Here is a 72,089-nt window from a genome sequence, read left to right on the forward strand (position 1 = left end):
TATTTTGATCCATTTGTCATGACTTGCATTTGTTTGTATGTTAATATTTATATACTCACATGGTAGGTTAACTTTAATGTTGTTGCGCAAAACCATGCCATCTAGACAATGACCTTTTCCTTGTTCGGAAGTGTTGCATGCATCTCAATAGATTCGAGTGCAACACATTCCTATGTCTCGTCCATGTATGTGGAGTTGTGTAGGTAGAGTACAAACCCTTAGGTGAAAACATATGCGTGGCCACACTTGTTGGTGACACTGTAATGGGTAGCAAGGATGAGTTAAGCTATGAGCAATGTAAGAGAGTTTTTTGTGTGGGTAGACTAATGATCACTCTTTTGAGAGGTAACGACATATTCTTAGGATGCACCGAAGGAAGCTCAAATCTTGAAGAGTGCGATCAACCAGCATAATAGGGATCAGAAACTTCATGGGCGTTGCACCTACCTCAGAGGAGATGACGAAATAGCTAGAAGATCATACGTTTGATAGTTACACGAGTCCTTTCAGAACGAGAAGTGAACGTCATCGTCTATGCACCAACGGGAGAAGTACGGGACCAATTCAAAGAAATGGCTTAACTGCAACTACGAGAGTGACACCATAGCGAGGAGACAACCATCAACCAAGACAATTACTCAACGATGAAAGACATTTCCTCTAAGAATTCGACTAATAGGTACGAGTTAAGATAATAAAAATATTTATGTGAAATAGACTAAACAAGTGAATAGCTAAAAATGATAAATTTGAAGTTATCTTTTTTTTCTTTTATATAAACCATGATTTAAAGAATGATTTAAAAACAAGGAGTTAAGTGTGATCATTTAATTAAAATTTATGGGATAAGCCAAGATACTTTTAAAACACGGTTTCAAACATAAGAATTATCTTAAAAGCTTGAAGTTCAAACATGGATTGTGTGTAAGAAATAAAAGTTTAATACAAATGACTGTTAAAGTAAAAAAGATAATTTAAATACGAACTCTCAGTAGCATTGTAAGTGTTGAAAAATGTTGGTTGAATTAAATTCAGAAGTTAGAAAAGAGTTATTTGATGGCTTATCCTTTGATGAAAAAATGGTGTCATAACATATTTTCGATTGTAGAACTAATATTTAAGGAAACATTTATGTTTTGAATATATTGATGACGGTGGAATAAAAAGAAATTAACGGATCGGATCGATAAAATGTTGAGGATAAGCCACCAATCATGAGTAAGGAGCAAGTTAAGGCATAGTGATGTTAGACTAAGTGTGAAAATCTCAATGGTTTACCTATTTGAGGATGGTAGTACCTATGATCAAATGAGAAATATATCATAATATCATATGAGGATAAGTGAATTTGTGAATAATGGAGACACTTAGTAAGCCCACACCAGATCTTTGTTAATTTAAATGTCACAATTGAGGACAATTGGAGCTATTCCATTATGATTTTTGGAGTTGATAAAGTAAATGATAAAGGAGATTTATGTGAAACGATCAAATCATACAAATTGAGGGAAGTTACTCTCCATAGTGATGCAATAATACGATCAAATTTTATTAAGGTTGCTTAAGGAATAAATTTCATGGCTAAAAGTTTTTAGGATAGTCTACCACAATGACAAAGAGTTTGAGGCAAAAAGGATATGTTAAAGAATATGGTATAGAGGAATATGTATCCCCTTAAGTCATAGTTTGGATAATAAGTTTGGAACTAAGGAGGGGAGACTTAGTGAGGAGCTCTCTAAGGGTTGCCGTTGTGCTGTTGTTGTGCTCTTCATTGAAGTCTATCTTAGGGAGGAGCCCTAAGGTAAAGGAATCCATAGAAGACCCCTTCAAGTAGGAGACTTGGTTGGGAGGCGTTCACATTGGGTTACGTGTTAGAGTGCTAGATACGATCGTTGCATATGGATATTTGAGTGTTACTGTCTATGTACTAGCTTTTTCTTCTGATAGTGGATTTCCTGGGTTTGGCTACCCCGGCGTGGTTTTTCTCTTCATTGAGTTTCAACTTCGTTTCATTTAAATTCCTCATTTACAATATTTTGTTACACTTTGTGCACACACACATGGTAAATTAGAAGTCATTATATTTTTCATCATTATTAACTTTCTTACATACAAGCATACAAACGGAACATCATGCCATATTCATAAAACCATCATGATCAAGAAAACCTTTTAAACCTATTAACTTAGTTGTCTGCATATGTGCATATTCCAATCTCTCGCTTGGGAACCTATACATACAAACCCATCTAAATCATAGCATATTTTAAACTTTTGTTTATCTCATTATTTATACATTTCTCAACATAGGTAACATCATCAAAAGTCATATATTCATATTACTTCACAAAACACACGACTCGAATAAACCCATTATTCTTGCTTTAAACCCAAGTATCTTTTCTAGTAAGTATTATACTTACATATCCTTGATAATGCTTGTGAAGGCTACCTAACTCGGCCTTTGCTACACATAACTGCAACGTCACAATGCATGTCACAATTAACACTCAAATCACATCTAAACTTTAACTCTAAAAATACCCATAATATTTTTACAACCAAAAACTCAACTAACCCATTCAATAGACAAATTTAGGGTTCACAACAAAAAAAAACCCCCCAATTTAACCAAACTAAACAATATTAGGGTTTCCATTCATTCCTTTGATTGATGGAGAAATCAAAGATCCACACAGTGAATCTCTTACCCAAAGCTTGGGTAACGTTAGCTTAGAACTCCTCTAAACACAAAAAATACTAAAAGAATTTTGAGGGATTAGGCATCAACCCCAAAAACTAACCCAACACTAATAAAATATAGGGTTTATATATGTGTAACGACCCACACTTTTACAAAAAGGCGTAAGTGAAAATTTGATTTTCACGTATCGTTATGACATCATCAATGACGTCATCAGAGTATAAATTGGCAGCGGAAGACATTTTTCTTTTACAATAACACATCAGAGCTGACAGAATAAACTCAGTATATAAAATAATAACTACTTGTTTTGATATAATAAAATACATCCAAATAACAACATACGTACCACATGCGTCACAAAGATTACATAACCATTGTATATAACATCTACATACTAAAGGTCTCGTCCACAACCTAGCAGGTCCTACCTTCATTCCTGCAAAACTCGCATGTAATTGTGGTTAACTTCACAATCCCATACTGTGGTCGAGTGAGTCAATGGTCTTCAACCACATAGTGACACACTGATTTATATAACCATATACAATGCATCCAAATGATGACAGTTATATCCACATACATATAATTACATTCACATATAATCATGCTACACATTCACATAACCATATCCACATACTATCATGCTGGTTCATCTACTTTACCTCTATACTACTCATAGCCACATCTCTTGTTACCACATTATTAGCGCTATCTTCTCCGCCAATTTAACACACCATTAGCGCTATCTTCTCCGCTAATTTAACACACCATTAGTCAACCACATACCTCATTCTTCTATCACTGCTTTTCTCTATTATTTCTTCAACCTTTGGTTCATCCATCAGTCTTATTAGTGTATTGATGCCTTGGGACCTAAACTTTTGTTTATCCGTTGGTCTCCTCAATTCACTGACGCCTTGGTACCTAAACCTCTAGTCTTTTTATCAAGACTTATATCACACCACAGTATAATCATGCAAACAACATCACATCCATAATCTCAACCAAAACATGTTACACATATTAAATGCCAGACATCAATTAGCATATAATCAAATAAAACAGATATCACTACATTGCTAAAGACTAAACCACACGTATCACCCCCTGTGAGTAAGAAATACTCACAGTAGTTCTTCTGGCTTCAGGAAAGCATTCAGAGATAAAACCACTGCAATATACATATATAATCCATACAAATTGTGAATCAGTACAATTCACTAAGCATAGATTTAACCTATACTCATTTCTGATTTCTTAATCCTATTATCGTTTTGACATAGTAACGATATATAAAATTCTTCAATTATAATGTCACATATTTCATGTGGGCATTATAACTGCATTCATTATTAAATTACCAAAATACCCTTAACCATAACAATTACCAAAATACCCTTTTCATAAAAATGATTCTTTTTACTCGGGCATCACAACGGCATGATTTATACTCCAATCACTCTGCTTTGAAAACCCTATTTTAAAACATAACTTAAATCATTAAAGGATAAGAATCTTATCTAAAATATTTTTAGGATATTTTTGTAAAATGTCTCAAAATATCTTCAGGGATATTTTGTAAAACTTACTAAAATCAATATTCCTTTTCTCTTAATCTGTTTTACTGTCCTTAAAAATGTTCTTTCCTTTTCTTATCTCGTTCTACCACTTATGACATAAAAACCAACTTAAGGGCTTTAGAAACTTACTTCCAAATATCACTAGGATATCTTGTGAAATACACAACACTTCCACACACAAGATCCAGCCAAAGAGTGTGATGGGGAGAATCCTATTTCATGTTTTCCTTCCTTTCTTCAACCTCACCGAGCAGACAAACCCATAAGAGAGAAAAGAGGGAGTTAGGAAGAAATTTGAACAACCAAACGCACAAAGAGAGGAAGATTGATCCTTCCCATACAAACCAAGAGGGAGAAGGAATGAACTTCTTCTTGTGGTTAAACAAGAATAATAAAACCAAAAAGAGAAGAGTAGAGAGAACTCTCCAACTTGAGAGAGAAGAAGAACTTCTTCTTTGATGCAATTCCAATTAAAGACTAGAGGAAGAGCTAGAGAGCTTCTTCCTTTCTCTTGATGCAACCGAACCAAAAGAGAAGAAGAGAGAGTTGCAAATCCAAGAGAGTTTTGAGAGAATTTATTCAAGCGAAGAAGATGCGATTTATGAGAGGAGCCATCCTTTTATAAAAGAATGAATGGCCAAGATCTTTCCACCATAATCTCATCTAATGGCTTAGGAATCAACTTGGAGAACAAGTTTATGATGAGTCATGGAAGATGAGGTGTTACAATGAGTGATCAATCAATGATGACTTGATAAAATTAGAGAAAAAGGAGAGGAAGAAAGAGTTACACGTGAAGAGGGGGTGAATCATCCTAAATCTTTGATAATATCTCATCTCAAGGAATCTTAGCAATCATAACTAGTGTGACTCACCTTATCTCAAAAGAATAATAATCATTGCACTTATGATATCTCTCATCTTATGTTTGCATCAAATGGTTGTATTTCATGGGCTAATGGATCATTGAATGAGAGCCTTGCACATGGGTAGATGACTCATCATAAAGGAATATTGTTAATCGAGAACTTGGTGACTCATTTTATCCAAAAGGAATAATAATCATTACTCATAAAATATCCTTTATCTCTATCTAACTAAATCAAATAGTTTTCTAACCAAATCCTTTGTGATTAAGTTTTAATGGCTAAGATTGATCAAGCATTGATCAATGGCTATAGAGATGCCGAGTTGCACCATGAATCATCAAATGAAATGATGATGAGTTAATAAAAATCAAAATACAGTTGTTCGGGTGATAATCTACATTTCTGCAGAAAGTCGCTCGATCGACTTCTACACAGGGGAATAATCGATCGATCAATTCTTGTCTATTAATATAAAATCGCTCAATCGATTATGATGTCAATCGATCGATTCTGGCTTTTGTTAAATCGTTCAATTCCTTCATCGCACGATCGATTTTGAGAACACTATATAATCGCTCGATCGATTCTACATAGCTAGAATCCCAATCCGTTTTAAACTCTAAATATATTATTACTAAGTATTTGATCTCTTTAAACATGTCTTGATGAATATTTATCAATAAATATTCATATTTAGTTTATTAGACCATAAATCCGATTTTAAGATATTTTATTTAATATCATAAAATACGGGGTATTACAAGATGTTCCTGGAATTTATTGGTGAAAAAGAAGTTCCAACACCAAGAATCATGTTTCTAGTGTTAGATTTGGCGTTAGAACCTCCTTTAGATCAATACCCAAGCCTTAGACTTAAATCCCAAGAGTGCTAGAGAGAGGGAGAGAGAGAGAGAGAAAAGTGGTGAGTAATGAGCTGAAATCGTGTGTTGCCTATTTATAACATCACTACTCGAACGACCAGTAAGTGCTTGTACAAACAAGTAAGTGCCTTCATATATGTACGAACGAGTTAGCAAACAAATCTCTCTGCTTCACCATCATTTGCAACGCATCTGTATTCCATTTTAGACAAGACATTCTATTCAATCCTCGTATTCAATGATCGATTTTTCCCTCGGGCACAGCGACAACAATGTGCACGAGATTTCAAAAACCTGAAGTAGGGAAATATGTCAATTGAGCAATACTCAACTGAATTCCTTAAGTTGTCGAGGTATGCCCCACACCTCATTCCTGATGAAGAGACTAAAGCCCAAAAGGTTTCGTGATGGCTTGTCGCCACGAACTCATGAGATGATTTTGTTCCTCGAGATCACTGATTATTTCAAGATGGTGCACACTGCCACCATTACCGAGAAAGGAATTCAAGAGGCAGCTACGGACTATATAAATAGGAAGCGGTCAATGTTAACAGGAGCTCCTCCGCCCCCACCTCCATCAAAGAGGCATTCAGCAGTTAGTAGTTCTGGATCTTTTGGGAGAAGGAATGCTTCTACAAGTCGTCAAGGTAGTTATAGTGTCCCAATGTGCAACAAGTGCGAGAGGCCGCATCCTGGAGAATGCAGAATGTGATCAGGGTCTTGTTTCCAATGTGGCAAAATATACCACTTTATTAGAAATTGTCCTCAAGGAAGTGCTACTCGAGGTTAAGGGTCTCAAGTGAGCATCAATCAACCAAGACAACCCGTTCAAGAAAGGGTGTACGCACTCACATCGGGCAATGTCGAAGTTGAAGAAAATGCTACTGATGTCGTCATAGGTACAATACCTTTATTCGGTTGTATTGCTTGCGTCTTGTTTGATTCGGGTGCTACGCACTCTTTTGTCTCGTCGACTTATGTGAAGCCATGCAAGTTGAGCATTGAGCCCTTAGATCAGAACATATGCGTGACCAATCCTGTTGGTGATGCAGTGACTTGTAGGAAATGTGTGGACGACTATCCTATTGTTATAGAAGGGAAGACACTGCTAGTGAAGCTATGAGTATTTAGTATGGTGGGCTTTGATGTCATTCTGAGAATGGATTAGCTATCGAAGAATGGGGCTAACATAGATTGTCGCAAGAAGGAAGTAACATTCATACTTCATGGCATTGAAGAATTCAATTTCAACGAGTCTCGTGTACGAGTTACTCTACCTGTGACGACCAATTTTTTTATTTTATTTTACACAATATACAAAATAGATGAGTCATCACAGTGGTACGACTAGTTGTCGCTCAGCCAACATACAGTACATGTTCCATAACATGTACTTGATAATTAGAGTTACATCTAAACAGCGGAAAAACACATAGTTAATAATCACGTTGAAAAAATAAATGACTTCTATATTCACCGTGAGTGTGTGCACAATGTGTTAACAAAATAATCTAAATACAGAATTGAAATGACACAAGGATTTTGTTAACGAAGTGAAAACTCAGTTAAGAGAAAAACCACTCCGGGGTAGCCAAACCCAGGATATCCATGTTGTGCAAATATCTACCTAAATAAATATAGGCAAATACTTGTACGTTTTACTCACAAGTGCACAAGATCAAAAAGATAGTATAGTAGGCAAATACGAGATCATTCCCACGAGGATTGGTAAATTATGCTTAAAAAGATATTCCTAAAAGAGATATGTTTAATAAGAAGGGATAAAAGATTGAATTAAAAATAATAAGAAGAAAAGGTAGGGCTTCAATATCCACTGCTAATCATACTCAAATAAGATTCGCAATATGCACAATACTACAATCATAACATGATGCTTAATGTTTACCAGCCACAAGGGAATGGTATCTTCTCCTAAAGGTATTGATTTCCCTAAGCAACGAGTTAGGCATGGTATCTACTCTAACTCTTTTCTTCTTTGAAGGATTTAGCATGGTATTTACTAAGTTGTTCTTCAATGAATCATAAATCTATGGAAATCTGTAAACACACTCAGATTGGAATATGGTGTCGATTCCAGTTGTCTTTATGTTGATTAATCCAAGAACCTGTGTCGGGGTTCTTTCGTTACTCTATTATGCCTAGGACTCGATTGTCCAAATTTAGATAAATAACAAATCCATACCACATGCATATGATGGCCAAACATAAACATGCGAGGAATTGAAGAAACTAGAATTAATCAAGTTAAGCATCAATATATAAATTGTAGTAAAGCAAATTAAAAAACTTAAAGAGACATGATTAGGGCTTCAATCGAGCCCTAACTAAAGTATTAGTTATAACTAATATAAATTAAAATTATATACATACAGAAAATAAATAAAGGAAGAAAGAAAATAAAAACTAGAAAGAACCTCCTTCTTGATGTAGCCTTTGATTCTTCCTCAAAGCTTGTGTGTCTTTTTCTTCAAAGGCTAGAGGCCTAGTTATAGGGATTAGAGAAGCTCTAGAAGCTCTAGAAATCCTAGAACAATTATAAATAGGTCTTCTAGTCCAAATAGAATAATTACAAGTCTTTTCTTTTTCTGAAATTTCCATCCAAGTAGGAAAAGGATTCCAAAATTCGTTTGCGGTCTTTTATTGTAGGGCGATTTTGGCATGGTAAACATCCGAATTAGGAAAAACCTATTTCTAACAAATTTGTCTTATTTTGTCTTAGATTTCCAACACCACCAATTTTCTTGTAATCCAATACTTGAGCCAAAAGTTATGATTAAATTACTGAGACATGCTCATTTTGGATTCTTTCCAAAAATAACGAATTTTTGCCGACTTCTCTTTCCTTAAATTCAAAATTGATTGGAATTGAATCTATCCAAAAGTGAGTTTGCCGACTTCGTTATAATCTTGGAATTTGACTGATTTTCTTCCAAAACCTGTAAAATATAAGAAAACACAAAAACAACACAAAGCATCAAACTATAACAAACTAAGAGCTTAACATATGTAAATTAAAGGGCTTGAATGTGTAACATTCAGCACTTATCATACTCCCAAACTTACATATTGCTAGTCCCTTAGCAATGCAAAATTGAAAATAAAAGGAAAACTAAAACAATAACTACTCTACCTCCTCTGTCTCGGGAAACACGATTGCATTTAGCGTATGCAATAAGCCTTTTAAACCCCTAGGACTCCCTAGTGGACGAGTGAAATCTCATGAGGGTTTGCCATGAATGATACCCAGAAACATTATGCAAAAATTCACGTTTATTCCAAAGAGTTAAGTGTCACCAAAATTATGATTCTCATTCATTAGCAAGCATAGAAAGATAAACTCCATCTTCAATATAAAATAGAATTTCAAAGTCTAACCACTTACAAACGACAAGCTGAGGCATCGCAAGTTCAATTCAGTGTAAGGTGAACTAACACATAATCATGAGGCTTCAAATTAATTTCAATGTGCAATGACTCAATATCTCAAAATTCACTAGGATCCCCATCAAATTGAATGACCAAGGCATAATAGCAAGAGCTTTATTCTCTTTTTTTTTTTGGTCAGACTGTGCAATGCTTAGTTCTCTTAAGCTTTCTAATTGACCCATGTAACGAGTGTTAGAACTAAACTAGTTCTAACACTAGGAGTGGAAACACCCCTAAAAGCTTACTAACTCGAGTCAAAAAGGCTACAGAACTAAACTAGTCATGACTTTAACCAATCCAAACTTCTCACTTTTTGATGTGAACATTCAATTCTTAATGAGGCAAGAAGTTCAGTTACTCAGTGAAAGCTTCAAAAATAATTTTTTTTTCTTTTTATTATTATTATTATTATTATTATTATTATTATTATAAATATGCCAAGGTATCCATCCAACAAGTCACTCAGCTTGACTCAAGACATTGAAAAATACACAATCAGGTTCATATATCATACCTCACAAATTATATGCTAATGTGCTTGTGATAGTTTAGATTGACACAAATGAATCCTTAGATGCCAAAAATAAGTAGTAGGACTTTAGAATCAATTTCAAATGATCATGTGTTGAACATTCTAAGCTCACCAATGAGATTCAAATCATAATTTTTAGATCAAGCAAAGTCTTGAAAGTAACATGAACATGCAATTCAATTATCTCTTTTTTTTAAAAAAACAAAAAGTGTGTGTGTGTCCCATACCTCCAAACTTAAATTACACATTGTCCTCAATGTGTAGATAGAATGTAAAGATCATACCCAGGAAATGAGAAAATTGGTTGGATTAGGTATGGCTCGTAGCATACCCCCAAACTTGAATGCCAAAACACTTGTCCTTGAAAATTAAAACTAGAAAAACAAAACCATGGAAAGGAAAACTAAAAAATAAAAAAGAATAGAAACTAAAATTAACCACAATAAAACTAAAATTAACCAAAATAAAATGAACTATAATTAAAAACAAAACCAGAATTCTTTAAAGGATATGGATTTTCAGTGCTTGTAGTGGCCTCAGTACCACTAATTTGGGAAGATGTGCTTGAGCTCCTGGACTGCTCGAGCGCTGTTGGTAGTACCTTTTGAGTTTAAATTTGAAACACCAATCTTTTCTTCTCTTGGACCATAGAGAATGAATTCTACCTACAGAAAGGTAGTTCCTAATGTTCACAAATCGAGGTACATCACTCTAAGAATTCTCAAAAAGTTTTTCATCCGGAAGGGAATCATGAACTAGAATACTATGTGGAGAATACTTAGAGAGTTTTTCTACTTTGATGACCTTAGTTTGCTCGTCTAATAGCAGTAACAGACTATTCTTATGGCCTCTTGGTAATTCAAGAATAGAAGTTGACGTTGAAGAAGCCTTAGTGCTCACTTCCTTGCCTTTTTCCCGATGTAGATCATGTGTGACCTCAATTTGCTCCTCCTTCCCCTCTTCCTTATGATTTTCGACCACTTCTTCACTCCTCCATGTTGTGATAGCTTGCTCATGATAGGAAGAACTCCAATCCTCCACGTAATATCCACTAGGATTAGCCACCAACTGACTTTGAAGCTCTCTTTCTCTTTTGATGTGGTTGATGATTTGTTCAAAGTGATCTTCCATTGGTAATTTACCCCTTTTTCTCTCACTTGACTCTTTGGCCAACTGCCCCACTTGTGTTTCCAATCTTTGAATAGCTTGACTTGTCTGAGCATTGGTCTGTTGTTGCTCAGTCAAAAATTTGAGTAGAGCATCTTTGAGGTCATTCTTCTTTGGCTCTAGATTCGGAAGGACCGCTTGTGGTGGAGCTTGATAGTTATTTCCCAGTTGGAAATTTCTTTGCTGCCCTTGGGGATTTTGCACATTCTGAGTGTTACTCCATGAAAAATTGGGGTGGGTTCGCCACCCTGCATTGTAGGTGTTCGAGTATGGATTGTTCTTTGGAGGGTAATTATTCTAGCCCACATAATTTGCTTGCTCCTGATCTGTAAATGAAAACATGGGGCAAGTCTAGTAGTGTGGTCAGAATGAGAACATATGGCACATACCTCTAGTTGAGCAATCTATTGAATGGGAGAGATGTTATGAGTAGTCATGACTTTCACTAGCATATCCAGTTTCCTCTCCAAGGTAGCCATCTGAGTTTGAACTTCATTATTGCCATTCACTTCATAGACGCCTTTTCTTTTGAGTCCTTGCCTCCCTCGGGATGAGAATTGTTGGGAGTTTTCGTTTAAAGTCTCAAACAGTTCTTTTGCCTCCTCGCTATTCTTTTCCATTAGTACACCTACACAAGCTGAATCTGCAAGACTTTTGTTAAAATCATTTAAACCTTCATAGAAAGCTTGTACCTAATCGTCCTGAGATAGATTGTGATGTGGGCATTTTAGAAGTAGCTCCTTGAAGTGATACCACACCTCAAAGAATAGGTCTCAATCTTTTTGTTGGAAGGTTTGCATCTCCCTCCTCAATTTCCTAGTCCGTTGGGCTAGAAAGAACTTATTCAAGAACTTTGTGGTCAACTCCTCCCAATTGTGAATAGACCCTGCATCCAAAGAATTCAACCATAACTTAGCATTATCTTTCAAGGAAAAAGGGAAGAGAATTAACCTGATTTCTTCCGCATTTAAGCCATGGACGTTTTGAGTTTTGCAAAGATCAAAGAAGTCCCAAATGTGTAGATATGGATCCTCTGTAGGTGTGCCTCCATAGTGTGGAACCATATTGAGCAACGGAGACAAATCAAAATTGCTTTGCACATTCGGTTGAAAAGCAATGCGAAAGGGCTGATTTGGATTTTGTGGTATGAAGGAACTCCTCATTGGCTTCCACTCGGGTGGATTCTCTACAAGTACTCCTGCCATTTCTTCCTCAACTATTAATATGTTTTCTAATTCTAAGGTGTCTCTACACTGTTGAATAGTGTGTTTGATCTCTAGATCGTATGTAATGATGTCTAAATTCTGAGATCGACAACCCACTGCGCTTGATCCTAGTTGCGCTCAAGCATATATGAATTGTGCACTCGACCGCAAGACCAGAATCTAAAATCTGCAGAAAAGACTCAGAAACAGAAGAGAATATGTTTTTTTAGATGAACATAAACATAAATAACTAAAATAAAGGAAAATTTTAAAAACACAATTTAACATAATCCCTGGCAACGGCGCAAAAAACTTGTTGTGCAAATATCTACCTAAATAAATAGGCAAATACTTGTACATTTTACTCGCAAGTGCACAAGATAAGAAAGATAGTATAGTAGGCAAATATGAGATCATTCCCACGAGGATTGGTAAATTATGCTTAAAAAAGATATTCCTAAACAAGATATGTTTAATAAGACGGGAAAAAAGATTGAATTAAAAATAATAAGAAGAAAAGGTAGGGCTTCAATATCCACCGCTAATCATACTCAAATAAGATTCACAATATGCACAATACTACAATCATAACATGATGCTTAATGTTTGCCAGCGACGATATCTTCTCCTAAAGCTATTGATTTCCCTAAGCAACGAGTTAGGCATGGTATCTACTCTAACTCTTTTCTTCCTTGAAGGATTTATCATGGTATCTACTAAGTTGTGCTTCAAGGAAGTATAAATCTACTGAAATTGGTAAACACACTCAGATTGGAATATGGTATCTATTCCAGTTGTCTTTATGTTGATTAATCCAAGAACTTGTGTCGGGGTTCTTTCGTTTCTCTATTATGCCCAGGACTCGGTCATCCAAATTGACATAAATAACAAATCCATACCACATGCATATGATGGCCAAACATAAATATGCGAGGAATTCAAGAAACTAGAATTAATCAAGTTAAGCATCAATATATAAATTGTAGCAAAGCAAATTGAAAAACTTAAAGAGACATGATTAGAGCTTCAATCGAGCCCTAACTAAAGTATTAGTTACAACTAATATAAACTAAAATTATATACATACAGAAAATAAATAAAGGAAGAAAGAAAATAAAAACTAGAAAGAACCTCCTTCTCAATGTAGCTTTTGATTCTTCCTTAAAGCTTGTGTGTCTTTTTCTTCAAAGGTTAGATGCCTATTTATAGGGATTAGAGAAGCTTTAGAAATCCTAGAACAATTATAAATAGGTCTTCTAGTCCAAATAGAATAATTACAAGTCTTTTCTTTTTCTGAAATTTCCATACAAGTAGGAAAAGGATTCTAATATTCGTACAGATTTGCGATCTTTTATTGTGGGGCAATTTTGGCATGGTAAACGTCCGAATTAGGAAAAACCTATTTGTGGTATATTTGTCTCATTTTGTCTTAGCTTTCCAACGCCACTAATTTCCTTGCAATCCGATGTTTGAGTCGAAAGTTATAATTAAATTACTGAGACATGCTTATTCTGGATTCTTTCCAAAAATAACGAATTTTTGCCGACTTCTCTTTCCTTAAATTCAAAATTGATTGGACTTGAATCTATCCAAAAGTGAGTTTGCCGACTTCGTTATAATCTTGGAATTTGATGGATTTTCTTCCAAAGCCTGTAAAATACAAGAAATCACAAAATATCAAACTATAACAAAACTAAGAGCTTAACATATTTAAATTAAGGGGCTTGAATGTGTAATATTCAGCACTTATCAATCCACTATTCAGAAGACAAGACTAGTTACAAAGCAGTAGCACTCACATAACCTTATGCAGTGGCCGTACCTTGAACTCTGACGTGTAACCCAACACGAACGCCTCCCAACCAAGTCTCCTACTTGAAGGGGTCTTCAATAGAATCCTTTACCTTATGGCCAACCCCTAAGATAGACTTCAAATTAGCGCAGCAACATCACACAACGACAACGGCTTGAGAGAGAATAACTCAGCACAATAACTCTAAAAATACAACTCTCTTAGAACTACGTAATTCAATACTGAATTTTTACAGTTCTCAGGCCTAGGGACCTCTATTTATAGGCTGTAGGTTCAAATGAGTGTTTGGCTTGAAATACCTAGGTCCCGTCCGGACGGTAGGCAAGAGGCTTCCGAACGGACAATTGTACGATCGGCTTTGCAAATTTCGTAGAAATTCTTTCCTGAATAGAGCTGCGTTCGGACGGTGTTGCCCTACCGTATAAATGGTCGAACTTTAGCTACACGCAATTTCCATATCAAGGCTTGGGGCGTCTGGACCATAGGATATGTGGTCCGGACGGTTGATCTGATGCACGCAATTTCCATATATGAGGTTCGCGCGTTCGGACCATGAAGACCGTCATCCGGATGTCTGAATTTTGAATGCGTGACTTGCCTTATGGATGAGCACGTCTGGACAGGAATCCACATCGTCCGGACAGTTGCAGCTGTCTTCCCATATATGTGTTTTGTAAAGAAATCTCATAGCTAATCGAACACTGAGTGGCGTCTGGACGTGCTGCTGAAATGTCCGGACGGATGTAAGCTAGAACAATTCGAAGCTTCTCGACACAGAGGAAGGTCCAGCTAGAAAGTTCTCGTCGTCCAGACGGATGATGCTTTGGACAGCTGGGCATTTGGACAGTATGTCACGTCGTCCGAACGGTTGCAAGGGATCCTATTTCTCTGAGTAGTAGACTGTACAGACTCTTCTAGAAGAACTCTAAGTAGCTGAATCCCTATTTAAATGCACCATTATATAGAAGTGATTTTGTCCAACATAATGCAGCCAATTACAAACTAACACACATTAACAGCAGAAAAGTACTTCTATAATATCATCAGTTAATTACACAAAAGAGGCATCATGAGTCTATCTGTTTAACGCTTTAATATAACATTACTCTAGTACATAACAAATGATGGCTCTACAAAATGTAAGTGTCACACGGGACACGAGCCATATACAAAATATACCAAAAGAAGGACAACCCATGGTCCAACCATTACAACTGTCGCGTTGAGCTTCAGTTGCAATATCCCAAGTATTGTGCTACAGGGTCATCCTCTAGATCTATTGAACCCGCAGCCAAAGCATTAGTGTCTGCACTGTTGTGGGGTTAACCACATCCGCACAGGTGAAAGTATGAGTTCACCACCTCAGCGATAAATTACTAAGGTCTCAGTAGTATAAAACCCATTAAGTTTTCACAAAGAACCGACCTTTTCCTTTTTATCATTCGTTCACAATAACAACTATTGTTTTAGTTATGAAAATCTTTCTCTTGAAAACATATCATGGCTGATAAAGTAAACACCAATTTTCTAGAAACACATGAAAGCATACTATGTAGCTGTGAACATAAATAGAAGTTCCAGTAACTCAATGTCTTTAAATCATACGCAATCTAGTCGTAAGCATATACATCGCCCTGTGTTATTCAACCTCATAGGCAAATACGTCTAGCATGAAAACTACTACAAATCAACATGGAGACACTATAAAATATCACATAAATCATTGTTATGCTCATGTACACAACCTAATATTATGCCATAAGGAACTCAGGCCCTCAAGTCTTTATCACCCCCAATGTTGTGCCAGAGGGAACGCATGCCCAAAGGTCTTTACCAACACAATGTTGTGCCAGAGGGAACGCAGGCCCAAAGGTCTTTACGAGACAGTGCCAAAGGGAACACCAACCCTAAGGTCTTCATCAGACAATTGCCAATGAGAACACTAGCCCAAAGGTCTTCGATACCATTGCCAATGGGAACACCAGCACAAAGGTCTTCAATACTAGTGTACAAATTTTAATACTCGCAAGCATACAAACCATTTGTAATATAGAGTATGTGCAAGTGCAAGGTCAAATCCACAAGGAATTGCGTTGTGAAATTTAATTTCTATTTAAACTAATTCTATCTTAACCTAGTTCCAATTTTTTGGTATTTTGATGGAAAATAATTAGCTAAAATAAAATAGAATAAAAACAATTAATAAAAAGCACAAAGGTTTTAGAATCTACCTCGCCAAATCAAAGCACATATTTTCATGTTTATTCATACATCCTATGCATGTTCTAATTTTCATAAAATTAACTATTGACAAATTCAATAAATCCATCATTTCCACAAATCACAATGAATATCTAATTTATTTCAAAGCCATCCAATGTATCTGTTTGATTAACAAATCACAATGGATATCCTCATTAAATCAAAAGATTCAATGTATCCGTTGGATGAAACACATTGAATATCCAACGTTTACACATACATTAATCGAAACAATCAATTAAAAGAGTTTTAATCTTTTAATTGAATTGGAATGAACATACATTCGGATTATACGAATCAAAACATGAAAACACTTAATCTAATCAATAGCGAGGCTTCATCTTCAACCTTAGTTGAAGACTTAGCCTCTCATAACTAAAAACAAAATACTAACTTTTATTGAGAACATAAAAATAAAAGACTTACAAAGAATAAAAGTCAAAGAACCCAGCTGCCACTATCTACAATGTTGGGATATGTCCTAAGTGGTGCTTAACATGGGGGTTTTATAGCAAAACATTAGGTTAAACCCCATATTTTCAAAATGACACCTCTACCCCTCAAAACCCTAATAAGAGAAAAGAATACTAGGGTTTGGAGCCATATTTTCAAAAATGAAACCTCTACCCCTCAAAACCCTAATAAGAGAAAAGAATGCTAGGGTTTGGAGTGTCTACAGCCACTAGGAGTAAGGAAATTCGTGTTCTTATATTGCGGGGTACTTATAACATAGCAGACATTTGAATTACGAAAATTATATTTCACAATGATTTGTAGTATTTTGAATTAGCTTTCCAATGCCACTAATTTCACCTTAATCCAATATTTGAACTGAAAATTATTGTCAAAATACTATAACTTGTGCACAACGTGAAATTTAATCTAATCCGATTTAATCATTTCATTGATTTGGTTAAACATAACTATATCATCTTAGTCTTCTCAAAGTGTGCTTTCTTCAAACCTCTGCATTTTTCACTTTAAAATTGCCGTTTTCTCTCAATGATCTGCAAAATACCAAAATACAAAAACTAACTAAAAATATTAAAAAATAACAAAGCTAAAGATTTAAGAAATGTGAATTAAGGGGTCCAAATATACAATATTTGACACTTATCAAATACCATTGCCAATAGGAACACTGACCCAAAGGTCTTCAATACCATTGCCAAACGAAACATTGGCCCATAGGTCTTCAATACCATTCCATGCTCTATGCTCAAAACCATATATATGTATTTTCTAATTTTCATGATCTGCTCTTGATAAACAATATTCTCATAAAACTGTAAACAATTCAATATGTCAATTTCTCAATTTAAATCCCAACAACAGCAGGCAATAAAACTCATTAAAACAATGTTCAAATCACGTTTCATCTTCATTTCTCAAATCCTCATAAATTTTATTGATTTATCTCAACATAAATGAAACTAATCAAAACATCCAAAACATATAATCAACATACTGTCGGTTCGGTATGAAAAAAAACGTATTATTTGCATTTCTATAAAATACATAAAGGTAGTATAATTTTCTCAATGAGTAGAATACTCACCTTGGTTGCGAGGATAACAAAATCAACTAAGCTTCTTAGACAACTTCTCGCAATGTACTACTATAAAAATAACACATTGCAATTACTGGACATTTCTCTAACACTAACTAATATTTAGCTCGTAAATTACCAAAGTGCTAACCCATTGGAAAACCCATAGAATTTTCTTGGGTTCCAAACAATACCCATAAACCTTAAACACTAAATAAACCCAAATAACACTAACCCAAAATATTTGCACAGGGTTAGACACTAAAAATCACGACCTAAACAAATACCCATAACAATAAATACTAACCCATAAATCATATTCACTAACCTAATCACAATAAACACTAACCTATTAACATAGAACACTTACATATTCAAAATAACATTAACCTAGAAGAAAATCTTAGGGTTAAACTCATAAAATACCAATTAAACTATATACCTATAAATTAGGGTTTGAAGAAACTTATCCAAAAATTTACCCAAACAATACCCAAAGTTTGGAGGATTTTTGCAAGCTCCAAATAGTACAAAACCTAAAGCATAATCAAGATTAAACTCATATTTTACAAGATTTAACCAAAAATCTCAAAATACAAGTTTAGCGATTTACCTCAAAACAATCGTTCAAAATGTAGATTGGACTTCGTAAATCACGTTTATAAAATTAGATTTGAGGTATAGGGCTTAGGGAATCAAAGATCAAGGATTTCCGCGAAAAGTCAAAGAAAAAAATGGGAAAAACCCTCAAAATACCGGAGCTGTGTGTGAAAAAGCTCCCTGCCCAGTTTTAATACAAGCACCGTCCGTTATTTTTTTTCTTTTCTTAAAATGCCGTCCGTGTCCTTTTTGGCTGTCCGTGCATTTTGAGATCAAAGGCCTTCTAACCTTTGTTTTCTCTTTAAATGGCCGTTAGGCCTTTGTTTTAGAAGGGCCGTTCGACCCTTCATTTTTAATGGCCGTATGGCCTCTGCATGAATGGCCATGAGGCCTTTTTATTTTAATGGCCATTCGACCCTTGTTTTGTGAATTGTGCGCCACTCTTCTTCTTATTATTATTATTTTGTGTTTTTCTTTTCATTTGACTTTTTTTTTCTTCTTCTTTTTTTTTTTTTTAATTTTCTTTCTTTTATATTTTCTTTTCTTTGGACTTTAAAAATATACTCTTGCATTTTTAATAACACTAAATTAACTAAACTAATTATTTACTCAAATTTTATACTTTAATTATTAAATAATGTCTCGGACATTACATCTCTCCCCCTTTATAAAAATTTCATCCTCAAAATTTGGACATTAAATCATTCTATACACATGCAAGCATGCATTCTTTATTAGAAACAGTCACGCAAGTGTGCGTTTTACTTAGAACAATTGTGCGAAAGTGGTATGATAAAGCAATCACACCCGGTTTACTTGATAAAATGGGGAAATCACTCCCACATTTGTTGTTCAAGAACCCACGTGGCTTCCTCTTTACCATGATTTCACCACAAAACTTTAACTTACGAAAGGGTTTTGGTCCTTAGTTGGTGTTTCTTGTGATCCAACACTCATTTTTGCAGCTCTTCATAAGTCAATTTTGGTTGAATACGAAGAGGCTCATCACAAGTGGGAGATCTCAAACACATTGTTGCAACTTAAGGACACATAAATTGTCTTGAATGCCCGCCAAACTAGGAGGCATTACAACAATATATGCTACGAGTTCGCTCGTTTTAGCACATCCACAATCTACATAATCGCAAATTGTTATGCTAGCCATTTCATGATCACTAAGAGAGTCAATCTCACCATCACGAGACTTCTACTAAGTGTGCTAACCACGACATTGGCTTAAGCTGCATAATAAAACACCATGTAATCAAGATCTTTCCGCACTACAAGCCATCATCGTTGCCTCATATTTAAATCTGTCTTCAGAGAGACTTAGGTGAGCAGTGTGGTTTCCACACACTTCACCATAGACGTAGTACCAATATGTTAGCAAGGGCACAGTCAACCGTTGCAAACTCCAAATCACGAGTGGGACTATGCTCCTCATGATTTACAGTTGCTCAAAAGCATAGACCACATCCCAACCTCACTACACAAGGACGCATCCCAACCCCATCGTGATGTATCTGTGCAAACCACATACCCAACAATTTCCATGGGTAGTTTAAGCACAGGTGTAGTTGCTAGTTCTCGCTATAACGAGTTGGCTACAAGTCCGTTCTTGTTCATTATATGAACCAAGAATGACACTTCTTCAAACCAAAACTCACATCTCGAAAGTTTGGCAAAGAGTTTATTTTCTCAACCACTTCCAACACTGATACTAAGTGTCTTTCATGCTCGACATGATTAGTTGAAGAGACTAACATGTCATCGGTAAGCTCTACTATATAGAAGTCTAAGTACTCATGGAATACTTGATTCATCAAGTCCATAAATAGCAATGGTGTATATGTCAATCTGAATGGCATCACCAAAAAAAACTCGTAATGGCCATACCGTGTTCTGATCACTGACTTTGGCACATTTTCTTTTTGCACTGTGAGTGCATGGTGAAAAATAAATATGACTTCTAATTTAACCGTGTGTGTGTGCAATGTGTAACAAAATATCAAAAGTGCGGAATTAAAATAGAAAGATATTTTGTTAACAAAGAGGAAACTCAATTAAGAGAAAAACTACTCCGAGGCAGCCAAACCCAGGAAATCCACTATCAGAAGATGATGAGTGCCAAATATTGTATATTTGGACCCCTTAATTTGCATTAATTAGACCTTTAGTTTTGTTATTTTCTAATATTTTTAGTTAGTTTTTGTATTTTGGTATTTTGCAGATCATGGAGAGAAAACTGTAGTTTTAAAGTGAAAAAAATGCAAATTTTGGAAGTAAAAATCGGATTGGATTAAATTTTAAATTCTGCACAAGTCATAGTATTTTGATCATGACTTTGAGTTCAAGTATCGGATTGAAGTGAAATTAGCGGCGTGGGAAAGATAATACAAAATGATATAAATCATTATGAAATAGAATTTTCCTAATTCGAATGTCTGCTACGTCATAAATGCCCCGCCATATAAGAGCGCGAATTTCCTTGTTCCTAGCGGCTGCAGATACTCTAAACCCTAGCATTCTTTTCTTTTATTAGGGTTTTTGAGGGGTAGAGGTGTCATTTTGAAAATATGGCCCTAAACCCTAGAGTTCTTTTCTCCTATTAGGGTTTAGAGGGGTAGAGGTGCCATTTTGTAAAATATTGGTTTAACCTAATCTTCTGCTATAAATACCCCCTGCTAGGTACCATTTAGAGCATAAAAAAATTTCTTCAAAGCATTTTTTTAGCTCCCGTCTTGTTCATTCTTTTGTAAGTGTTACTTTCTTCTTATTTATTTTAATTAAAAGTTATTTGTTTTTTTAGTTCTTCTTTTCTTTTATCGCCTTATATTTATGATATTTGAATTTTCAGTTCTTTTTCTTCTTCCATATCATTTTAATTCATAGCACTTTTAGTTTATTATTATTTAATTTTTCGATATTTCTTTCTTTTCCATTATTTAGTTAGTTGTTGTCTTTTATTTCTGTTCTTTTGTTCTTCCTTTTTCTTTTTCGTTTTTTTTTTTATTATGATTTCCTTTCAAGATCGCTCGGTGTTTTTAGTCATGAGAGGCTAAAATCCTCAACTAAGGTTGAGGATGAAACCTCATCAATGATAACACCTTCGCTCTTGTCATGATATTCATAGATTCAAAATTTATTTATATTCAAATTCCATATCAGATCTTTAGATTGATGATTTTTTTTTTTTTTTTATATATATTTGTGTAATTCAATCGATGGATACATCGATTGATTTCTTTAAAATTGGGGTATCTATTGTGATTTCCAGATACAATAGATGATTTCAATTAAAAAGGGATAATCGTTGTGATTTGTTGAGTTGAGTTATTCAAATATTTTCATGTTTTGAATTTGAATATTGGGCTTATTAAATTGAATTTATGAATAAAATGCAAGAGTAGGGTGTTTGATTTGGTTTGGTGAATTCCGATACCTTAGCGTATGTTTTATAAATTGTTCTTACTTATTTCATTTTTGTTTATCATTTTTTTGTTTATTTCTTTTTTACCAAAATTTCAAATCTTTGGCTCTAGGTTGAAATAGAATTAATCTAAATAGAAATTGATTTTCTTTTCTTTGCACACACCTCCCTACGGATTCGACCTCGCATTTGCATGTACTATGCTACATACGATTCGTGCGCTTGTGAGTTATAAAATTTTCACATCAAGTTTTTGGTGCCGTTGCCGGGGAGGTGCAATTTTTAATTTTCACATCAAGTTTTTAATTTTGTTTTTCTACTAGATTTTTTTTTTCTCTCTCAATCTTTTTATTTTTATTTTTTTAGAAAAAAAAAATTCACAAAATAAAAGAGCTAGGGCTTTTGTTTTGTGGTTGTTTTAGGTTGTGCGGAATTTTGCGAATTCGATCGAGCAACCGTCAAAGTCGATCGATCGAACCAACACAGGAGGCGTTACATGGAGAAGTTCAATAGCAGAAAATTTTTGCCAAAATTTTTTTTTGGTCCAAAGCTGTAAGTTTCAATTCTTGCCTTTTCAGTGTCTTTGTTTGGTTGTATGCATTTGTGTTAAGTCTTGATTTTTTTTCTTATTTATTTTGTTTGTGCTATTTTTCTTTTAATCTTCAAAAAAAAAAAAAAGAATAAAAAATAATAAGAGAAAAGAGAAGACTTTGCTAGTGTGGGTCTACGGAACTATCTAAGGGGCAAAAATCAAGGCAAATTCTAGTAAGGAAGGTCTTGGGATTTAAGTGTGTCCGGTGTGACCCCCCTCACCTTCCTGGGAACTAACCTAGATTGCACCTTGGAGAATTTTGTTTACCCTACTTGCAATTTCTTTTCTCTATCTTGTTTATTTTTTATTTTTTATTTTTCCTTCTTTTTTTTTCTATCTTGTTTCTTTTGTGGTTAAATTTTGTTTGGAATTCTGTGTATGCTTGGTCGGAGATCCTTAAACTTAGAATTGTTACCCTTAGATCCCGATATAGATAGGGTGTTTAGGAAAAAGCGCAAAACACCTTTCCGAGCAAAAGTTGAGCGGAGAACAACTTCTGAGATGGGAGACAACATGGCAGGATATCCCAATGTAAATGTGGAGCAGCCTGAGCAGCCAAGAGCGAAAAATGTGGACTACACTAGATCACTCAGGGATTTATTCGCACCCATTGCGACGAACTCTGCGTCGTGTATAATTTTGCCACCCACTTCGATCTAAAACAACATGTCATCCAACTCTTGCCCTCATTCCATGGCTTGGACCTCGAAAATCCTTACAGCCATGTAAAAAAGTTCAAAGATATCTGTGCTACTTTCAAATTTCAGAACTTTTCTGAGGAATCTGTACATCTTAGACTCTTTCCATTCTCTCTTCATGATAGACCCAAGGCATGGCTGGATTCAAATATGCCTGGTTCTATCACATCTTGGGATAACTTGCTAAACAAGTTTTACAACAAATTTTTCCCAATGTCCAAGGTGAATGAATGTAGAAAGGAAATAAGCTCTTTTACTCAGGAGGAGGATGAAAAAATTTCGGAGAGTTGGGAAAGATTTAAAGAAATGTTGATCAAGTGCCCTCCTCATGGATACGAGAAATGGAGACTCGTGCAGTTCTTTTACCAAGGATTGACTCAATCCAGCCGCAGCATGATTGAGTCAATGAATGGAGGCGCATTTCTGAGTTTGTCTGGAGAAGAAGCATATCGGACCTTGGATCAGTTGTCTGACAACTCCCAACAATGGGATTTTTCAAGCTATCGGGATAGATCAGCTCGCATCCAAAAGAAGGGAGGCATCTACGAGGTGAAGGAAGATATGGAGCTAAAGATGAAGTTAGATGCTCTTACTAAGAAGGTCGATGCCCTCGTCATAGGGAAATCCATCAATGCGGCGAACATATTCTACGTGGATTGTTGTTCCATCTGTGCTAGTCCCATTCACTCAGCACAAACTTGTCCTTCTTTTCCAACCTTTGTCGAGTCATCAATGGAACAAGTTAATGCTTTCAATGACTTTAGGAAGCAATCCAATGGACCCTTCTCCGAGACTTACAATCCTGGGTGGCGAAACCATCCTAATTTTTCGTGGAAGCAGAGCCCACCAATTAATCAAGGGGGAGGACCTCATCAAGCCCATAATCAATATCCCCCCAGATTTCATCATCCTGTTCATCATCATAGTCGCCAAGCATCGCCAGCACCAGCATACCAACCCCCTACTCAAGCCCAAGCCTTTTCTTCACAGTCCATGTTAGAGGACACTCTCAAGGCCTTCATGCAGCTTACAGGCCAGTCCATCAATGAAGTGAAGAATGCTACCATGGTGAACACCCAAGCGATTGCCAAGATAGAGGTTCAAATTGGTCAAATCGCAAATCACTTGGGTGAGAGAGAGAAGGGAAAGCTTCCTAGCCAGCCCATGCCCAATCCAAAGTTACAATGTACTGGTGAAAGTTCTTATGCACACAGGCAGGAGCATGTACAAGCTATCGTCACTCTAAGGTCTGGGAGACAAGTGGACAACCAAGTGGTTCTTCATGAAGAGAACCCTACTAAGCCTCATGGGCAAGATAGTGGCAACAATGAGGAGACAGAAGAGGAGCCATCTAAAGCCACACCCATTGTTGATGATCCTACTAGGTCATTTGTGCCTAAGGCGCCATACCCAGAAAGATTACTAGCGCCTAAGAAGGGGGGGAAGTTTTAGGACATTCTGGAGGTGTTCAAGCAAATTTAGATTAATATCCCATTTTTGGATGCCATCCAACAAGTGTCATCTTATGCCAAATTCTTGAAGGACTTGATTAAGGTTAAGAGGAAAACCAATGTCCCAAAGAGAGTTTGTCTGACCGAGCAAGTTAGCTCAATCCTTCAATGCAAGATGCCATTAAAGTACACGGACCCTAGGTGTCCTACTATCTCTTGCATGATAGGACTCAGCCGAATTGAGAGGGCTTTATTAGATCTTGGAGCAAGTGTGAATCTCTTACCCTATTCGGTTTATCTACAATTGGGGTTAGGGGAATTAAAGCCTACATCCATGACAATTCAATTGGCTGACAGGTCTGTGAAAAGACCACGGGGAATCATTGAGGATGTTTTGGTAAAAGTGGACAAATTTTATTTTCCCGTGGATTTTGTTGTGCTTGATACAGAATCGGTTCAGAATGTTGGGATTCAGATACCGGTAATTCTAGGGCGACCATTCTTAGCTACGGTTAATGCCCTGATTAATTGTAGAACAGGGGTAATGAAGATCTCTTTTGGCAACATGACAGTGGAGCTAAATATCTTTGATATCAGCAATTAGCCGTTAAAGTATGAAGAGGTCGAAAGTGTATGTTTGATTGAGGAGATCAAGGAGGACACTGTAGATAAATCAAGCATTAAGGACCCCCTGGAGGCATGTCTTGCTCAATTTGGAGAGGATTTGAATTTAGATAAGTTACTTGAGCAAGCTGATGTCCTTTTGGAGTCTACTCCTCTGGTGAGCAATAAGAATGAGGAGAACATAGATGAATCAAACATAGAGGACCTCTTAGAGGCATGCTTCGCTCAATCTAGAGAAGATTTGGATAAGTTACTTGAGCAAGCTGATGCCATTTTGGAGTCTGTTCCTCTGGTGAGCAGTAAGAATGAAGAGGCAGCATTACCTGAGCCCTAAGACCATCTGGATTGGGAGTCACTTGCCCAACACTCGCTACATAGGTCAACTAGAAAGCTTAAGGGAGTCAAGCATTGCACAGCCTACATAGGAAAAAAAAAATAAAGAACTTAAGCCTTGGTTGTTTTCATCTGATGTAATTCCTATGAATTTTGAGGTACACAAACTTATAAAAAAATTGAAACCTCATGGATCTATGTTAAATCTCACTTTGCACTTGATGGAGCATGTGTCGTCTCAATTTCCCAGCTATGAGTTAATGGATTTGTGATGTCTAATGTGATTGTGATATTCGCCTTGTTAAGTCTACTCATGATATAAGAACCAGGTGTTTGTATGAAAGTTTTTGTCTTAACAACAATATAGTGCTTTAAAATGTTTGTGGGTATCATTTCTGGCAAACCCTCACGAGACTTCACTCATCCTCTAGAGAGTCCTAGAGGATTAAAAGGCTTATTGCATACGCTAAATGCAATCGTCTCACCCACTAAAGCGGATTTATGTTTCTTGCTTTGATTTTATTTTATTTTATTCATTTTGTTTTGCTAAGGGACTAGCAAAATGTAAGTTTGAGGGTATTTGATGAGTGTCAAACATTGTATATTTGGAGCCCTTAATTTGCATTAGTTAGACCTTTAGTTTTGTTATTTTCTAATATTTTTGGTTAGTTTTTGTATTTTCGTATTTTGCAGATCATGGAGAGAAAACGGTAGTTTTAAAAGGAAAAAAATGCAAATTTTAGAAGTCAAAATCGGATTGGATTAAATTTCAAGTTCTGCACAAGTCATAGTATTTTGATCATAACTTTCAGTTCAAGTATCAGATTGAAGTGAAATTAGTGGCGTTGGAAAGATAATTCAAAATGATATAAATCATTCTGAAATAGAATTTTCCTAATTCGAATGCTGCTATGTCATAAATGCCCCGCAATATAAGAGCGCGAATTTCCTTGTTCCTAGTGGCTGCAGACACTCCAAACCCTAGCATTCTTTTCTTTTATTAGGGTTTTTGAGGGGTAGAGGTGTCATTTTGAAAATATGGCCCTAAACCCTAGAGTTCTTTTCTCCTATTAGGGTTTAGAGGGGTAGAGGTACAATTTTGTAAAAGATTGGTTTAACCTAATCTTCTGCTATAAATACCCCCCGCTAGGTACCACTTAGAACATAAAAAATTTTCTTCAGAGCGTTGTTTTAACTCCCGTCTTGTTCATTCTTTTGTAAGTGTTACTTTGTTCTTATTTATTTTAATTAAAAGTTATTTGTTTTTTTAGTTCTTCTTTTTCTTTTATCGCCTTATTTTTATGATATTTGAATTTTCAGTTCTTTTTCTTCTTCCTTATCATTTTAATTCATAGCACTTTTAGTTTATTGTTATTTAATTTTTCGATCTTTCTTTCTTTTCCATTATTTAATTAGTTGTTGTCTTTTATTTCTGTTATTTTGTTCTTCCTTTTTCTTTTTCGTTTTTTTTTTTTATTATAATTTTATTTCAAGATCGCTCAGTGTTTTTAGTCATGAGAGGCTAAAATCCTCAACTAAGGTTGAGGATGAAACCTCATCAATGATAACACCTTTGCTCTTGTCATGATATTCATAAATTCAATATTTATTTATATTCAAATTCCATATCAATCTCTTTAGATTGATGATTTTTTTTTTATATATATTTGTGTAATTCAATCGATGGATACATCGATTGATTTCTTTAAAATTGGGGTATCTATTGTGATTTCCGGATACAATAAATGATTTCAATTAAAAATGGATAATCGTTGTGATTTGTTGAGTTGAGTTATTCAAATATTTTCATGTTTTGAATTTGAATATCGGGCCTATTAAATTGAATTTATGAATAAAATGCAAGAGTAGGGTGTTTGATTTGGTTTGGTGAATTCCGATACCATAGTGTTTGTTTTATAAATTGTTCTTACTTATTTCATTTTTGTTTATCATTTTTTTCTTTTTTACCAAAATTTCAAATCTTTGGCTCTTGGTTGAAATAGAATTAATCTAAATAGAAATTGATTTTCTTTTCTTTCACATACCTCCCTACGGATTCGACCTCGCATTTGCATATACTATGCTACATACGATTCGTGCCCTTGCGAGTTATAAAATTTTCACATCAGAAGACAAAGCTAATATAAAGACAGTAACACTCATATGCCCATATGCAGCGATCGTATCTTACACTCTGACACATAACCCAACGTGAATGTCTCCCAACCAAGTTGATGTGCAAATTTTAATACTCGCAAGCGCACGAATCGTTTGCAATATAGTGTATGTGCAAGTGCGAGATCGTATCCACAGGGAATTGCATTTTTGCAAACAAAATTTAAATCCAAATTAAATTAATCCTAACCTAGTTCCAAAAATTAAGAAATTGTTTTTGTAAATATAAATCAAAAGCATAAACAAAATTAACTAGAGTGAACGTAATCAAATAAAAAGAGCACTAAGGTATCGGAATCAGCACTCACAAACTCATAGCAACATATTCTCATGATCAATAATATTTCCCAAAGTTCTCACAATAAAATCTTAAGTGTGTTTTACTTTTGCTTCAAATAATTAATCAAAACCATCCCATGTATCCATTCTTTACACAAATCACAAAAGAAATCCAATTTAAATTAAATCATCAAGTGTATCCGAAAACCACATCAAGATATCCAATTTAAATCAAAACATCAATTGTATCCGTAGAATAAATTACATGGGATATCCAATTTTTTTTTAAAACAAAGAAAACCAAGCACAATCAATTCTATGGAACTATCCTAAATCATCAAATGTATCCTTGAATCACAAAAGATATCCAAGAATCATTCCACAAAATTGAATTGAAGTAAAACAATTAAAAATCAAACTGATTAAAATTGGAAAATATTACATCACATGAGAATATTGTTGCTAATCATAAGTGAGGCTTCATCCTCAACCTTAGTTGACGATTTAGCCTCTCATGGCTAAAAATAACATATTAACTTAAATTGAAAACATTAAAAATTAAAAGAACTTACAAGAAAAATTGTTGTAAGAAGACACCAAAATTTTGCTCTAGCCTCACACTCCTTTTTCTTGAGGCTTAGAGGTCTATTTATAGGGAGAAAACAAACCCTAGAAGCCCTATAATTTCTATTAAAATCGGAGGTTAGTCTCCTAGTTTGAGTAGGAAACTCAAAACTCAATCCAAGAAGGAAAAGGACTCCAAATCCGTCCAGATTTGTGGTCTTTTATTGAGGGGCACTTTTGGCATAGCAGACTTCCGAATTAGGAAAATCCTATTTAACTACTATTTGTAGAAAATTGAGATATCTTTCTAACGCCGCTTAATTTACTTCAATATGATATTTGAGCTGAAAGTTATGGCAAAAATACTATGACATATGCAGAATTTGAAATTTAATCCAATCCGATTTTGAGTCCAATTAGAGAAATTTCGATTTAGTCCTCTCCTTGATTTGGTTGAACATAACCACATCATGTAGGTCTTCTCAAAGTGTTCTTTATTTCACCTTAAAGCTATTGTTTCCTCTTAATGACCTGAAAAATACTAAAATACCAAAACTAACTGAAAACATTAGAAAATAACAAGACTAAAGGTTTTGTAAATGCAAATTAAGGGGTCCACATATGCAATATTTGGCACTCATCAAATACCCCCAAACTTACATTTTTCTAGCCCCTTAGCAAAACAAAACAAAACATAAAATGACAGCTTGAAACATAAATCCTCTTTCGCGGGAGAAATGATTGCGTTTAGCGTATGCAACAAGCCTTTTAAATCCGTAGGACTCCCTAGTGGACGAGTGAAGTCTCGTGAGAGTTTGCCAGGAATGATACCCACAAACATCTTAAAGCACTATGTTGTTGACAAACAATGACTTCCATACAAATACATGGTTCACACATCATGAGCAAGTTTAACAAGGTGAACATCAGACTCACATCATTAGGACATAAAAAATCATTCAACTCATAACTAGAAAATTGAGACAACTCAGGTTCAAATGTGTGCAAAGTGAGACTAACATAGACTCACGAGGTTTCAATTTTTCTCAAAGTTTGTGTACCTCAAAATTCATAGGAATCTCATCAGATGAAAATAACCAAGGCTTAAATCAAAATGTGCATTTTTTTTTTTATTTCCTTTCATATATATATATTTTTTTTTTTTTAGGCTGTGCAATGCCTGACTCCTTTAAGCTTTCTAATTGGCCTATGTAATGAGAGTTGGGCCAGTGACTCCCAAACCAGATGATTTTAGGGCACTAGATGTAGAAACATCCCTAAGGGCTTAATTACTCAAGTCAAAAAGGCTACGAAGTCAAACTAGCCATACGATCAACAAAATTGAATTTCTTATCTTTTGACGCGAACACTCAATGCTTAGTGAGGCAAGAGGCCCGGTTACTCAATGAGAACTCAAATTGATGATTTTATTATGATTATTCTTTTTATTTCTTTCTTTCTTTCTTTTTTCTTTGGGGTAATTACCTTTTTCCCCTATCAACTACCAGTCATTGTCAACATGGCCCCATGAACTGACACCTCGACCAAAAGAGAGCATCCAACTACCAACTTTACATACTTTGCTCCCTTCCGTCAGTTTAATTCATAAAAAGACTGAAATACCCTAACTCAAATTCAAAAATGACATAAATGCCCTCAACTTTTTTAAACATATTAATTTTAATATTTTTTTATTAATTATTGTTGGAGGGCATTTTGGTCTTTAAACCAAAATTAACGCCCAAAAATGGAATATTTCGTCCAAGTTAACGGGATTCCTTGACGGAGGGGGGCAAAGTACGTAAAGTTGGTAGTTGGATGCTCTCTTTTGGTCGAGCTGTCAGTTCATGGGGGCATGTTGACAATGGCTGGTAGTTGATGGGGGGAAAAGGTAATTACCCCTTTTTCTTTTTTTCTTTTTGAATTTAAGCCAAGGTTTCATCAACAAATCATCCTATAAATCTCAAGACACACATCCCTCAATTCAAATCTCATACCTCACAGAACCAACGCTAGTGTGTTTGTGATAATCAATTCAAACAAGTGATGTCTCTCAAATCCAACAAGTGAGTCAAAAGATTCAGATTTCTAAAGACATGCAGTGTTCAACATGTTAAACAAACTAATGATATGCAAACCACAGTTGTGATGTAATCATGCTCAATCATAACACAATTTTTTTTTTTTTTTTAAAAGCAATAAAAATAACAACAAAAAAAAATAATAAAAATAACAGACAAAAATGTCTACCCCACCCCCAAACTAAAATGACACATTGTCCCCAATGTGACTAGAAATACAATACCGAATAGGTGATGCAGGTCGGGTGTACTGTAGAAGAACGCTCCCCCAAACTTGAATGTCAAACACTTGTCCTGAAAAACACAACAAAAACAAAACAAACAAACAAACAAAATAAAGTGACAAGAAAATAAAGGGAAAGATGGGTTGCCTCCCACAAGCGCTAAGTTTACCGTCTTTAGCCAGACGCTCCACAGCATATGAGGATCAGTGAGGATAAGTTGGGTCCTCCAAGGGCATTTCTTCAATTTCAGGGATCTTCAACTCCAGAAACGGTTTCAGCCGTTGACCATTTACCTTGAAAGTATCTCCAGTCTTTGGATCCTCCATCTCAATGGCTCTATGAGTGAAAGCTATCCGAATAATGAATGGTCCAGTCCATCGAGATTTAAGCTTCCCTGGGAATAGATGTAGACGTGAATTGTAGAGGAGGACTTTCTGACCAACTTCAAAAGATCTTCGCAAAATGTTTTGGTCTTGGGCCTTCTTCATTTGAGTTTTGTACAGCTTGGCAGAGTCGTAAGCATCATTTCGCAGCTCCTCTAATTCATTGAGCTGGGGCTTCCTTTGAGAGCTGGCCTTGGTGAGATCAAAATTCAGCTGCTTGATGGCCCAATATGCTCGATGCTCCAATTCTACAAGTAGATGACAAGCCTTTCCATACACAAGTCGGTAGGGAGACATGCCATTCGGAGTCTTGAATGCTGTCCGGTATGCCCACAATGCATCATTGAGTCGCAGAAACCAATCCTTTCTTGTCGGGTCCACCGTCTTCTCTAGTATCCTCTTGATTTCTCTGTTAGATAGCTCAACTTGACCACTTGTCTGAGGATGGTAGGGAGTTGCAACTTTATGAGTGATACCACACTTCTTCATGAGTTGCTCAAAAAATTTATTGCAAAAGTGCTTCCCCCCATCACTGATAATAGCACGTGGTGTCCCGAATCGTACAAACACATTATCCTTCAAAAATTGTAGCACGACTTTATGATCATTGGTTTTGCAAGCAATAGCCTCCACCCACTTGGATACATAGTCAACAGCCACAAGAATGTAGAGATATCCATAAGAGTTCGGGAAGGGTCCCATGAAGTCGATGCCCCAAACATCAAATAGCTCCACAATGAGGATCGGGTTCAACGGCATCATGTTTCTTCTTCCAATACTCCCCAATTTCTGACATCTCTCGCAAGCTGAACAGTAGGCATGGGCATCACGAAAAATGGAGGGCCAATAGAATCCACTTTGAAAAAATTTCGCTGCGGTCTTTTTAGAACTGAAGTGGCCTCCACATGCATGATCATGGCAAAAGGAGAGGACATTTTGCTGGTCACTCTCAGGAATGTACCTTCTTATAATCTGATCTGGGCAATATTTAAACAGGTAAGGATCATCCCAAAAAATATGTTTTACCTCAGCCAAGAATTTTGATCTGTCGTACTTGGTCCAATGAGAGGGCATCTGGCCGGTGACAAGATAGTTCACAATATCTGCGAACCATGGTGCATGAGTCTGGGAGATGTGCATCAGTTGTTCATCAGGGAATGTCTCAGCAATGGGAACAGCATCTTCAGTGGAGTCTACAATTAGCCTAGATAGATGGTCTGCTACCACATTCTCGGAACCCTTTTTATCCCTAATCTCAATGTCAAATTCTTGCAGCAACAGGATCCACCGGATGAGACGAGATTTAGCATCTTTCTTTGACAACAGATACTTCAAAGCAGCATGATCCGAGTAGACCAATACTTTAGACCCTAGCAAATAAGATCGAAACTTGTCCAGAGCAAAAACGACAGCTAACAACTCTTTTTCAGTAGTAGAGTAGTTGAGCTGTGCATCATTTAGGGTTTTGCTGGCGTAGTAGATGACATGAGGAAGCTTCTCCACTCTTTGCCCCAACACAGCTCCCACCGCATAATCAGAAGCATCACACATGATCTCGAACGACACAGTCCAATTAGGTGGCTGAATGACTGGTGTGGAAGTTAAGGCCTTCTTTAGACTTTCAAAGGATGCATGGCACTCTTCATTGAAATCAAAAGGGGCATCTTTTGCAAGCAAATTGCATAGAGGTTTGGCTATCTTACTAAAGTCCTTAATGAATCTTCTGTAGAACCCAGCATGGCCTAGAAAGGAGCGAATATCCTTCACTGTCCGCGGGGGCGGAGGATCAGATCAACCTTGGCTTTATCAACCTCAATACCTTTGTGGGAAACAACATGCCCTAAAACAATCCCCTGTTTTACCATGAAGTGGCATTTTTCCCAATTTAGAACCAAATTCTTCTCCTTATATCGTACCAATACCAAGGTAAGATGGTGCAAGCACTCCTCAAATGAAGATCCAAAAACAGAGAAGTCATCCATAAATACCTCAAGGTGACGTTCAACCATATCTAAGAAAATGCTGATCATACACCGCTGAAAAGTAGCAGGTGCATTGCATAAACCAAAAGGCATACGTCGATAGGCAAATGTACCGAAAGGACAAGTAAAAGTGGTCTTCTCTTGATCTTCTGGGTCCATCAGAACTTGATTGTAGCCAGAGTAGCCATCAAGGAAACAGTAATAAGCATGGCCAGCCAGTCTCTCCACCATATGATCTATGAAAGGCAAAGGAAAGTGGTCTTTCCTTGTGGCAGAATTCAGCTTTCTGTAGTCGATGCACACCCGCCATCCAGACTGAACACGAGTTGGGACTAACTCATTCTCCTTGTTCTTGATTACTGTAATTCCAGCCTTCTTGGGCACCACATGAATTGGACTCACCCATTTGCTGTCAGAGATTGGGTATATGATACCTACATCCAGAAGTTTGATCACCTCAGCTCGAACTACCTCTTGCATGGCTGGATTCAACCGACTCTGTGGCTCACGAGAGGGTTTAGCATTTTCTTCCAGGTGAATCTTAAGCATCACCACTGCAGGGCTGATGCCTTTTATATGTCCAATTGACCAACCGATGGCTTTTTTATGTTCTTTCATTAATCCTAGAGATTGGGAAGAATTTGTTATAAAACTTGGTCAGTAAAATTTCCCAGGAGGTGATGGATCCAGGCATGTTGGAATGTAACCATGCTTTCGCCCTACCGCTTAGGGAAAAAGGAAATAGCCTTAGACGCACTGACTCATCTGAGAAATTTTGAAACTTGAAAGTATTGCACCTCTCCAAAAATTCCTTCATATGCACATAAGGATCTTCATTTTCTAAACCATTGAAAGTAGGAAGGATTTGAATTACATTTGGCTTCAAATCAAAATGAGTAGCATTAGTAGTAGGCAACACTATGCAGGATGGAGTGTTGGTAGTGATGAGTGCAAATAATTCTCTGAGGGTTCTGGGTGGATCCACATTCCGAACCAGTTCTCCCATCTCAATAGACTTTTCCGACTCAGACTCGGAATTTTTCAACAAGATTAGATTCTCTCGAGATGTTCTTTCGATCTCAAGATCAAAATTGATAAGTTCTGGATTTAAAGATCTCCGCCCAAGCATAAACAAAATGCCAAAAAAAACTAAAATAAACTAAAATTTAACTAAAAACAAATGCGAGTAGGGGAAATAGAATTCTCCAAGGACCCAGGGTTGTTCCCAGGAAAGTGAGGGGGGTCACACAGACACTCTTAAATCCCAAGACTTTCCTAGCCAGAACTTGCCTAGACACTTGGATAGTGCCGTAATCTCACACTAGCAAATATTTTATTTTTTATTTTTAATTTAATTATCACAAGATAACATAAACAAAAATAACTAATGAAAATAAACTAAAACTAAAACTCACAAAATCGACCAAAAATAAATTTGGTAAAATTCTACAGCTACTGAACTTATTGATGAAGCCTATGAGCAGTGGCGTGTCCGGATAGTGCTATGGTAGAAAGCTGAGTGGAAGCTGCAAAATAGGCTAAAAACAAAAAAATTCTATCTTTTTTTTTTTTTTTTTTTTTTTTTTTTTTTTTTTTCTTTCTAAATTAGTTAGCACAAGGAATAAAACAAAATTAAAAATTTTAAAAATAGGAATAACAAAACCAAATTCCAAATAAAAGAAAAAAATCTTGATTATAACTAGTAAAAGGATAAAATCAATTAAGAAATAAATTATTTGCAAAAATCAAACAAATCCCCTGCAACGGCCTCAAAAACTTAATGTACAAATTTTAAAACTCGCAAGCGCACGAATCGTTTGCAATATAGTGTATGTACAAGTGCGAGATCGTATCCACAGGGAATTGCGTTTTTACAAACAAAATTTAAATCCAAATTAATTTAATCCTAACCTAGTTCCAAAAATTAAGAAATTGTTTTTGTAAATATAAATCAAAAGCATAGACAAAATTAACTAAAGTGAACGTAATCAAATAAAAAGAGCACTAAGGTATCGGAATCAGCACTCACAAACTTATAGCAACATATTCTCATGATCAATAATATTTCCCAAAGTTCTCACAATAAAATCTTAAGTATATTTTACTTTTGCTTCAAATAATTAATCAAAACCATCCCATGTATCCATTCTTTACACAAATCACAAAAAAAAATCAATTTAAATTAAATCATCAAGTGTATCCATAAATCACATCAAGATATCCAATTTAAATCAAACCATCAATTGTATCCGTAGAATAAATCACAAGGGATATCCAATTTTTTTTAAAACAAAGAAAACCAAGCACAATCAATTCTATGGAACTATCCTAAATCATCAAATGTATCCTTGAATCACAAAAGATATCAAAGAATCATTCCACAAAATTGAATTGAAGTAAAACAATTAAAAATCAAACTGATTAAAATTGAAAAATATTACATCACATGAGAATATTGTTGCTAATCATAAGTGAGGCTTCATCCTCAACCTTAGTTGGGGATTTAGCCTCTCATGGCTAAAAATAACATATTAACTTAAATTGAAAACATTAAAAATTAAAAGAACTTACAAGAAAAATTGTTGTAAAAAGACAACAAAATTTTGCTCTAGCCTCACTCATTTTTCTTGAGGCTTAGAGGTCTATTTATAGGGAGAAAACAAACCCTAGAACCCCTATAATTTCTATTAAAATTGGAGATTAGTCTCCTAGTTTGAGTAGGAAACTCAAAACTCAATCCAAGAAAGAAAAGGACTCCAAATCCGTCCAAATTTGTGGTCTTTTATTGAGGGGCACTTTTGACATAGCAGACTTCCGAATTAGGAAAATCCTATTTCACAATGATTCGTAGAAAATTGAGATATATTTCTAACCCCTCTTGATTTACTTCAATCAGATATTTGATCTGAAAGTTATGGCCAAAATACTATGACATATGCAGAATTTGAAATTTACTCCAATCCGATTTTGACTCCAATTAGAGAAATTCCGATTTAGTCCTCTCCTTGATTTGGTTGAACATAACGACTATTGGTATAGTTTTCGGTATGATGTGAATCTGCACGTTCTTCTGGTGTTCTTCACGCTTCTTAATAATTTTGCAAAACAACAAAAACTAAGGGAACCTTCCGGGGGTCCTCTCTGATGCCTAAATTAGCTTCTGTAAGAAAATAATGCTCTATGCATAAAAATTGAGTCTTAGTTTATACCTGTGGTATGGGCCTATTTATGGGCAAAGATGTAGAGTCAAATCTGAAGTAGGATTCCTGCTCCTTGTTGATCTAGAACTGTTGCTAGAGTTCTAATTGGACTTTGATCCTTTATTAAACCTCCGATCTAATCATTCTACTTATCTGATATCTTATTTGACTAATTAGAGTCCTATCCCAATTCTCTTAGGGATAGGATCACGTACTGATCAGATTACGACTACTTACTTCAATTCAACTTGGAGTAGAGTCCTAATCCGAATTTACTGAGATAACTAATACCTGATTTCTCTGAAGTAGTTGCTGAATGTCTATCTTCTCCTTGGATCGGGTTGAGTGGAATTTATCCCCAACAGCTCCCCCCCAATTTGATGGAGATCAAGGCACCGCTTTGAAGGATCTCGTTCAAGTACCAATTGGGCCGGTTACGAGAGCACGAGCAAAGAAGTTCAAGGATGTGCTCAACGGACTCATCCAAGAGTTATGGGCTCAAGCAAATTCGGGGAGGCCCATTGAGCATGATCCACGTGGGCAACAAAGAATTGTCACCTTGATTCAAGTTCTAGAAGGATCTGGTCAAGGCTAAGAACTGTTGAGATTGTTCGTTAATTTAGAAGGATCGGATTGCAAGACTTATTTTCTTTACCTACCTAAGATCTTTATTTATTTTCTTTCCTTGCTAGGAATTGATTTGGACTTTATTTTCTTTCCTTGCTAGGAATTGATTTGTTTACTTATTAGGATTAGAACTACTTTCTCCGCAAGTAATTTTCTTGTATAAATAGGTGTACCTACCATGTAATCGAGGAGACATTGATGATTCATAAAACTTGTGAGGTTTTATTCTCTTTGGTTCTTTGAAGAACTACTCGAACTTATCGGGATTTCCCGTGGCGTTCATCTCGACTTATCAAACGGAATTTCCACCACCGTTTGTGGCGTCTTCCTTATACCGAGGTTCTTGTTTGTCATAAACAACGGGTCGAGGTTTTTCCATTCGAATCTGTCCTTAGAACGGTCTTGGGTTCCCTTTCGTTGTTGGGTCTCATTATTCTTGACGGGGTTCACATCACAATTCCCTTATCCGAAGCTTACTTGAATAACGGGAATTTTATGTCTAAGGAAACCCGAGCTTTGTCTCCTTCTAAAAACCTGCTAACCTGCAAAACCTGAGGGTTAAATCTTACCCCCCATTACCTTCTTGTTTTTCCTTAGGGTTTTCTCCCTGTCTCTTGGAATGGCTAACTCCTGAAAAACCTGCAAAAATCGAGGGTTAAATCTTACCCCCTTTCTTCTTGCTCTCGGCTAGGACTGATCCGAGAGCTTTCTTTTTTCTCTCGGCTAGGACTGATCCAAGATTCTCGGCTAGGACTGATCTGAGAGGTTTTCTTCTTTCTCTCGGCTAGAACTGATCGGAGAGCTTTCTTCTTTCTCTCGGCTAGGACTGATCTGAGAGTTTTCTTCTTTCTCTCGGCTAGGACTGATCCAAGAGCTTTCTTCTTTCTCTCGGATAGGACTGATCCGAGACTCTCGGCTAGGACTGATCCGAGAGGTTTTGCCTTGCTCTTGGCTAGGACTGATCCGAGAGGCTTTCTTCTTGCTCCCGGCTAGGACTGATCCGAGAGGCTTTTGCCTGCAAAAGAAGTGACATCAACGGGTTCCCGGTCCCTAGACTGGGAACACTCTGATGCTTAAGTCAGCTCTATTCTTTTATTCTGAAAATACTTATTCACAAAATTTGGGGAATTTTCTGTCTTTTATTATAACATGTCTGAGTTAAAAATAAAAGTCTAGTTCTTTGCAAACAAAAATGCGAAAAATAAAAGTCTAGCCTGAAATTTCTGAGAGTCCTTTCTACCTGATCACGGGTAGATTCTGTTGTTGCCTCGGCTCTCTATGCCGTGGGATTCTACTTCTTCGGTCCTCTCTTCTTTCTATGTCATCTCGGGGATCATTCTCCTGATCCCTTTCGTTTGGCTGATGACAGTCTCGAGGATAGTAATCCCGTGGCTGCTGATCTCGGGGCTGATAGTCCTGATGATTCCGAGGCCTGTTATTTCCTGGCTGGTTCCGTTGCTCTCCTAAGAACAGAACTAGCTTGCCATTCTTTATAAATTCTTCTATTAACAACCTTAGGGTTACGCACCCCTCGGTGTAATGCCTTGCTTGTTTATGAAAAGCACAATACTTGCCTGCATTCCTGTAAGGAGGATTACCTGGTATCTTTTGTGGTTCCCGAAACGTCGGGTCTTTTTTTATCTCCATAAAGACTTCTGATATCTCGGCATTGAGAGGTGTAAAATTGTAATCTTTGAACTTCTTTACCTGCCTCTGCTCTTCCCCATCAGCTTTCTTGAATTCTTTCCTTTTCTTTTCTGGGGCTGTCTCTCAGGGTAGCCTAGAACTGGCCATAGACTTCAGCGTCTCTTCCTAATTGATGAATTCTTCTACCTTATCCATGAGGCCCTGCAAGGTACTTGGTTGCTTCCGGACCAACTTCTTCATCAAAGGCTCCTCAGGTGAAATTCCTTGATAAATGGCAGCAAAGACCATATCCTCGGTTGGATCTTCGACCGTTACCTTCTTTCATTTAAACCGAGCCATGAACTCCTTAAGACTTTTGTTGCTTTGCTGGTGCAATGATAGCAAATATTCCAAAGAACTCCGTTAAGAATATTTTGGACAATTCCTTGAACTGATCAACGGAATTCAGTAAACCAGTCCCGGGCATTCTCTGAAAGAGTAAGGGGGAAGGCCCGGCACGCTACTTCATCAGGTGCCCTGTGAAGGTCTAGATGAGCTCGAAAATTCTCTAGGTGATCTAGGGGATCTCCGTCTCCTGCATAACTTAGAATTTGGGGTACCTTAAACTTCTCGGGTAGCCGATAGTCTGCTACTCGTCTGGTGAAGGGTGAGTCTGTACCCATTAGGAGCTTATCCATAACTATGGATCTGCTTTTGTCCTTTCTTTCCATCTCCATGTACGTGCACCTTCTCTCCAGCTCGGCAATAACTCTTCTCAAATCTCCTTGGCGGTCATCCTCCCTCTGAGGATTAGTGTTGCTGTTGTGATCTTCTTCCTCACGCTCATCCCTGTTCATCTCGAGATTGGGCTGTTCCGGCCTCCTGCACAGCAACTCGGCATTCCGTTGTGTTAAGGATTCAATCTGGGTTTCCAACGCTGCTATGCAATCCTGGTCTGCATCGGGCGGTGGAGGCTGTGGATTTTTCTGAATAACCGGTTCCAGTGGTGCTCTGGGCTCTCGGTTGGTCTGGCTTTCGGAACGTGTGTTCATCAACATGCTGGATCTTCTTTTTCTTTTATGAGGAACGAATAATCGTTTCCCACAGACGGCGCCAAACTGTTGGTACAGTTTCTGGTATGATGTGAATCTGCACATTCTTCTGGTGTTCTTCACGCTTCTTAATAATTCTGCAAAACAACAAAAACTAAGGGACCCTTCCGGGGGTCCTCTCCGATGCCTAAATTAGATTCTGTAAGAAAATAATGCTCTATGCATAAAAATTGAGTCTTAGTTTATACCTGGGGTATGGGCCTATTTATAGGCAAAAAGGTAGAGTCAAACCTGAAGTAGGATTCCTGCTCCTTGTTGATCTAGAACTGTTGCTAGAGTTCTAATTGGACTTTAATCCTTTATTAGACCTCTGATCTAATCATTCTTCTTATTTGATCTCTTATTTGATTAATTGGAGTCCTATCCCAATTCTCTTGAGGATAGGATCACGTACTAATCGGATTATGACTACTTACTCCAATTCAACTTGGAGTAGAGTCCTAATCCAAATTTACTGAGATAACTAATACCTGATTTCTTTGAAGTAGTTGCTGAATGTCTATCTTCTCCTTAGATTGGGTTGAGTTGAATTTATCCCCAACAACCACATCATGTAGGTCTTCTCAAAGTGTGCTTTATTTCACCTTAAAGATATTGTTTTCTCTTAATGACCTGGAAAATACTAAAATACCAAAACTAACCAAAAACATTAGAAAATAACAAGGCTAAAGGTTTAATAAATGCAAATTAAGGGGTCCACATATGCAATATTTGGCACTCATCACAATTCTCCTACTTGAGGGGGACTTTTATGGATTTCTTTACCTTAGGGCTCCTCCATAAGATAGAATTCAACATGAGCACAACAACAGCATAATGGCAACGGCTTTGAGAGCTAGCAGATCTTCACAATTTCTCCCTAAAATATACTCTCTAAGCTATAAAGAATTCAGTACTGAATTCTGTAAAGAATACATGCCTAGAGGCCTCTATTCATAGGCTCAGTAGACCTAAAACAAGTCTGAAACGAATTTCTCTAGGTGGCGTCTGGACAGTAGCTGAGAGCATCCGAATGGTGAACTGTGCAACCGGACTTCCATAATGTGCTCCACTCGTTTCCATATTAGGGCCACATTCGGACGGTGTTGCCCTAGCGTTTGGACAGTTGCACTTCTGCTACACGTAATTACCATAATAAGGACCACGTCTGGACGGTGTTGCCCTGACATCTGGAAGGTTGCAATTCTTGTCCACGTCTTGCCTTATTAATGATCGCGTCTGGACGGTGTTGCCCTGTCATCCGGATGGATGCAGCTGTCTTCCCATATCCATGTCTGCGAAGGAAAACCTAATTCTTCTCTAACTTTGATGTGCGTCCGGACCTATTGCCTTGAGTCCGGACGGTTGTACGTGTGACAACCCTATTTTTTTTTTTTTTTTGAAAAATATACAAATGAGTCATCACAATGGCATGACTACGTGTCACTGAGCCAACACATAGTACACCTTCCTTAACATGTTCCTAATATATCAGAGTAATAGAATTCAAGCAGTGAAATACAAAATCTAACTACGGAAGTCAACATCATAAATACAAACTGTCCATTACACAAAATAGCCTATTAATGTCTATCTATTTAAGGCTTAAGCATAAGTTATACATAACAAAAGAATGGCTATCATCAAAGTATTACAAATCATTCTAGCTGTTAGTATTTTATGTTGGCTACATTCTGGATAACAAAAAACACTTTATGTATTGTTTGCAAATTAATTGGATGATCGATTTTTATTCAGAGTCTTCATTTATTCGGACAGTGCCCATGTGACTAATTACAAGCTGCTAGAAGATGTCCATGAAGAGCCCTTGCAGATTCCAAGCCAAATCAACCGGTTCTTATGCAACCATACAGACGAGCCTTTGAAGGCAGCCAGACGCCCTGCAGTGTCTAGCAGATTACGTTGACGACGTCTAGACGACAGAGCAACACCATTTGGATGCTAGGTCAACCATTATTCTACCCTGAGTTGGATTTGGAAATTATTGGACTTCTAATTTTAACGAGTGTGTGTGAACAGTGTGTAACAAAATATTAAGCGGAACTAAATGAGACAAATATTTTGTTTATGAAGCGGAAACTCAATTAAGAGGTAAACCACTCCGGGGCAGCCAAACCTAAGATATCCACTATTCAGAAGACAAAGCTAGTTACAAAGTAGTAGCACTCACATACCCCTGATGCAATGGTCGTACCATGCACTATAACGTGTAGCCTAACACGAACGCCTCCCAACCAGGTCTCCTACTTGAAGGGGTCTTCAATGGAATCCTTTACCTTAGGACCAACCCCTAAGATAGACTTCAAATCAGCTCAGCAACAACACACACAACAATGGCTTCAGAGAGACTAACTCAACACAATAACCTTACAATATAACTCTTTAAGCACTAAGGAATTCAATACCGAATTCTTGTAGTTTTCAAGCCTAGGAACCTCTATTTATAGGCTGCAGGTTCAACTGAGCATCTGGGTTGATAAAACCTAGGCACCGTCTAGACGGTAGTCATAGGCGTTCGGACGGACAACTGTGCAATCGGCTTTCCAAAATTTCGCTGAAATTCTTTCCTGATTTGAGCCGCGTCTGGATAGTGTTACCCTGTCGTCCAGACGGTCGTACTTCAGCTGCACGCAATTTCCATATTAGTAGCTCGCGGATCTAGACCATGAAGACTGGCGTCCGAACGTCTAGATTTTGAATGCGATACTTGCCTTATGGATGAGCGTGTCCGGACAAGAATCCACATCGTCTGGACGGTTGCAGCGATCTTCCCATATCTGTGTTTTGAAAAGAAATCCCATAGCTGGTCGAACACTGAGTGTCATCTAGACATGCTGCTGAAACGTCCAGACGGATGCAATATGGAATAGTTTGAAGCTTCTCAACACAGAGAAAGATCTGGACAAAAAGTTCTCGTCGTCAGGATGGATGATGCTTTGGACAGTTGGATGTCCGGACGGTATATCATGTCGTTCGGACGGCTGCAAGAGATCCGAGTTTTCTGACTTGTAAACTGTGCAGAATATTCTAGAAGCATTATGAATAGCAGAATCCCTGTTTAAAAGCATCATTACAAAAAAGTGATTTTGTCCAACAAAATGTGGCCAATTACAAACTAACAAACTCCCCATTTGGCCATTATGGGACAAAAAATCACTTGACCAGGTTAAAAACACAATCCCGGTCCAAAACTAAAATATACTGCCCCTTTTTGTCTCAAAGGGACAAAGGGTAATAAAACACTCCCTCTTGATAAAAGACCACAGTAATAAAACACTCCCTCTTGATAAAAGACCACAGTAATAAAACACTCCCTGTAATAAACCATAGTAATAGACAACAGTACAAAATCCATAGACAAAAAAATTCTAAAATCCAAAACAATAGGAAAATAGAGAAGAATTTGCAAGTGGCCCAAACGAAAGGAACAAAAATCCTCCAAGTACCAAATCCTGCTGATCCACTGAAATCAAGTAACGGAGAGAAATCCGTATAAAAAGCTGGATTTGTACTACTTCGGCTTCTAGCTCAGGAAGCCAGGAACCATGGACTGAAAAACCTTCAATCTCTTGATTTTGCAAAGCCTAAAACTGGTTATCAGCAGATTGACATCCTCTAAGCAACTGGTCTGCAAGATAAATGAGGAGATTCACCACTGAACCTTTAACTGTTACAGATCTGAGGGAATGCTACGGAAGGCTCTGCATGAGCTAGGGGAAAAAGCTCATCTTAATCCTGAGACCTTTGGAATTTGAACATCCGACTTCAACATCGGTCAATTTTTCAAAAGAATCCATCTGTCAGATATTGTGCTGGGAGCTGCTGGACGACATATTCCTGAAAAGATTTAAACAGAAATATTTCCAAAAATAACACCACAAAGAAATATTAGATTTTGTTAATCCTAAAAAAAGTGGTATTATGACAGCTGTCAATTGGATGCCTAAGTATTACAAAAGCAAAGATTGTAATCCAAATGACTTAGATATATTAATATCAACCCAACACACATATAGAATAGGATTTTCATGCATAATATCTCAAAAAAATTCTAATCACCAAATATTCCAATATTCTAAAAAGTACAAAAACTTAAAAGAACAAAGGAAGATACAGGAAATACCATGGAATGAGAAGAAATGTGCAGAGAATATCAAAAACTCGGGAAAAATCCGCAAGAAAAACACACAACATGACATGATAAATCAATAAAAATGCAAAGATGTGTGTATGGCAGAGAAAGAGATGCAAGTCTTAAACCAGTCGAGATCCCGTCCGGACATGTCAATCAACCATCCGAACGGCTACTGCTAGGACAGCGTACGACAAGAATGTACTCTTCTAGACGTAAGAATAGGTCCGTCCGGATGCTTCACACTGAAAATCTGAAACTTGAGGAAAATTTCCAAAAAAATATTTTTCCTAAAGTTAGCTTTAGAACACGCATATATAATCAACTGATAAGGCAGTCAAATAGCTTTGCAAAAATATGCAAAGATATGAATGAGAGTTAAGTATTCAATAAGTACAAATTTCCCTGCAGATAGAAATTTTAAATAGATTACTCAACTCATGAAATGCGTGTGTGTCTATGTGTGAAAGCTTTCTCAATATAGTATGAAGTTCACTGATATGACTTAAAGCAACTGGATTTTCTAAACAAAAGAGAAAATCGATGATAGATCAGCTAAAAGTCAAACCTTATCTTAATAGGGCCTAGCCGCCCTCATCTGATACACTCCCCCTAAAATGCAGCACCTAATTGTTTTTACTTGTGTTAGTATTTTGGCCTCATTCAGTGTTTGGACAAAATCACTTGTAAGTGTAAAGATGCTGTAATTCCCTTTAGGTGGAAGATCTGGTTGGGAAGCGTTCAAGATAAGCTTTGTGTTAGAGTTAAAGGTATGACTACTGAATAGGGTTATGTGAGTATGAGTGTCTTGTAACTAGCTTTGTTTTTGGATAGTGGATTTCTTGGGTTTGGTTGCCCCCGAGTGGTTTTTCTCTTCGAAGAGTTTCCACTTCATAACAAATATCTTGTCTTATTTAAATTCCGCATTTAAGATTTTTCTTTGCACACAAACACACACACTTGGTTTAATTCAAAGTCAATATTTATTATCAGTCCCTTTGAGACAAAAAGGGGGAGTATATGTTTTATTTCGACCGGGATTGTATTTTTAACCGGTTAAGTGATTTTTGTCCCAGAATGGCCAAAATGGGAGTTTGTTAGTTTTTATGTTCTCTGCATTCTGTTGCACAAAATCACTATCATGTATTATTGCTGATTTCACAAGGATGTTGTTTTATTCAGAGTCTACACTTCAGTTATGAGCTTTAAGAAGACTCTGTGCAGAATCCAAATCAGTTAGTTCATTTCCCTTGCATCCGTTCAGACGACGTGGTATTCCGTCCGGATGCTCATTTGCCAAAGCATCATTCCTCAGGATGACGAGAACTTTCCGTCCTTACGCCCATTAGTGTGTAGAAACTTCGAAATGTTCAAGATTCCATCCATCCGGACGTAATGGCAAATCGTCCATGAAATTGAAATTGACTTCTAAAAATAAAGTGTGTGCACAAGTGTCAACAAAAATTAAGCACAGCGAAAATTAAAAGACACAGATTTTTGTTGACGAAGTGGAAACTCAATCAAGAGAAAAACCACTCCAGGGCAGCCAAACCCAGGAATTCCACAATTCAGAAGACGAAGCTAGATACAAGATGGTAACACTCACATGTACCGATGCAGTGGTCGTACCTTGCTCTCTGACGTGTAACCCAACACGAACGCTTCCCAACCAGGTCTCCTACCTGAAGGGGTCTTCAATGGAATCCTTTACCTTAGGGCCAACCCCTAAGATAGACTTCAGATGTAGCACAGCACACTTGTAACGGCTTCAGAGGGATCTTGAACTTCTCTGAGCTCTTGTGGAATTCAATACCGAATTCTTGCAGTTCTCAATGCCCAGGGGCCTCTATTTATAGGCTGAGGTGCATAATGGGCTACTGCTGTAATATGTATGGACGCCGTTCGGACAGTGAACCTGGGCCGTCCGGACGGACAACTGTGCGACAGGATTTTCCAAAAATTTCGCTGAAAATCTTTCCTTTTTAAGAGCCGTGTCCGGACGGTAGCACGTCCGCTGCAAGTAATTTCCGTATAAGGCTTCGGGCGTCCAGACCAAGGGGGATGAAAGTCCGGAGGGAAATTCTTCAACACGCAATTTCCATATCTGCTATGCATGTGTCTGGACCATGAGAGGTAGACGTCTGGACGGTTGAAGTCGAATTGGCAATTTCCTTAACTGATGAGCGCGCGTCCGGACCAAGGCTGACTGACATCCAGAAGGTGATATTTGAATTGCGATTCTTGCCTTATGTATGAGAACGTCTGGATGGTAAACCACATCTTCCGGATGGTGTATCAATCTTCCCATATTCTGAACTTGGAAAGAATCTGAAGCTGATCGATTGATGTGTGTTTTAATGAGTACTCGCAAGCGTACGAATCGTTTGCAATATAGTGTGTGCAAGTGCGAGGTCAAATCCACAGGGAAATGGTCAAATATTGGTGTGTTGTTTAATCAACCTTATTTTAACCTAGTTCCAAAGGTTTGAGAATTGATTCAAGAACAAAAGACTAAATAAAAGAGATGAAATGAAATATGCAAATTAAAAGGAACTAAGGCTAAGGAATCTACCAAACCAAATCCTACATCTCACACTCTTGGTTTCCACTTGAACACCCAAAGAACATTAGGCTTTGGATGTCATTCAAATGTCTTAACCACAAATTCTAGAACCATTAAATGAATCCAACTCAAAGATAAATCACAAAGAGTACCCATTTGAAATCAAATCATCCAATGTATCCATTCAATGAACAAATCACAATGGATATCATCATTCAAATCGATAAAACAATGTATCCATCGGTTGAAACACATTAAATGTCCTATATCTACTAACAACCACATTCATTGCAAAAGATAAAGCATTTAAATGAATGGAATTTGAGCAACAAATATGATATATCATCAAATGTGTAAGTAGTATAACAAGAGTGTGAGTGTCATCAATGGAAAGGTTTCATCCTCAACCTTAGTTGAGGTTACTAGCCTTCCATGACTAGGAACACCACAAGAAAATGAAGAACAAACATGGAAATAAAAGAAAAGTTTTACAAAGAGAAAGTGTCTAAGAACAAAAGCTACTGAAATACACTATGAAATGAACGAAATTAAACCTAGCTACTGTTCTCTGAACTCTCTAACAAGGAGGCATGGCTATGGCTTTTATAGAAGGAAATTAGGGCTAGGAACCCATGTAAAATGACTCCTCTAACCCCTCTAGGGTTCCTCTCTTGCTAGAGACAACCAAGGTCATGAAACCAGGGTGTTCTGCTGCGAAAATCAGAGGGAGAACTGCTTTTTGTCATGGAGAAGCCCCTGATTGGGTGTTCTGGCGCGCTTCTGCAAAAGTAAGTTCTGGGAAATTTCGATCGATCGACTTCAGGCAAAATTCGATCGATCGAATTTAAGTTCGATCGATCGAGTTCTTCAAAACTTCTGAATTTTCTAAGCAATTCCACATGAATTTTGCCATTCCTCACTTATTGACCTACAAAACATAAAAACACAAAAACTAACCAAAGCATCAGAAAATAACAAGGCTAAAGGTCTAACTAATGTAAATCAAGGGGTCCAAATACACAATATTTGGCACTCATCAAATACCCCCAAACTTACATTTTGCTAGTCCCTTAGCAAAAACAAAATGAAAAACAAAATCAAAGCATGAAACATAAATCCTCTTTCGTGGGAGAAACGATTGCATTTAGCATATGCAACAAGCCTTTTAAACCCCTAGGACTCCCTAGTGGACGAGTGAAGTCTCGTGAGGGTTTGTCAGAAATGATACCCATAAACATTGAAGTACTGAATTATCAATTAAGCAAAAATCATCATTCAAACACATGGTACACACATCATGAGTATATTTAACAAAATGAATATCATATTATCATGTTATCAAAGATCGATCAACTCATAGATGGAAAATTGAGACAACACATGTTCAAAAGTTTAAGGTGTGAATAACATAGAGTCATGGGGTTTCGATTTTCCTCAAAGCACATATATACAAAAATTCGTAGGACTTCCATCAAATAACCAAGGCTTATCTTACGTTTATTATTATTTATTTATTATTTTTGTGTCGGCTGTGCAATGCTTGACTCCATTAAGCTTTCTAATTGACCCATGTAACGAGTGTTGGGCCAGTGACTCCCAAATCAGATGGTTTTAGGGCACTAGATGTAAAAACATCCCTAAGGGCTTAATTACTCAAGTAAAAAAGGCTACGAAGTCAAACTAGCCAAACAAACATCCAAGCTGAAATACTCTTCTTTTTACGCGAACACCCAATGTTTAATGAGGCAAGGGGCCGAGTTACTCAATGAGAAGTCAAATTGGTGATATTTTCCTAAGCAGAATTTTTATTTTTTTTATTTTTTATAACAATAAGCCAAGGTTTCATCAACAAGTCATCCTACAAATCTCCAGACACATAATTTTTAATTCAAATCTCATACCCCACAGAAACAATGCTAATGTGCTTGTGATAAACAATTTAAACATGTCAAGTCTCTCTAATCCAAAGATGAGTCAAAAGATCTCAGATTTTAATGACATGCAAAATTCAACATGTTAAACAAACCAATGAGATGCAAACCATAGCAAGATGTAACCATGCTTAACTAACAATAAGGTATATATATTAACAAGTATTAACAAAGCAAACATTAAATGAAAACAGACAGAAATGTCTACCCCACCCCCAAACTAGAATGACACATTGTCCCCAATGTGGCTAGAGATACAATACCGAAATGGTGATGCAAGCTGGGCACACTGCAAGAGAAGCGCTCCCCCAAACTTGAACGGCAGACACTGTCCTGAAAATCACAAGTAAAACACAAGAAATAAAATCAAATGATAAGGAAAAATGATGAGGGTTGCCTCCCACAAGCGCTAAGTATTCAGTCTTTAGCCAGACTTTCGATCCTGACGACAATCACTCCGAGTAACTCGGATCCTCTAAAAGGGTCGTCTCAACCTCCGAGCTTTGTAACTCCAAAAATGGCTTCAGTCGTTGCCCGTTCACCTTGAAGTGCTGCCATTTTTTGGATCCTCAATCTCAATAGCCCCATAAGAAAACACTGACCGAACTATGAAAGGGCCTGTCCATCGAGATCGGAGCTTCCCTGGAAACAGATGCAGACGTGAATTGTAAAGAAGGACTTTCTGACCGGGCTCAAAGAATTGCCTCAATATGTTTTGGTCGTGAACCTTCTTCATCCGTGCTTTGTACATCCTAGCACAATCATAAGCATCGTTCCTCAGCTCTTCCAATTCATTGAGTTTGAGCTTCCTCTGTGAGCCAGCCTTTGTGAGATCGAAATTCAGCTGCTTAATGGCTGAGTAGGCTCTGTGCTCCAACTCCACGGGTAGATGGCATGCTTTCTCATACACTATACTGTAAGGTGACATGCCAATCGGTGTCTTGAAAGCTGTCTGGTACGCCCATAATGCATCGTTCAACTGGAGAGACCAATCTTTTCTTGACGAGTTCACCGTCTTCTCTAAAATCCTCTTGATCTCTCTGTTTGAAACCTCCACTTGTCCACTCGTCTGAGGGTGATAAGGAGTGGCAACCTTGTGCGTGATGCAATATTTCTTCATCAGCTGCTCGAAGACCCGGTTGTAGAAATGCTTTCCACCATCACTAATAATTGCTCGAGGAGTACCAAAACGAGCAAATATAGTGTCTTTTAAAAACTGAACCACAACTCTGTGGTCATTGGTCTTGCAGGCAACCGCCTCCACCCATTTGGACACGAAATCCACTACAACCAGAATGTACAGATAGCCGAAGGAGAGTGGGAAAGGTCCCATGAAATCGATGCCCCACACATCAAAGATCTCGACAATAAGAATGGGGTTAAGGGGCATCATATTTCGGTGTGAAATACTCCCTAGCTCCTAATAGTGCTCGCATGAAACACAATAAGTGTGAGCGTCTTGAAAGATGGTAGGCCAGTAAAAACCGCACTGCAAAATCTTTGCAGCGGTCTTCTTTGCACTGAAGTGGCCTTTACAGGCATGATCATGACAGAAGGAGATGACACTGGATTGGTCAGGCTCGAGAATGAATCTCCTAATGATCTGATCGGGACAATACTTGAACAAGTAAGGATCGTCCCAGAAAAAATTCTTCACCATGGACATGAATTTGGACTTATCTTGCCGCCCCCAATGCAAAGGTATTTGACCGGTGACAAGATAGTTCACTATGTCAGCAAACCATGGTGAGTGAGCATGAGCAATATGCATCAACTGCTCATCGGGGAAGGTCTCAGAAATGGGGACGGCTTCTTTCGTGAAGTCCACGGTAATCCTTGCGAGATGATCAGCCACCACGTTTTCAGAACCCTTCTTGTCCCGAATCTCAATGTCGAACTCTTGTAAGAGTAAAATCCACAGGATGAGGGGAGATTTAGCATCCTTTTTGGAGAAAAGATACTTTAATGCCGTGTGATCCGAGTAAATGATGACTTTCGATCCTAGTTGGTAGGATCGAAACTTATCTAGAGCAAATACGACTGCCAGCAGCTCCTTCTCAGTGGTCGAATAATTCAGCTGGGCTTCGTTCAGATTTCGAGTTGCATAATAAATGACGTGGGGAAGTTTGTCAATGTGCTGCCCCAACACAGCTCCAACGGCATAATCAGATGCGTCACATATGATCTCGAAAGGTGTACCCCAGCTCGGGGGCCGAATGATGGGTGTGGACATTAGAATTGCCTTCAAGGCCCCAAATGCCTTCTTGCAGTCCTCGTCAAAAATGAAATGGGCCTCCTTCACCAACAGTTTGCACAAGGGCCGGGCGAACTTGCTGAAGTCCTGGATGAATCGCCGATAAAATCCTGCATGCCCCAGAAAAGAGGGAACCTCTTTCACCGTCCGTGGGGGCGGAAGGTTGGATATCAGGTCTACCTTCGCCTTATCTACCTCTATCCCCCGACGAGAGATGACGTGCCCAAGCACAATTCCTTGCTGTACCATAAAGTGGCACTTCTCCCAATTGAGTACCAGGTTCTTCTCTTTACACCTCACCAAGACTAACGTGAGGTGGTGCAAACACTCCTCTAAAGATGACCCGAAAACCGAGAAGTCGTCCATAAATACCTCCAGGAAACGCTCCACCATGTCAAAAAAGATGCTGATCATACACCACTTAAAAGTAGCGGGTGCATTGCATAAGCCAAAGGGTATGCGTCGGTAGGTGAACGTCCCGAACGGACAAGTGAAGGTCGTCTTCTCTTGGTCTTTAGGGTCCACAAGGACCTGGTTATATCCAGAATAACCATCCAAAAAACAGTAATACTCGTGCCCGGCCAACCGCTCCACCATTTGATCAATGAATGGAAGAGGAAAGTGATCTTTCCTGGTGGTGGTGTTCAACTTGCGATAGTCGATGCAGACTCTCCATCCAGACTGTACTCGAGTTGGGACCAACTCGCCTTCCTTGTTCTGCACGACCGTTACTCCAGCTCGTTTGGGCACGACATGAATGGGGCTCACCCATTTGCTATCAGAGATTAGATAGATGACTCCTGCATCCAACAACTTGATTACTTCTCCTCTGACGACTTCCTGCATGGTCGGGTTGAGCCTTCTCTGTGGCTCCCTCGATGGTTTGGTGTCCTCCTCCAGATGTATCTTATGCATAACCACCGAGGGGCTGATTCCCTTAATATCTTCTATGGTCCAACCTATAGCTTCTTATGTTCTCTCAACATGTCAAACAATTTCTCCTCCTGAGAATCATGTAGATCCGAAGCTATGATTACAGGCAAAGTTTCGGCTGGACCTCGGAACTTATACTTAAGATTGTCCAGCAGGGGCTTAAGTTCCTTCTTAGGGGGCTCAGGTACTGTTGCCTCCTCTTCTTCCTTGCTCACCAGAGGAGCAAACTCTAAAATGGCATTTGCTTGCTCAAGTAACTCATCCAAGTCTAGATCTTCTTCGAACTGAGCAAAGCATGCCTCCAGGGGGTCTTTGGTGCTTGATTCTTCCTCTATGATCTCCTCAATCAAGCAGGCACTTCCGATCTCCTTACATTCCCTCGGCCTTTTGCTGATGTCAAAGATGTTCAGCTCCACTGTCATATTGCTGAAGGAGATCTTCATTACCCCCGTCCTACAGTTGATCAAGGCGTTAGCCGTAGCTAAGAATGGTCACCCGAGGATCACCGGTATTTGACCTCCAACATTCTGTACCGGCACAGTATCTTGCACTATAAAATCCATGGGGAAATAAAACTTGTCCACCTTAATCAAAACATCCTCCACTATTCCCCGTGGTATCTTAACTGACCGGTCAGCCAGCTGCAGTGTCATGGAGGTGGGCTTCAATTCTCCTAACCCCAATTGCAGGTAAACTGAATAGGGTAGGAGATTGACACTGGCTCCAAGGTCAAGCAGCGCCTTCTCAATGTGGCTGATGCCTATTGTGCAGGAAATAGTAGGACATCCGGGGTCCTTATACTTGATAGACAGCCTACACTGGAGGATTGAGTTGACTTGCTCAGTCAAACAAACTTTTTTTGGGACATTGGTTTTCCGCTTTACAGTTACCAAATCCTTCAAGAACTTAGCGTAAGACGGCACTTGTTGGATGGCATCTAAGAACGGGATGTTGATCTGCACTTGTTTGAACACCTCCAGAATGTCCTTGAACTTTCCTCCCTTCTTTGGTGAAGAAGTCTATCAGGGAATGGCGCCTTAGGTATGAACGACCTAGGAGGAGTCTCTATGGTTGGAGCTAATGTAGATGGCTCGGCATCTCTCTTCTCTACGCTCATGCTTCTTTGTCCTTCTTGTGCAGCAGGGTTCTCCTCAGGGTGAACCACTTGGTTGTCTACTTGTTTCCTTGACCTCAGTGTGACAACGGCTTGCACATGCTCCAGCCCATGCACTGCATTTGATGAACTTCCCTCATGGAACTGCAACTTTGGATTTGGCACAGGCTGACTAAGGAGCTTTCCCTTCTCTCTCTCCCCCAGGTGACTAGCAATTTGCCCGATCTGGGTCTCTATCTAGGCAATAGCTTGAGTGTTCACCATGGTAGCATTCTTCACGTCATTGATGGATTGGCCTGTAAGCTGGATGAAAGCCTTAAGAGTGTCTTCCAAAGAAGACTGTGAAGAGGTAGGGGCTTGAGTAGGGGCTTGGTATGATGGTGCTGGCTGGACGGACGACTTTGATGGTGAATCGACTGATGAAATCCAGGGGGGTATTGAGTATGGCTTTGGTGTGGAGTTCCCCCTTGGGTCATCGGCTGCTTCTACTTCCAAGAAAAGTTAGGGTGGTTCTGCCACCCTGGATTGTATGATTCGGAGAAAGGTCCATTGGCTTGCTTCCTATAGTCGTTGAAAGCGTTCACTTGCTCCATTGGTGACTCGACAAAAGGTGGTAAAGATGGGCAAGTCTGTGCTAAGTGCATGGGACTAGCACAGATGGAACAACAGTCAACATGGAATGGATTGGCAGCATTCTTGGATTTGCTAACAACTAGGGCTTCGACCTTTTTGGTGAGGGCATCTATCTTCATTTTTAATTCTACATCCTTTTTAACCTCATAGATGCCTCCCTTCTTCTGAATGCGAGCAGCTTTATCTCGACAGCTTGAAAAATCCCACTGTTGGGAATTGTCCGATAACTGATCTAAGGTCCTATACGCCTCCTCTCCCGTCAAACTCAGAAATGCGCCTCCGTTCATCGACTCAATCATGCTAGGGTTGGATTGAGTTAATCCTTGATAGAAAAATTGCATGAGTCTCCACTTCTCGTATCCATGTGGAGGGCACTTAATCAACATATCTTGAAATCTCTCCTAACTCTCCGAAAATTTCTCATCTTCTTCTTGAGTAAATAAGCTTATCTCCTTCCTACACTCATTGACTTTGGACATGGGGAAGAAATTGTTGTAGAACTTGTTTAGCAAGTTCTCCCAAGAAGTGATGGAACCAGGCATGTTTGAATCCAACCATGCCTTGGCTCTATCATGGAGTGAGAAAGGAAAAAGCCTAAGATGCACAGACTCTTTAGAAAAATTTTGAAATTTGAAGGTGGCACAGATGTCTTTGAATTTCTTCACATGGCTATAAGGATTTTTGAGGTCCAAGCCATGGAATGCGTATAGGAGTTGGATGACATGAGGCTTGAGGTCAAAGTGAGTGGCATTGGTTGGGGGTAACACTATACATGAAGGAGAATTTGTTGCAACGGGTGCAAACAAATCCCTAAGTGTATAGTATGATCAACGTTTTCTCCCCGATTCCTCTCATTCTCATTTGCATGCATGTTATCTCCCATCTCAACAGAATTTCTAAGACTTCTCCTAAGAGTTCTTTCAATTTCGGGATCTAAAGATGTCAAGTCTAGGTTCAATGATCTTCTACCAAGCATATACCAAGCATACACAAATGTTTAACCAAAAGACAAACAAAAATAAAGGAAAGAATTTGCTAATGGGGAACAAAGTTCTCCAAAGTACAATCTAGGCTAGTTCCCAGGTAGGTGAGAGGGGTCACATTGGACACACTTAAATCTAAAGACCTGTCCTTGCCAGAATTCGCCTTGTCATTGCCCTTAGATAGCTAAGTAGACCCACAATAGCAAAAAATGTTTTTTTTTTTTTTTTTTTTAAATCAAAAGAAAAATAACACAACTAAGATAAAAAGGTAAAGACTAACAAAAATGCATACAATTTACACAAAGATAGCAGCAAAAGTAAAAATAAGAATACTTACAAATTGGGACCAAAAAGAATTTTTGGTAAAAATTTCTGCTACTGATCTTATCCAGAAGCTGCCTTCTGAGTTGAGGTCGATCGATCGAATATAAAATCGATCGATCGAAATTGTAGTAGATCGATCAAATATTTGAAATTGTGCAGGAACAAAAACAGAAACAGGAACAAAAACAGAACAGAAACTATCTTTTTTTTTTGTTAGAACAAAATAAAACAAATTGAGGGTAATATGAAACACAAACTACACAGAATTTGAACTAAATTATAATGAACTAAAAGAAAATTAAACAAACAGCAAAATACTATTAAACAGAAACATATTATGCACAAAATGAACAAAGTGGACTAGAAGAAGTACTGGAATAGAGATACTCACCTTGTTCCGAGCTGCTGCTGTGCAGAAAGTTCGTTCGATCGAAGTCTATTTCGATCGATCGAATATATTTTCGATCGATCGATTTTATATTAGGCAGACACTAACTCGATCGATCGAATTTATTTTCGGTCTATCGATTCTTCAAGGCACCCAGTGAGTTGCAGAAGCTGCAGAACAGATCCGGGTGAAACAAAGAAAGAACTTAGAATGCAGAACAGAAGCTAAACAACAGAAAAATGGAACAAAAATCTATCTAGCTGGTAGAAAAACAAAATCAATAAAAAAAAAACTAAATTTTGAACCAATTTCCCCGGTAACGGCGCCAAAAACTTGATGTGTGTTTTAATGAGTACTTGCAAGCGTACGAATCGTTTGCAATATAGTGTGTGCAAGTGCGAGGTCGAATCCACAGGGAAATGGTCAAATATTGGTGTCTTGTTTAATCAACCTCATTTTAACCTAGTTCCAAAGGTTTGAGAATTGATTCAAGAACAAAAGACTAAATAAAAGAGATGAAATGAAATATGCAAATTAAAAGGAACTAAGGCTAAGGAATCTACCAAACCAAATCCAACAACTCACAGTCTTGGTTTCCCCTTGAACACCCAAAGAACATTAAGCTCATTCAAATGTCTTAACCACAAATTCTAGAACCATTAAATGAATCCAACTCAAAGATAAATCAAAAAGAGTACCCATTTGAAATCAAATCATCCAATGTATCCATTCAATGAACAAATCACAATGGATATCATCATTCAAATCGAAAAAACAATGTATCCATCGGTTGAAACACATTAAATGTCCTATATCTACTAACAACCACATTCATTGCAAAAGATAAAGCATTTAAATGAATGGAATTTGAACAACAAATATGATATATCATCAAATGTGCAAGTAGTATAACAAGAGTGTGAGTGTCATCAATGGAAAGGTTTCATCCTCAACCTTAGTTGAGGTTACTAGCCTTCCATGACTAAGAACACCACAAGAAAATGAAGAACAAACATGGAAATAAAAGAAAAGTTTTACAAAGAGAAAGTGTCTAAGAACAAAAGCTACTGAAATACACTATGAAATGAACGAAATTAAACCTAGCTACTGTTCTCTGAACTCTCTAACAAGGAGGCATGGCTATGGCTTTTATAGAAGGAAATTAGGGCTAGAAACCCATGTAAAATGACTCCTCTAACCCCCTCTAGGGTTCTTCTCTTGCTAGAGACAACCAAGGTCATGAAACCAGTGTGTTCTGCTGCGAAAATCAGACGGAGAACTGCTTTTTGTCATGGAGAAGCCTCTGATTGGGTGTTCTAGCGAGCTTCTGCAAAAGTAAGTTCTGGGAAATTTTGGTCGATCGACTTTGGGCAAAATTCGATCGATCGAATTTAAGTTCGATCGATCAAGTTCTTCAAAACTTCTGAATTTTCTAAGTAATTCCACATGAATTTTGCCATTCCTCACTTATTGACCTACAAAACATAAAAACACAAAAACTAACCAAAGCATCAGAAAATAACAAGGCTAAAGGTCTAATTAATGTAAATCAAGGGGTCCAAATACACAATATTTGGCACTCATCATCGATCACTGATGGTCGTTCGGACGGGCTGCTGAGATGTCCAGACGGATGCAAGCTGGAACAGAAGCTTCTCGATACAGTGAAGGGTCCGGACTGAAGAGCACGTCGTCCGGACGGGTGATGCTTGTCTGTCTGGAGTCTAGACGGGATGAACACATCGTTCAAACATTTGGAATAGTGGACTGATGGACGTCCAGACGGAATGACACGTCGTCCGGACGGCTGACAGGGAATCTGAAATCTTCAATCTTTTTCGCAGTGCAGAGTCTTCTGAAAATTCTCTGACAAGTGGAATCCGTGTTTACAGCTTCTTTACACATAAGTGATTTTGTCCAAACACAGAATGTGGCCAAAATACTAACAAACTCCCCCTTTGGCCATTCTGGGACAAAAATCACTTGACCAGTTTGAAAATACATTCCTGGTCCAAAAATAAAAATTACTCCCCCTTTTTGTCACAAAGGGACAAAGGGTAAAACAGAGTAATAAAAGCCAACTATCATAGAAATTACTCCCTCTAACGGTCTCAGAAGGACCCGGGTAAATAGAGTAATATTAGTTTAAGTGTTTAACAAAAAAATGAAAATAACAAAAAGTCTCAAAATAACACAAAAAGAGACGATAAAAACAGAGGGAAAGTCAAACATCCTTTAGCATGTGTACAGTTTGAGCTGCAGCATCCTCATCATCACTGCTGTCCGGATGATGGACTCGAAGGCACTCCTGAAGGTCCAAATGGGTCTGCTCCACCTGCTTGTTGATAGATCGCACTTCGAGTTACAAGGAGGAGATGGACTGCTGCATGGTGGTCATGCCTCCCTGAATGGCAGCTAAGGCCTCCATGATCTGAGAATAATTAGCCTCTGGCTCAGATGGCGGGACAGTATGAGAGGATGAAGCCACGTCTAGAAAAGCAACATGCATAGCAGCAGGCATGTCATCATCAGAATCCTCTCGTTGCAACTGCGTATTAGACTTCATCAATCTCTGTTTGCTGAGGGGTTGCTGGATCTTCATCCTAGGCTCTCCATTAACATTGATACCAGACTGAAGGATGATCTAAGTGATTAGGCAGCTGAAGGGGAGACCGGTATTGCTCTCATCACGAGCCTCGAGCATGACTCCCAGAATATGCTTGCAAAGACAGAAAGGCAAGCGAAGATGAACAGCATAAACAAATTGTGCCCTCTTCAGTATCAGATCACTGCGCCTGGCAGCTGGCTAGAGATTGTGCTGAACAATTTTGGCCAACATATGATGAGCCGAAGCTAGTGCACCATCCTGATGTTAGTCGAACGCCCCTCACCCTGTGGAACTACATGGAAGAACTCTCGGAGATCATCCATAGATGGAGGAAGCACCACCTCATTGTAAGGACTGGCAGGCAGATCAAGGGCTGGTACTCCGAGGAATCGACTAATGATCTGGGGATCGACAGTGATGATGTGTCCATCAACAATGGACTGTAGTACCATCCCACGCTCATCATCCTGGGCCACCTCAAGGTTGGCATAGAAGAACCTGACTAGTCTGGTGAGGACGATACAGGCACATGTGTAGAGATACCCCCAATGATATGTCTAGATAGTCTCGTAAATGCTATCCAATGGAGGCACCATAATGTCGGCACGGACCACGTTCCGCTCAGCGAGGACATTGCGGTCCATGATTTTGGCTTGGAAAGCACTCTGCTCTTCCTCTGTCCTCTGGTGGACCCGGCGCTGGGAGCTAATGGCAGACATGATTCTGCAAAAGAACCAACAAGATTTTGTTTTTTGCCAAAAATAATCCACAAAAAAATATTCTTGTTAGGGTAACAAAAATTTGGCAGAATAACAGCAGTAAAAAGGACTTTCGTAAAAATAAAGATAGAATTTATCACAATTTTAGTCCTAAAAACATCATCACAAATAATCCCAATATGCATCACATAAGTTCAACCTCATTCCAAAATTAACTCTCTAACAGTTTGAAATAAATGAACTGAAAAAAAAAGAGGCTAAAACAAATACCTGGAATGGAATGAGAATGCACAAGAAGACACGTGGAGATAACTCCAAAAACTCAAGAAATTACTCACAAAGTGTCAAAAGAAGGGATTATGTGGGGTATGGAGGAGTGAGAGCGGCGATCTGGGCTATTTATAGCCTATGTGGGGTACCCGTCTGGACAGTGTTTTGATGACGTCCGAACGCGCGCTGCCTCGGAAAGGAGCAAAATGGTTACGTGTGTCCGAATGAATTAAATTACCAGTCCGCCCGAAGATGACAGCTCACGTCGAGACGTGTAACAGATCCCGTCCGGACAGCAAAACGCCGTCCGTTCGGACTCCAAAAAGGGCACCGTCCGAACTGCTGAACTCCACCCGTCCGGACGTCAAGAGTGACCGTCCGGAAGCTCCACACTGAAACACCAGAAAAACTGAGGAAAATTTTAAAGAGATCAAATTTTCTCAAGTCAGTGTCAGAACATGCATGTATAATCAACTGATAACACATTCAGAGAGCATCTCAAAACTAAATAGAGATATAAAAGAGAGTTAAGATTTCAATTAGCACAAATATTTTTCCTGGTCATAGAAAATTCAAATAGACAACTCAACTCACTCAATGCATATGTGTGTGTGAAAACTCTTTTCCCACAAGGTATGACTTTCGATGACATGACATAGAGCAACTAGATTTTCTAGACAGGAGAGAAAATCAGTGACAGATTAGCCAAAAGTCAAACCTTATAACTTGCTAGGGCCTAGCCACCCTCATCTGTTACACTCCCCCTGAGATGCAGCACCTAAGTGATTTACTTGTACCATGAAGTACAACGTAAATGTTTTATTGCACGTAGAGGGCAAGGCATAAAGCAAATGTAGCACATAAGGAGTGAATATATACTTTAGAGCATAGATTTCATACGATAAACTACTTGTTTCTATGGTGCTGCAAACTGTAGGGAGTGCCAGAGTTTTCAGGCTCTAGGTTCAACTAGCATGAGGTCAATTTGGTCATCTTATCAAGGACTTCTCTTATCCAAAATTTCGAAAAGCAAAAGGTCAGAGAAGGAAAGGTGTACCTTTAGGGGAGCCCGGAATAGTGCACTTTTTCATCGCGTGAGGAAAGAAGCTATCCTACTTTTGCATAAGCGGGAAAAACACTTGGCCAATATAGTCATAAACTCTCAATTATATCTAAGCAGAGTAGATTATTGCTTACAGAATTGAGATATCAGGCAAAAATACATGCAATATCTATTAAGCCAAGAGAAAAAAATATCCTGCAAATTCTCCCCATTTTTTTTTATATAAAAAAAAAAAAAAAACAACAACAAGCAATATGGAAATGACATCATATGCAAAGGCAAGATTAAACCTGTGTACGCTCAATGATGCCACTACTGAAAAACAGTCGCTTGACCTACTTTTTCTGTCTTCTCCAAAAAGTACCCGCATAGTTCTCTCAAGAAACATAGGGGCAAACACAACTGGTTCCTAGATTGCATATAACAATATGTCAAGTAAAATGAGCAATCAAACCTGATGCCATAGGATTAGGAATTGAATCCCAGGCATGAACACCTGAATCTGCTAGGTGCACCTGTTCCCCCTCAGGGGTAACTATCCTTCTCGACCCTAGCCTGCCTTCCATTTGGTGGTTGCTGGCAGGACTGCATCATCCACTCCATCATGTTTTGCATCCAGATGGGAGGCTCATTGTATTATTGCTCCTCTTGAGGCCTTCTAAATTGCTTGTAGGTGCCACTGTGGTGGGCTATTACAAACCGCTGATGAGACCAAGGGGCTTGATACTGATACCTTGGTGCTTGGTGAGGTACCTGATGCCATGGAGTCTAATGCTGAGCCGCAGGTCTAGTGCCATAATGAGCTTGTCTGGGCACTTCTTTCTTGGCTTTGGCCTTTTGTGCTTTCAGGAGGGAGCACTGAGGACGAACATGCCCACTTAAACCACAGTGGTGGCATATAGGAGGTCTTCTAATGGAATGAGACTCCTGAGTGCCTGGGACATCATCGTTGACCTTGTCCTTCCTTTTATCTTCAACAGTGGGAGGAAGCTCTGAGACTGTAGGCTTCACAAACACAGTCTTTGAGGAAGAGGGAGCATCAGAAGAGGAAGCTACATACCCGAGACCAGTCTTGTCAGTTGGGCTCTTCTGGATGGACAGTATTCGAGTCAGCTTCTCATCGGTAACTCTTTCTAGCTGGAGTTGCGTCTCTAGTAGCTTTTCCTCGAGCTCTTGTACTTTGAGCAGCAATGAACTCTTCTCGGTCTGCAAACTGTTCAGATCATTAAGGTGCTGCTTTCGGCCTTCCCTCAGCTTCTCATACTCTATGTAGAGTGTCTTGTAGGCCTCTTTGAGCTCTTCCTCATTATCGCTATGCTCCGAGTAATACGAGTCTTCTTCTTCAACATGTGGGCTATAAAGGCCAGAATTTTTTCAGACTCTGGAGCTTCTTCTTCTAACTCATCACTGAGAGTCACATTGTATGCTTTCCTTGCCCTTTTTAAGATTCCTGCATTCGGCCTGGATATGCCCAAAGCTTGAGCATTCAAAACATCGGGGTTCTCTGGGATCTTTCTTACCTTCTTCCTCAGGTTCAGCTTCTCTAGGAGATTTCTTTACTCTTTCAGAAAACTTCTTCTTGAACCGATCATCTTTCATCAGTCTTTTGAAATTTTTGGCTAACTTCGCCACAGCCTTTTCTTCATCCTCAGAGTCATCTTTAGATGATGCTTCTACCTTCTTCTTGGAAGCCTTTAGAGCAATGGTCTTCAACTTCTTGACCAGGGCAGAGACAGCTCATATGTTTGAAGATATCCCACCAGCTCTTCAATCTTCATCTCCTTAAGATCCTTGCTTTCTTCTATGGTGGTCACCTTGATTCTGAAATGCTCAAGCAAAGATCATAGTATCTTTCGGATGAGTTTTACATCTGAGATAGGTTTCCCAAGACTCACCATGGTGTTCCACAGGTCACTCATCTTGGAGTAAAACTCTCCAAAGGTCTCTTCTTCCAACATCTTAATTTCTTCAAATCTTGAAATCAACATTTGAAGTTTGGCAAATTTAACAAGTTTCGTGCCTTCATATGTTGTTTCCAAGATTTTCCATGCTTCTTTGGCTGATTCGCAGTTTGAAATTTTGGCGAATTCAGAAGGAGAAAGTGCTTGGCATAGAGCATGGAGGGCTTTATCATTGGAAAGTCGGGCGTTTTTCAGAGGGACTATCTAGAGGGTTGTATCCCCTAGTTTAGTCCAACCAGTTTCAACAATACTCCAACAGTCAATAGATTTTAAAAAGAACCGCATCCGAGCTTTCCAATAGCCATAGTTCGTACCATCGAAGGTAGGAACAGAATTAAGAGTTTGAGACATAGTAGAAGTCAAAAAATAAATGACACTCAAGAATTTAATCTTCTCAGAGTGTACCAAGCTCTGATACCAATTGAAATTGACTTCTAAAAATAAAGTGTGTGCACAAGTGTCAACAAAAATTAAGCACAGCGGAAATTAAAAGACACACAGATTTTTGTTGACGAAGTGGAAACTCAATCAAGAGAAAAACCACTCCGGGGTAGCCAAACCCAGGAATTCCACTATTCAGAAGACGAAGCTAGATACAAGATAGTAACACTCAGATGTACCGATGTAGTGGCCGTACCTTGCTCTCTTACGTGTAACCCAACACGAATGCTTCCCAACCAGGTCTCCTACCCGAAGGGGTCTTCAATGGAATCCTTTACCTTAGGGACAACCCCTAAGATAGACTTCAGATGTAGCACAGGACACCTGTAATGGCTTCAGAGGGATCTTGAACTTCTCTGAGCTCTTGTGGAATTCAATACCGAATTCTTGCAGTTCTCAATGCCCAGGGGCCTTTATTTATAGGCTGAGGTGCAGAATGGGCTACTATTGTAATATGTACGGACACGCCGTTCGGACGGTGAACCTGGGCCATCCAGACGGACAACTGTGTGACAGGATTTTCCAAAAATTTCGCTGAAAATCTTTCCTTTTTAAGAGCCGTGTTCAGACGGTGAGACAATGACGTCCGGACAGTCGCACGTCCGCTATAAGTAATTTCCATATAAGGCTTCGTGAGTCCAGACCAAGGGGGATGAACGTCCGGACGGAAATTCTTCAACACCCAATTTCCATATCTGCTATGCGTGTGTCCAGACCATGAGAGGCAGACGTCAGGACGGTTGAAGTTAAATCTGCAATTTCCTTAACTGATGAGCGCGCGTCCGGACCAAGGCTGACTGACATCCGGACGGTGATATTTGAATTACGATTCTTGCCTTATGTATGAGCACGTCCGGACGGGAAACCACATCGTCCAGACGGTGTATCAATCTTCACATATTCTAAACTTGGAAAGAATTTGAAGCTAATCGATCATTGATGGTCGTTCGGACGGGCTGCTGAGATGTCCGGACGGATTCAAGCTGGAACATAAGCTTCTCGATATAGTGAAGGGTCCGGACTGAAGAACACGTCGTTCAGACGGATGATACTTGTCTGTCTGGAGTCCGGAAGGGATGAACACGTCGTCTGGACGTTTGGAACAGTGGACAGATGGACGTCCGGACGGAATGACACATTGTCCGGACGGCTGACGGGGAATCTGAAATCTTCTATCTTTTTCACAGTGTAGAGTCTTCTAAAAATGCTCTGACAAGTGGAATCCCTGTTTACAACATCTTTACACATAAGTGATTTTGTCCAAACACAGAATGAGGCCAAAATACTAACAGTTCAGCCGCTATTCAGAGTTTGAGAAGAATCCAACGTTCAAGTGCATCCGTTCGGACGACGTGGCAATACCGTCTAGACGTCTTTCAGTGTTCGATAAGTAATAGGGTTTCTGTCTCAGGCACAGATATGGGAAGACAGCCGCAATCGTCCGGACGATGTGGTATTCCCGTCTGGACGCTATCCTTGATAAGGCAAGTCGTGTAGAACAAGTTCAACCATCCAAACGTCAGACTCCATGGTCCAAACGCTCAGACCTTATTATGGAAATTGCGTGCAGCAGAAGTGCAACCGTTCGGACGCTAGGGCAACACCGTCCGGACACTCTCCGATATTTTGATCATAACTTTCTACTCAAATATCAGATTGGGACGAAATTGACGTCATTGGAAAGCTAACAAAAAATAATGAAACTTAATAGTCCAGAAGGCTAATAGAAACTTCTAGATGGCCCACCATCCAGATTGAAAGATAGTAGAGTTCGGACGGCCCGCCAAAATTCAAGAAGTTTTCAGAATTGGTTTTCAAACACGGAAACAATTGACCGTCCGGACGCCCAAGTCTGCCGTCTGGATGCGTATGCCAGAGACTCCGATTCTGACTAGAATTAGGTATTGTAAAGCCTATAAATAAGAGGCTTTAGGCATGCATTATTTACAGAATTCGGTATTGAATTCCTTATAGCGTAGAGAGGGTGTTTAGGGAGATATTGAAGATCTGCTAGCTGTCTAGCTTTTGTCAATTTGTGATTTGATCAGCTGTGAAGTCTATCTTAGGGGTTGGCCCTAAGGTAAAGGATTCCATTGAAAACCCCTTCAGGTAGGAGACTTGGTTGGGAGGCGTTTGTGTTGGGTTACACGTTAGAGTTCAAGGTACGACCACTACATCAGGGGTATGCAAGTGCTACTGCTTTGTAACTAGCTTTGTCTTCTGAATAGTGGATATCCTGAGTTTGGTTGCCCAAGAGTGGTTTTTCTCTTAATTGAGTTTCCACTTTGTCAACAAAATATTTTGTCTCCTATAAATTTTGCATTGAATATTTTGTTGTACTGTTCACATACACAGTTAATTAGAAGTCCAATAATTTTCAGGTAGGATCTCTTCAGACATATGAATACCCCTTACCTCCAGTCAGAAAGGCAAAGACTATTGCCCTCAAGACATCTAAGGCATCCAAGAAGAAATCTAGAGTCTCATCTGATGAAGACTCTGACATTGATGAAGATGCAGTGGCAATGTTAGCCAAGAACTTCGAGCGGTTCATGAAAAATAATAAATTCAAGAAGAAGTTCTCTGACAAACTAAGAAATGATCCCCACATAGTTGAGTCGGAAGAAGCAAAGAAGAAAGATCCGAGGTGTCCTCAATGCTTCGAATGTTCAGGTTTTGGGCACATTAGGACTGAATGTGCACATTTGAAGAAATTAAAAGGGAATGCCTTTAATGCAACTCTAAGCGATGAGTCTGAGAAGGAAGAAGAAACTCCTGAGGAAGAAAAATTCCTGGCCTTCGTGGTCCCACATGAAGAAAAAAAGGATTCTCAGTCTTACTACTCTGAGAATAGTGAAGAAGAAGATATGCAGTCAGCCTATCAACTTCAATATGTAGAGTTCTTAAAGCTGAGGGAGAAATACAAGCAGCAGGTGCTAGAGCTTAATAGCCTCAGGATTGAGAAGACCGCTATGCTAATAAAAATCAATGATTTAGAAGAGAGGCATCTAAAGACACAGTTACAGCTAGAGAGAGTCTCAGACGAGAAGCTAATTTCATGCTCTCCATTCAGAAGTGTCCAACCGACAAGATCAAACTCAGGTATGTTCCTCCTTCTACTTCTGATATTCCTTCTACCTCCCAGACTATTTTTGTGAAGCCGGTTATTCTCGAGTCTCCACCCTCAAGTGTGGATAAGGGAAAAATTGTTATGGATGGGGAGGTACCAATCATCCCTCAGCCTCTGGCCTAGCTTCCTATCAGAAGAAAGCCTCCTACATGCCATCACTGTGGCGAGCCAGGGCATATCAGACCTAAATGCCCACATTGGCAAGTTCAGAAGAAGAAAAAGTGGCAGGCTCCTAAAACTCCATGTGTCACAAATGTGGAGTTAGCAGTCATATCAGACCTAGGTGTCCTCCACCTAAGCCACCCAGTCATCATAGATCTGCTCCCAGAAATCATGTTCCAAGGCATCAGCAGCTGCAGAAGCCTACTCAAGCAAAAAGGACTTGGGTCCCTAAGAAGTTGTATATGGAGGAATAGAAGACTGCAGAAAGGGAAATTGTCTATGAAGAAACATCTTCCGTCAGTTCTTTCATGCAAGATCTGGCCAGATATCTGACATTGCAGCTAAAAAAGGAAGGACAGGACAAGAAAGAGGACACTCACCCCCCAAGGGGGAGCGGACCTACCCAGTAGGTGAGGTCACACATGCCTAGGTTTTTGGTTCCTAAATCTTAGAGTATGACAGGAGCACTTGCATAGCATTTTTATATCATCTTATGAAATATTTGCATGTTATTATGGAACCATCTTTTCTATCCCTATATTCCCTCTTGTTTGTCTTGAGGAAATTTTGCAGGTATTAAATAGGATGATAGAAAAAGCACGTCGAACAACTGCTTTCTATCTTGGTACTGTCAAACCACTCTTCTTGAGGTCAGGTTTGCTTTTACCTTATATGCTTGCTCTATACTATCCTCTTTATTTTGAAGCATATTTTTTTAAAAATAAATAAATAAATAAATAATTTAAAAAAACAAAAAATAAATAAAAAATAAAAAATTAAGGGGGAAAAAGGATGCAAAGTTTTGTTGTTCCATTATATAGCTTCCAGATATCTTATGTATGTTTAGCTGATGTCTCAGTTTTTGATGCATTTATTACTTTTGTCTTCATATAACTGAGAGTTTTTCTTCATATCTGCAAAGTTTCCCAGTTGCGTCCATACTAGATAGTTGCTTTTCTCATGCGATGAAATTATGCACTATCCAAAGCTCCCTTAACGTACATTTTTTCCTCTTTGACTTTAAGCTTCTAGAAATTCTATTGAGAGAGATTTTTTTTTGCTAAGATGGTAAAAAATGACTAATTCGCTAGTTGAACCTAGAACCTATAAATTCTGGCATTCGTTCTAGGTTACAGTACTAAGTGATAAAAAGCATTCAAAACTGAATAAATATGGATATATAAAAAGATCCACTGCTTCTGTGTTATAAATCTGTTCTTGAACTTGTCCCTATAGAAACAGTCAATGACCAAATTATTGCGGAAATAGACAATCACTAAAGGACAATGTAAAAGAAAAAAAAGTGCTGCAGCTTAGGGTGAGTGTATTAGATGAGGGTGGCTAGGCCCTAGTAAAATAACGTTTGACTTTTGACCAATCTAACATTGATTTTCTCTCTTATGTAGAAAAACCGGGTGATTTAGGTCATATTAGTGAACTTCATACCTTATTGAGAAAGCTTTCACACACACACGCATTGCTTGAGTTAAGTTTACTATTGAAAAATGTCTTTATGCAGGGAATTTTATGCTTATTGTCTCTTAAACTCTCAATTATATCTCGGTACTTTTTCAATAGTAAACTTATTGTCACTTAAGTTCCGTTCGGACGATGAACCCTGTAGGGTTATATCGCATTCCCCCGTGCCGCAGCCCCTCTTATTTCGATTTTTTTTTGGTCTTTTTGTCATCTTGTACATTTTTTTTCTTGCTTTTTATGTGTTCTTCGCATGTGCGCTTGTCCTCTTTGCAATTTATCTCCAATCCATATATGTTTCTCTTCCTTTTTTCTGTATTATTTTAAGTTTTTATGCTTAAAATAGTTTGTTTTAGGTTTATCATATTTTGAGTTTAATATGATTCATTGCTCATACTCTTTATTAATTAGGATGAGATTTTGCATATTTTCTAATTTGTGGTATCTTGATATTGTTTGGGTTGCGTTTTATGTAGTTGTAATTTTTGGGATAATCCATTTTACAGCCGTCATAATGCCCAAATTTTTTTTTGGACTAATAGGAATTAATGTTTTCATGGATTTCTTTGTGATTTTTTTTCCCAGAAAATGTTTTTAGACGACTCTCCTCCCCGAGTCAAGCAAAGAACTAAAGAATCTATTGCTGACAAAAGTCACTGCACGCAATCGCGGTAGGTCCTATCGGAGCAGAATCTTCTCTGCACTAATCTGAGGGATCCAGTTCTCCTCCCCATTGGTCAGATGCTTCTGGAGAACCAATGGGAGTACTTGTACAACTGTGCATGCCCGGCCTTTCCCAGACTAGTGCGAGAATTCTATGGCAACATGATCATCATCCAGGATGATGACAGAGGACTGATTATGTAGACTATGGTAATTGGACAGACAATTCTAATTGATCACCAGCTTATCAGTTCTGTGATCGGGGTCCCTGTTCTACTAGTCTCAGGGATTCCTTTCCGTCCTGGTGATGAGACTCCCAGCATTGACTTCCTGCATGATTTCTTTGGCACGAGACCACAAAGAGAGGACAAGTCCCATTCACAGATCAATATCGGTGCTTTTGCTCCAATGCACCAGTTCTTAGCAAAGGTTTTTGTAACCAACCTTTGGCCTCAAGCTCGTCAGAGTGAGTTTACTCTCAAGAAGGCCACCCTTCTCTACGCCATTGTGATACGAACTCCCTTTTGCTAGTGCAAGCACAACTTGCACACTATGCTCAAGGTTCGCGATGAGAAGAACACAAGTCTGTCTTTTGGGTGTTTGATCGCTCAAATATGTCTTCAGGTGTGATAGATATTTCAAACTTTGAGCCCAGATCGCGGATTCCAGATCCTCTTGGCATTCAGACCCTCATGAAGTCTAATGCACAGTTGCGGCATGAGGCTCAAGGTGGTGTTCCTCAGCCTCCACCAGTTCCCCCACCAGCAGCTGCATCATCATCATAGGTTGTGCCTCCTTCACTTGATATAGAAGCTGCATTTACTCAGTTTATGTCATCCATGGGAGCTCTCCAACATGAAGTTAATCCTATTGGAGAGCGTGTTGAACAATGTCAGATTGTCATCAAAGAGTGCCTACAATATTTTCACCCTATGCCTGATGATGAGGACTGATTTTTTTTTTATTACTTATTATTGTTTTTTTAGAACAATTTTAATTTGTGATGACATTTTGTGTATTTCTTAAACACTTATGTTTTTATTAATACTCTGTTTACCCTTTGTCATTGTACGACAAAAAGGGGGAGTATTTTTTAGTTTTTAGACAGAGAATGTATTTCCAAACCGGTCAAGTGTTTTTGTCCCAGAATGGCCAAAGGAAGAGTTTGTTAGTATTTTATGTTGGCTACATTTTGGATAACAAAATACACTTTATATAATGGCTGCAAATTAACAAGATGATTAGTTTTTATTCAGAGTCTTTATTTATCGGACAGTGCTCATGTGACTGATCACAAGCTTCCAAAAGATGTCCATGAAGAGTCCTTGCATATTCCAAGCCAAATCAACCGATTCCTGTGCAACCGTCCGAACGAGCCTTTGAAGGCGTCCGGATGCCCCTCAGTGTCTAGCAAATTACGTTGAAGACGTCCAGACGACAGAGCAACACCGTCGGGAAGCTAGGTCAATCATTATTCTACATTGAGTTAGGGAAGTCTCTACAAGCCCATTCTACACTAGGTTAGGGAAGTCTCTACACCGTCGATACTGTTAGGGAAGTCTCTACAAGCCGTCCGGACACAGTCCAGCTTTTAAGAATATTCCAATGTTCCGTTCGAATATAGAAAGGAGTTATAGCGAAGACCCTCCGGACGCTCGGCCAAGCCGTCCGGACGTGGACCTGATAAAGATAGAATTGCGCTGTTTCTGAAGGCAACTGAAAATTGAAATTGACTTCTAAAATAAACAGCAAGTGTGTGCACAAAGTGTCAACAAAAAAAAATAATGCGGAAATTAAATGACACAGAGATTTTTGTTGACGAAGGGGAAACTCAATTAAGAGAAAAACCACTCCGGGGCAGCAAAACCCAAGATATCCACTATTCAGAAGACAAAGCTAGATACAAGATAGTAACACTCACATATACTCGATGCAGTGGTCATACCTTGCTCTCTAACGTGTAACTTAACACGAACGCTTCCCAACCAAGTCTCCTACCTGAAGGGGTCTTCAATGGAATCCTTACCTTAGGGTCGTCCCCTAAGATAGACTTCAAATGTAGCACAGCAACAACACACTTGCAATGGCTTCAGAGGAAAAATAACTTCTCTGAGCACTTGTGGAATTCAATACCGAATTCTTACAGTTATCAATGCCCAGGGGCCTCTATTTATAGGCTGAGGTACAGAATGGGCAACTGCAGTAATATGTACGGATGTTGTCCAGACGGTGAACCTGGGCCATCCGGACGGACAACAGTGCGACAGGATTTTTGAAGAATTTCGTTGAAAATCTTTCCTGTTTAAGAGCCGCGTCCGGACGGTGAGACACAGTTGTCCGGACGGTTGCACGTCCGTTGCAAGTAATTTCCATATAAGGCTTTGTGCGTCCGGACCATGGGGAAAGAACGTACGAACGGCAATTCTTCAACACGCAATTTCCATATATGATATGCGCGCGTCCGGACTATGAAAGGTAGGCGTCCGGACGATTGAAGTTGAATCGGCAATTTCCATAGTAGTTGCACGCGCATCCAGACCAAGGCTAACTGACGTCCGGATGGTGATATTTGATTTGCGATTCTTGCCTTATATATGAGCGCGTCCGAACGGGTGTATCAATCTTCCCTTATTCTGAACTTGGAAAGAATCTGAAGCTGATCGATCACTGAGAGGCGTCCGGACGGGCTGCTGAGACGTCTGGATGGATGCAAGCTAGAACAAAAGCTTCTTGATACAGTATAGGTCTGAGCGAAAGTATACGTCTTCCGAACGAATGATGCTTGGTCTGTCGGGCGTCCGGACAGTATGGCATGTCGTTCGAACGGATGGAACAGTGGACAGATGGGCGTCCGGACGGGATGGCACGATCGTCCGGACGGCTGACAGGGAACCTGAATTGTTATGACTTTCAAGCAGTGCAGAGTCTTCTTAGAGTGCTCTGAATAGCGGAATCCCTATTTACAGTATCTTTACATACAGGTGATTTTGTCCAAACAGAATGAGGCCAATAAAACTAAGAAACTCCCCCTTTGGCCATTTTGGGACAAAAATCACCTGACCGGTTTGGAAATACATTCCCGGTCCAAAAATTAAAATTACTCCCCCTTTTTATCGCAAAGGGACAAAGGGTAAACTGAGTAATAGAATAAACAACACATCCCAATAAAAATTACTCCCCCTAACGGTCTCAGAAGGACCCGTGTAAACAGAGTAATATGAGTCAAAGAGTTTAAAGAAAACATAGTAAATTATAAGTCAAATGTCTCAAAAGAAAAGACAACAAGGAAAAATAAAAAACTCAGTCATCCTCTGCCATAAATGCAGTCATAGGTGCATCATCCTCATCATCACTACTGCCAGGATGATGATACTTGAGGCACTCCCTGAGATCTAGCTGGTTCTACTCCACCCGCTTGTTGATGGAATGCACCTCCTGCTGCATAGATGTGATGGACTGCTGCATGGTGCTCATGCCTCCCTGAATACCAGCCAAGGCCTCCATGATCTGTGAAAAATTTATCTCCGGATCTAAAGGCGGGACTGTTTGAAAGGATGAGGCCATGTCTGGAAGCCGACTGGCATGGCAGCAGGAATGGGCACCTCATCATCGGAGTCATCTCTCCGCAGCTGTGCATTAGACTTCATCAAAGTCTATTTGCTGAGGGGCTGCTGAATCTTCATCTTCGGTTCTCCAGTAATGTTGATGCCTGACTGAAGAATGATCTGAGTGAGCAGGCAGCCAAAAGGGAGACCGGTATTCCTCTCATTACTGGCCTTCAGCATCACGCTCATAATATGCTTGCATAAGCAGAAAGGCAAGCGGAGGTGAATGGCGTAAACAAACTCGGCCTTCTTCAGGATTAGATCACTGCGCCTAGCAACTGGCCACAGATTGTGCTGAACAATTTTGGCCAGCATGCGGTGTGCGGGAGATAGTGTGCCTATCCGGATGGTGGTGGGGCGCTCCTCTCCTTGTGGAACAGCATGGAAGAATTCTCTGAGCTCGTCCATAAAGGGAGGAAGCACCACCTCATTGTAAGGACTGGTAGGGAGATTAAGAACTGGCACCCCAATGAAGTGACTGATGACCTGGGGATCTACTGTGATGATATGCCCATCAACGGTGGACTGGAGAACCATCCCATGCTCATCGTCCTCAGCCACCTCAAGGTTGGCATAGAAGAGTCTGACGAGCCTGGTGAGGACAATTCAAGCACATGTGTACATATATCCCCAATGGTAAGTCTGGATAGTCTCATAGATGCTATCCAGAGGAGGCACCATGATGTCGGCGCGGACCACATTCCGCTCAGCGATGACGTTGCGGTCCATGATTTTGGCTTGGA

Source organism: Alnus glutinosa, chromosome 7 (genome assembly GCF_958979055.1).
Source record: "Alnus glutinosa chromosome 7, dhAlnGlut1.1, whole genome shotgun sequence".
Taxonomy (NCBI): Eukaryota; Viridiplantae; Streptophyta; class Magnoliopsida; order Fagales; family Betulaceae; genus Alnus; species Alnus glutinosa.